The 72089-nt window shown below is 42.6% G+C and overlaps 1 protein-coding gene across 4 annotated transcripts; it reads left to right on the top strand.

Annotated features, from left to right (window-relative positions):
• The first annotated feature begins 18394 nt into the window (after positions 1 to 18394).
• Positions 18395 to 67433, top strand: rims4 (regulating synaptic membrane exocytosis 4). Of its 4 annotated transcripts, none has more exons than XM_041959732.1 (7): positions 18395 to 18491; positions 36190 to 36197; positions 46290 to 46423; positions 52897 to 53009; positions 55936 to 56037; positions 59020 to 59159; positions 67215 to 67433. In XM_041959732.1, the coding sequence occupies exons 1-7, from the start codon at positions 18395 to 18397 to the stop codon at positions 67431 to 67433; spliced, it is 813 nt and encodes a 270-aa protein (XP_041815666.1). The 4 variants fall into 4 exon arrangements, with proteins under 4 accessions (XP_041815666.1, XP_041815674.1, XP_041815680.1 ...); XM_041959740.1 differs by lacking the exon at positions 36190 to 36197 and adding an exon at position 18774 and having other exon boundaries at positions 18395 to 18495; XM_041959746.1 differs by lacking the exon at positions 36190 to 36197 and having other exon boundaries at positions 46288 to 46423.
• The last annotated feature ends 4656 nt before the right edge of the window (positions 67434 to 72089 follow it).

Genomic DNA, 72089 nt, shown 5'->3' with positions numbered 1-72089 from the left:
GGGTTCGTGCAGTGTGCAGGTGAATTTGGTACACGCCATCTCTTCTCATTGCTTGAGATTAAAGGAAACTGAAGCAGCCACCATCAGTATTTTTGCAGAAACATCTATATGTCTAAGTGACTGTGAGTGTCATGGATCCAGGTGGTGTTTGCTGGGTTCAGAAGGGAAAATCTGCTCGGATCCTTACGCCAGCTGCAGAATCAGACTGAGAGACAATGCGTTTAAGTCTGCCAAAGCACCAGTGTGGCCGCCTGACACACTATTAGACTCTGCATGTTTACATCCGCAGTATTTCTACCTAAAACCGGTAGACGATGATGCAAAAATACACTGTGTGAATGCGACAGATGCAGTTAATTAAAACTCTTATGTTAGCCATTAACTATGAGGAGGCAGTTGTGAGGTTGACTGTTGTGATTTTGGGTGAAATGAGAACTATTGGATGTGTTGCCATGAAATAAACTGGTCATCGTCAGGCTTTTCATTTAGTGCCACAATCAGGTCAAAAGTTAAAATATCTGTAAACATAATGACATCCCCACTAGTCTCAGGTGTGCTTTGTGTTTGGTGCTAATTAGCAAATATACTAACATGCTAAACGAACCATTACACCTGCTTAGCATCAGCATGTTACCATTAATCAGAAGAAACCAGTCCCAGTGAGTCCACTTCCTTAACACTACCTGGACTCAGGTCGCACCAGGTGATCAGTCACTTCATCACTGCCAGGCTTGCTGTTGTGCACTTGGCTCACTGCGTTGAATTTGTAGCACAGATAAAGTCTGTTGGTGTTTAATGTCTGCCAAAAAAAGACTTCTGGCACCAACAAAGCAAACGAACGCTCTGGCGTCTCTCCCTGCTCCATCTGTGCCTGCGCCTCCTCCTCCGTCTCCCTCCTGACTGAAAAGAGACAACACGCACTCTGTTTGTCCCTTTAAATATCCCTCTCGCGCGTAAACAGCCGTGACCGTTCATCATAGCCGTTGATGGTGTCTCAGTGATGTCATGTGTTCGATGTGTGGGCTGTGACAAGCTGCTATATCAGAGGTGTCATGTTTGCGTGCTGCTTGGTTCATTTTGTTCCCTTTGGAGGAAAAATCTCCAAAGAGACATTTTTCCAGATCTCCAATAACCTCTGCAAAGGCTCAAGGTTTCTCCGAAGAATAAATTAACATATCTAATAGTACAGAAGTGTTATTGAGCAATCCCTTCATCGGGAGGTTAAAGTGCAACCCACACATGTGGCTCAGGTAGTGCAGCTCATCCAGGATGGCACATCAATGCAAGCTGTGGCAAGAAGGTTTGCTGTGTCTGTCAGTGTAGTGTCCAGAGCATGGAGGCGCAACTAGAAGACAGGCCAGTACATCAGGAGACATGGAGGAGGCTGTAGGAGGGCAACAACCCAGCAGCAGGACCGCTACCTCCACCTTTGTGCAAGGAGGAGCAGGAGGAGCACTGCCAGAGCCCTGCAAAATGACCTCCGGCAGGCCATAAATGTGCATGTGTCTGCAGATGCTGCAAGACAAAGGCATTGATGCTATGGACTGGCCCGCCCGTTCCCCAGACCTGAATCCAATTGAGCACATCTAGGACATCATGTCTTGCTCCATCCACCAACGCCACATTGCACCACAGACTGTCCAGGAGATCCTTATACCAGGTCTCGGAGGAGATCCCTCAGGAGACCATCCGCCACCTCATCAGGAGCATGCCCAGGCGTTGTAGGGAGGTAATACAGGCACGTGGAGGCCACACACTCTACTGAGCCTCATTTTGACTTGTTTTAAGGGCATAACATCAAAGTTTTTCTGTGTTTTTCTACTTTAATTTTGAGTGTGGCTCCAAATCCAGACCTCCATGGATTAATAAATTTAATTTCCATTGATAATTTTTGTGTGATTTTGTTGTCAGCACATTCAACTATGTAAAGAACAAAGTATTTAATAAGACTATTTCATTCATTCAGATCTAAGATATGTTATTTTAGTGTTCCCTTTATTTTTTTTGAGCGGTGTATATCAGTGTGTAACCGAAAACTGAAACCGAACCCATCTTAAAAGTAAAAGAACTGAGTTATGTCTTTTCAATCAGGATAACAGTGCACAAATATGCTGCTTTAACTCTTTCACTGTCACAGCGGTAAATACAACATCAAGTTCACAAGCAAAATAACATTACAAGCTTCCGCCAAAAGCAGCTTACTGAAGGTTTACTTATCATTCAGGGCAAAGTTGTTTTAATTGAACTTGTTTCTAACTTTCCCCTGCCCAATCAGAAGTGTCTATTGCCTGATATGGCCAATAGGAACCATGTGTGGGCAAAATTACGCTGACACATTATTTAGCAAATCTAAAATAATAGTGGAAATAAAATAATCCTACAGGGCCCAATTCTGTGCTCAGTTACACTACTAAAGTACTTTTTATGTACTAATATACAGTTAGTGTGTTTGTGTGTGTGTGTGTGCAAGCATCAGTGTGTATGAGTGTGTTTATATGGGAGCCCAGCTGAGCAGGACCTGTTGGCGTGACTGCTGATGGCATTAGTCATTCGGGGGGGAAGCAGCTGTTCCCTGGCAATGTAGTTCTTTGACATTTTGAGAAAACAGACACACACACACACACACACACACACACACACACACTCACAGGCATGTTCTGCAGGTACAGTATGTACCTGCAAACGTAGACGCCCACCGCTCAAAAACCCACCAGTAAACACAAACAGTTGTCTTTTTATGAGGTGATGTACCGAACATCAAGCAACATTTTTCTGAAACGTGCACATTTTGCTTCCTGAAACAAACATGTGCAGCATGCTTACACACTCAGCAATAACTGTAAAGTGCATTGAGCAAATGAACAACAAAGCAGCGATCCTCAACTACAACTGTCAGAATTTGTCTATTTTTAAATTTCACATATTTTCATTTGTTATTTTTATGAGCCTGACAGACTCCTAACAAACATGGATAATCCATAATGATAACTATATACAGTCGGTGCTCAATAAACCAAACCACCAAACAAAAACTCCTCTTCAGGATCCCAGGAAGCAGGAAGCACAGTTCACACCTGAGCCTGTGTGTCACCTGAACGACCCGTAACCTGGAGCCTCCCATAACCTGAAGTCTTCAGATACCAGAAGAAACGGCACCAGACCAGCTCCTGTCCTGAAGTGTCACCTGTTCCTCAGAAGAGCAGGAGGTGCAAATAAAACATCCGGTGGAGAAAAGGCAGAGAACAGTGGAAACCGAATCAGAGCCTGTGACACTGGATACTGCTTCTGGTAAAGATTTTGTGTGTGTGTTGAACAGTGACTCAAATGAAAGAACTTTAAATGTTGCTGTGTTTGCACCTTTTGTTTAAACCTAAAAAAGCAATTCATTTGCTGTGTTTGTTCTGTTCACATATAACACTGAATTGTGAAATCCTAAATGCTAATCTGAGCGAAGCTATTGATAAATTCAAATAAATGCATTGACAGAGTGAATCACCTGCCTTAATCATTCAGTTTGTACACAGAACGTTAGAGGCGAGCAGATCCCAGAGATGTTTCACATTTAAATTCACTATTCACTCGTTTCCCTTTTCCCACTGCTCTCCTCCGTTTACTCTTCATCCCTCTCGTTCTCTCTTTCCCCTTCCCCCTAAACACATACACTCACAGTCACATGGTCACAAAATCATTATTTACCTTCTCTGTAACACACACACACACACAGTGATAAAGCAGATGACAGGCTGGAATGAGGAATTGAACCTCTGCTCTCAAGGGACTTTCCCAACACGTGACTGGGATTCAGTCTGCAGCACAGAGCAACCAGGCCCATTAACTAACATGTTCCAATACACACACCAACTCACACACACATGCTATGACATATAGAGTGTGTGTGTGTGTGTGTGTGTGTGTGTGTGTGTGTGTGTATGGAACAGTGTTTGTAGAACACAGCCGAGATGCTGTGAGGCCGATTTTCCCCCCTCAGTTTCTGGGTCAGAGAGATGGAGAGCGAAACAGAGACACAGAAATGAAAGCGCTCAACATCTTCAACTGTTGTAAGATTAAAGCGAAACCAAACCCAAACATCGAATGCAATACATTCTTCAGGATTAATCTCTGTGTTCTGGACTAAATAACTGAGTTCAGCACCTCAGTAACCACATTACTGCTGTCTTTCTCCAGGAAGCTCATTTATTAAACATGACTGGACAGTGATTGGAGAAGGAGTTGACCTGCAGGCTCTGGAGGCGGCGACAGAGAAGAGGATGTTGTCCAAGTCGGTTAGCATCCTGAGCAACGTCTCACACCTCCTCCGTGACATGCTGGCTGAGAAGAGGAGCGTCTTCAGCCAAAGACTCGAGCCCACAAGGTGTTGGGATGAGGTCTTACTGCTAACAGTTATTTCTCTGCAACTTACCTCACTTATAACTTGTAATTCTAGTCACACTGTAGTTTAATTTGCACACTCATGCATGCACGTGTTTAAAAGTGCATGCATTTCCACTTCTGGTTAGTGCTTGCGTTTGACTATTCTGTGTTCCGTGTGTTTCGTTGTGCTGTTGCTGTGACATGCGAATTTCCCCCAGGGATGAATGAAATGTCTAATTTCACGCTTGCATTACTTCACAATACAATACTTCAGTGCAAAATCTGATTAAAACTGAGAGTAGCACAAAGTTTCCTCTAAATAAATCCATTGCTGAATGTTTTCAGTCACATTCAGAGCATTAGCATTAGCATATGCTAGCTGCAGCTGATACATTTCAGCCAGCGAAATTGACAGTCGCCACCAGATGACTTTGTATCGACCTGAAATCTGTCTGAAATCAAAGATTGTCAACAAACTGCAGCGACGCTGTGAGACTGTTGTCAGGCACAGTGGTGCTTTGAGCTACATGCTAATGTAAGCATGCTAACATGCTCACGATCACAACGCTAGCACTCTGATCTGATCTTACCATGTTCATCATCATAGTTTAGCACGCTAGCATGTTAATATTTGCCAATTTGCAACAACAACAACATGATCAGCTGACTTTGACAAGAGTGTCAATCCGAGAAATCAAAGCTTTTGTGATTTATCCTGATGGACATGAAGGTGTGAATGAATTTTCATGGTGGTCTATCTGATAGATGTTCAGATATTTCAGGCAGGACCAAAGTGACGGACTGACGGGGGCTTTGCAAACGATCAAGGTATCAATACTTAAAACATCCTTTCCCTCACCATCTGAAACTCTCATTCCCTTTTCTTCCCTGAAACCAAATCAGTACAATCATGACACATTTCTAGACCCTCCCAGCCCTTTGCCCCATTAAATAAAACTGCTTCTTCCCCCCACCCAACTGATAAACAACTGATTTACACTCCCTCCACCCTCCTGCCTCTGTCTCCTGTTTCAACAGGAAACACATCACACTGAGGAAGAGCTGAACAAATTACCCTCGTCACTGTGATCAGAGATGAGAGGAAATAAGGATGGACAGAGTGAGTGGAGAGGAGAGAGGTGAAAAACGGAGAGGAGGGGAGGAAGACAGAAGGCGAGGAGGTAGGGAAGGAGGGAAAACAGGAGGGGAGGAGGTTAGAGGTTTGAGATAGAGAGGTGTGAAATAAAGATACAGAGCCACATGGGAAGGAACGCCTCGTCCTCAAAGACAAATCAATGTCACCTCTATATCTGCACGCCCACCGGGACACACACACACACACACACACACACACACACACACATACAGCTGCATACATCACGTGCCGGTACAAAGCCGCTCACCTCCCATGGTTCAACACTCCATCAGAAACAAACACACACGCAGGGAAAAAACACAATTTACAGTTTCTCAATAGCTCAGTCACAACATCTCTTTTCTTTCATTTCTGTGTGAGTGTGTGTGTGTGTGTGAATGTTTGTGATCATAACTGCACACATGCTTCCTGTGTGCATTCGTGTATATATGAACGAATATCAAAGTGGGTATTCGAGTATGTTTGTGACAGATATGAAGGCTGTTTTTTTTACGCTCTGCTTCATGTTTACAGTCCAATTCTAGTCTAATTAACTGCATTTAAGAGGAACTAAACGATTTTATGCAACGTCTGTGTACAGGTCTTTCTGCATATGTAACTTGTGTAACACCTTTTGTGGCTCTGATGAACTGCCTCAGATGATGTCACTTGAGTCAGCACGCGGCGGAAGAAGGACTGAGGTCAGCAGACACCTGTAGCCTCCTCACCTCTGCTTGAGTTCAGCGACTTGAGGCAACATAGCTGCTACTAGCAAAATACATCTGAAAGGCTGAATGAACTGAGGATATCGCTGCTTCTCCTCCGTCAACTTTGACACTTGTTTAAAAAATAATCTGTCCATCATGAGATCCAGTGTTATATGAATGCAACGCTAAATAGATGGAGTTCTCTTAATCAATGCGTTTAATGCTATCAATTAATCAAGAGAACCGGTTTGTGAGGACCAGTTTTAGCTGCAGACCATGAAATGGATCACAGCTCTTTCTGGTTCTAAGTCATTTTTGTCATGCCCTCCACTTTGGGCTCCATCTAGTGGAGCATTTTGTTATTCTGTTCCTGCTCATTCTCACTGGCTGGGGGCGCACCTGTTCCAATCCAGAATCAACTGCTGATTACAGCTGCGGCGAGGAGTGGCCCTCCATTATTTACACTGCAACCTACGTTATAAGAAGCCAGCTGACCAGGCTCCTGTTCCACCTTCATCTACCCTCACCCTCCGCCATCCAGAAGTTTTTCCTGCCCTCCATTCCAGTCCGTCAGCTCCGGCTCTTTTTAGTATCTCTGTTCTGGTTAGGTTAGTATTGTGTTAGGTAGTTCACCCTTATAGTTGTCCACCAGCCTGTTAGAGGACTGTGTTGGTTTTCAGTTGATTGTATTTTTTTTTTCCTATGCCTGACCTGCATAGCATTTTGTGTTGTAAATAAATCTTATATTGCCCTTCTTGTGTCTGCCGAGTTTTGTGTCCGCACCTGAGCCTCTGAGTCCCGAATTGTGACAATTTTTGGGGGTTTTTGGATCAAAATTAGATGCATAGACTGTTTATAGTAAAATAAACGTGTGTACATGTTCATGAAAATCACTCAGTTTCAAGGTTTCATGGTCTAAATTAATCTTTGCATTATTTATTGTATTATTTGTACGTACAGAGAGACCACAAAACCAAACAGTGTGAACATTAACTGTCAAAAGGTTTATCAGCTAAAACCCAGATAAAAAAAAAATGCTTTGGATTAAGTAGATTTTTTGTGATTTTATATTTAAGTGGATGAAACCGTTGACAGTAAACTGGACAAGTGAGAGAAAGCAAAGAAAGGCTGATGATGACAACGCAGTTTAACCAGAATCCCTTCAAATCATCAAAAATGACAAAACTACAAACAGATTGTTTACTTTTGATCTGAAAAAAAAACAAGTCATTTTAATGTCAAAAACAATTTTTTGATCTTTTTAAAGAAAAACTAAAATAATGAGTCCTGAGCTTTCTGATGAAATGGGGGAGAGGTTTGTGCTTCCACTGTGTGTGTGTGTGTGGATACATTTGCCCTGACTGAGCTTACCATGACAGGTACACACACACAGCACAGGATACCTGGTGATCCATCATGACATGGTTATATAACACTTTTATCTGTCCCCTCCCTGTGTCTGCACACGAACACACACACACACACACACACACACAAAATCATGGTGTCACACAAAGATGAGCATAAATAAAGTAAAGCTCTCCGTGCTTCTTTGTCTCACGCACATACGTTCTTATTATCACACACACACACTCACACACACACACACACACACACACACACACACACACACACACTGTGGTAGCTCAGTGGAGGTCTTTACCTCTGGCTGCTCAGCCTTCTGTCTCTTCCTGGATGGACCCCAGAGACACAGCAAGACTGACAGACTGACGTCAGTGTGTGTGTGTGTGTGTGTGTGTGTGTGTGTGCGTGTGTGTGTGTGTGTGTGTGTGTGTGTTCGACAGCATAACTGACAAACACAACATTCCCAGCCGATACACGATCCGGAAAGCATACTTTGCTGTCTGCTAGTCTTGAAAAATATGAAAGATTTTTCTATTGTTCTTGAAAAGTATCTAAAGACACTGAAGGAAATTGAACATTGTAAAAGAATATTACGTCTCTCCACAGAAACGTAGCCTCACTTCTTTTACCCCCTCACCTGCTTTCAGGTGAACTTGCGTCCATTTCATGCAGTCATTCCTTTTCAGGGTCACTGGGGTGGATTAGAGTCTATTGAATCACTCGTGCACCACAGTGCCGAAACACCTGACATAAAATTATTCTTGAAATTCCCTGAAACTGGTTGAAACTCTTGCAAAAAAAGGCTCTTATTGCACAAACAGTTTTTGTAATGTCTGATCTGCAAACGTAACAACAAAACAAAAAAACAAGCTGACAGTATTAACGACACCGTCCCCTCAAACCCACACAACGTAAAGACTCGTTCACTGCTGAAGGAACAATCCTGATGCACCTGTACCTTGTCAGTTCTCGGCTTCATCAGTGCTCACCGACTAAATCTGCAAAGGTCCATTAGTCGTGGACAAGCAGGTGATTCAGAGGACAATTAGATGTGGCTGAGAGACAATGGACTAGAAATCCGTTGGGCTTCTGCCAACTACAGCGGCCTCTTTCATGTGCTGTTTTTTCCTCATTTTATTGTCTTAATTTTTCACATTTTTGTTGAAGTGATGTGTTAAACACAAACATTTATCAGTGCATGGTGTTCTAACACTGGTAAAATAGTGGAGAATCATAGTATTTCACTGAATATACTGCAGAACTTGACTGTTAAATTATTAAAAAACGACCTCCACAATAACACAAAACAATGCAAAACTTTTTTATTTATAAATTTCTGCCAAAGTGAAATAGATTTCTAAAATTAATCCAAATGAAACGATGAGGTAAAATAGAATCCAAAATAAAAATGTCTAATTAGCAAGAAACCGAATCAGAAAATGTGAAAATGAAGTGAATTTCTGAAACATATCAGACAATGAAACTAAAAAGAGGTTCAGAGCTAATGTGTGAATGAAAACTGCGACGAAAACACGTCACATCAGCAGGGTTGGCTCCACCTGTCCACACCTGCTCCTCATAACCTGAGCACACCTGTGACTCATCGGCCAATCACCCACCTGCTCTTCAGTATTTAGACCCCAGCTCTGCAGCCAGCTTTTGTCGAATCGTCGCTTGTGAACGTCAGTCTCATTGTTGCTTGTCTGTGCAGCTGGGTACCTGCTTACCTGACTCTTGTCTTCAGATTCACGTTCAGAAAACTTTATTGATCCCTGCAGGGTAATTGCTTTGTTGCCGTACGAATTGCTCAGCACACAGATAGCTGAAGGGATGAAATACTTGTAAAAATGTAAAAGTGTGCAAATGCAAATGGCCTGCCTCATTGGTTGTGAGTACAAAGTTTGGGCTCATCTGGATCGTCTGATTCCTCTGCTGCACATTTAAATACTGAAATTATTTGATTAAAAGACCTTGTTCATCTCAGATCTTCCTGTTTGTCTGTGTGCAGCCTTTTGGGTCCCAGCTTGGAAAAAGTCTGACGAAATGACATTTTTCACCAAGATATAAAAAATAAACGATCACAGGAAAGAGTGCTGAATGGACAAATTAATGTTTTAATGCAAAGCTCTATTCAGTGTGTATATGTGGAATCACACACTGCAGATCCTGATTAACATCCTGGATCCAATAACGTTCCGTACTGCCGGATTGTTATCTGATTTAACTGGTTCTTGGAAAAAAAAACAGATTTATGAAATAAATTCAAACACAGGCTCCTGAGGAAAGACAGGAAGTGGCTCCAAAACAGGAGGGACAATAAAAACATGCAAGCAGCACATCTACAGGTGTAGCATCAAGGATGTGGGTGTGATGTTAACGTTGCTGATGTAGCTATGACTCGTGTTGCTCTCCGAAGGAAGGAGTTCGTTCCAGGATCATTGCAACAGTCATGTGAATCTTCCTCTCGAGGTTCACTGAAGAAATATCACCATGTTATCTGATGGTTTAGCTTCTGCTCTCAAGCTAAATTCATATAGTGTGGTATCAGATGGAGAGAGCAGGTAGCTGTGCTAATGCTAATGCTAGAACGTAGAGAGAGCTGTGATAGATGTGTGTGTTTGCGCGTGTGTGTGTGAGAAAGAGGAAGATGTCCAAACAGAATGGAGATGAAGAAAATGAGAAAGAGAACACTTTAGACCTGCTCTTCTTCTAAAAGTTTCAATGTTAATACCCAGCCAGGAAGGATTATGATGGAATAACACACATTCAATTGCATAATCTCAGTGGACTACATGGCTCTGTGTGTGTGTGTGTGTGTGTGTGTGTGTGTGTGTGTGTGTGAGCTTAGAGTTGGAGAGATTTCAAAAATAACTGATTTGAACACTGACGATACCCCTCCATGTTATTTTTCATCTCTCCTCTTCTGCCTGAATCTCTATCTGCATCTCTTTCCTCCAGTTTTTGTCTTTCAGAACGTCACTTTAAATATACGCAGTTATGTATTATGTAATGTATTTTCTTAATTATTTCTTTTCCTTTTCCATTCACTGTCTCGTCCTCTCTGGGTGGTCTTGTCATCTCACATCAGCGTCAGCTGATCCTGACGTTGCTGCTGCAACTTGCAGTTGCCTTGGCAACACCCCGGTCTGGGCGGGCAGGCAGCCGAGCAGGCAGGCAGAACAGACGTGACCTTTATGCCCCATCCCGATCACTCTGTCCAGGTCAAGGTTCAGCCGGGCTGAATTTTATTCCTCCGTTTAAGTGGCGCATGTTCCACAGTACGAATGAACTTTCCCTGTGCACTTTTAATTAAAACTGTCTGTAGGAGGAGCATCATGTTAAAAACCTGCTCAGTCGCAGACAGAACTAGAGACCATCTTGTGACGGCAAATCAGTTTGTCATGAGAGAAGTGAGTTTGGCACAACAGATTTATTCAATAAACGTCTTTTAACCTACAGTGTCTTAGCACTGACATATATGTCTGTTTTGCTGAGCTGTGTGTGTCACGACTGGCAAGGAACAACCACTTATTTAGCAAGAACATGAATCTTGAACATCCAACAACAACTGAAAACAGTTTGTGTATCCTGAGGAACCATCCTGGGTGTTCCACGGCTGACTACACCCATCAACCCATGCATCTTGCACAAGGGTGACAACAGTACCAGGCATGTGTTATTGTAAATAAGAGTATGAATGAGTGCAATCATGCAAGCTCAGGATCTGATGTTTTAAAGGTTGCATACAGGGGCACATCAAAGTCTGCTCACAGGTCTTGGGGAGTTCTTCTGCATTATGTGAAGTCAAAAAGCCTGTTTTAGCGCCACGGGGAGCTGCACGAACTTTGATTTATATCCTCAAGTGATGTCGATTGGGTCTAGTAAGACTGTCCTGCAAAGTAAAAAACTTAACCAGATCCCCCCAAAATTATATATTTACATTGAAGTGACAGTAAGAATGATGACACAAAGGAGGAAGTTGGGTGATGCTGCAACAGTGTAGAGCCACAAAGACCAGAAAGAGAAGGGTTTCCCTTTTTTTTTTTTTTTTTGCTGTTTGGCTTCAGGGTGGAAGTCGATTTACTGAATGAAGTCGGTGAAATCTGCCTGGAGGAGCTCTTAACCTACCTGAAGTAATGCTGTGACATTTTCACATAAATAAATGTGAGTTATGCTGCTCTCTACCTCCAGTTAATAAAGCAGAACAATTTTTTGACCTGCTGTTCTTATACTCTGGGCTCATGTGTTTCTTATTCTGTGCCTAAGCTTGTTTACTGTAAAAGAAATGTTCTTCCTATTTTTGTTGTTGCCTTGAGATCATTTCTGTAAATGTTTTCCTGCCAGTACAAATCCAGGAACATGTTTTGCTTTTGCATATTCAGGTGCAACAGTAAGAGTAACTGCTGAGCCAGCATGGTTGAACAACACACCAACTTCATCAAACGTCATAAGCATCAAAGAAGTCAATAAAACTTCAGTTCAAATTAACTGACTAATACAGGAAGGTGCTGCTACCACCACATGCTGGAGTTCTTTAAGCTATGTTTTTGTGGCCTTTTATGTGACAAACATGAAACATTACATGAAACACTGAAACTAATGCCACCTAAAAGCCCAACTGTCGACTTTTTTAGTCAAAAATAGACAGAAGGTGGATGGGCGTGTCTGTGTTGCAGCTGGCATTCTGAGCACCAGCAGGGGAACAAGAGACAAAAAGTGTGCTGTGGCCTACAAGCCATGTGTAGATAATATGCTGTTGTATTAATGGACCAACGTGACATTTGATGGTATGTTTACACGCTGTTTAATGTGCTGCTGCTGAGCAGGTAATCAGCTATTTGACCTGCAAACTGCCCTTAGCAGTGCACTTTTCCTCGGTGAATGATTGCTTGGTAGCTTGCTCAACAAGCTAAGGTGCAGGACGAGACGTGTTCAGGTTTCCAAACTGTAGTGGTTGTCGTGGTTGTGGCTGTTGTGGGGTGTGGCAGGCTGCTGTGTGGCTCAGTGTCAGTATCTGCCTATAATAGAACACTGATGCTTTATGCAACTATGGTTTAAAATGAAGCAATTTAATTGGCTGCATGGAAACAAGTTAATCCAATCCATCTATGAAGACAGTAATTTAACAGTATTCCACAAATCATTAAATCAAAAAGTACAAAATACACATTTTCCCTTTTGGTTCCTGATTTTTCCTCAAATGATAGAAACATGGATGGGTGTGATGGTAGGATCAGACATGAAATCAGATTCAAAGACAAATAAGGGAAACAGTAGCACGATTTTCAGGTAGACAAATAAATGCAAGTAAACAAAAGCAGCCGAGTTAAGACAGCTGATGATAGCAGCAGGAAGACAAATGGAAATACATAACAGGAGACACTCTGGCAGAGGAGCAGATGGAGGAGAAAGGCAGGGAGGCATGGAGACAGGCAGTGACACGAGAAAGGCGGAGACGGAGACTGAGGCAGGTACTTGTAGTAAAAGGTCAACGCTCCTGTGATAAGGCGTGCTTGGACAGCATGCTCGCAGCGAGCAGCCGAACGCTTGTCAACACGATAGCAGTGCACTTCACTGGCCACAGTGCACTCAGCGGAGCACACAAGGACGGAAGCACCTCAGTGTAAAGAGCCGTTTATAAAGCATCGGCAGGCTGCTCACTGAAAGCAACACAAACACGAACGGGGACCCCAAAATAAGACAAGCGCTGCTTAAAAAGGCCAGTGAGTAAAACATTTTTACATCCCGCAGCAAAAAAGATTGCGTCTGCACAGGGCTGATAAGGTTGTTTACGGGCAATTACAGGGTTCATTCGCTGCTGATATTTCTGAATTTTGCAAAACTCTATTTTCATGGCCTGTGTTTGCTGACTGGACAAAAAGTGAACAACAGCTGAAGCTGACAGCGGAGGGGAGACAGTTGGTCATGTCAGTAAATGACGCAAGATGCTTCTGCGATGAAATAATCTGCGTCATAGCTTATACTGAAGCAAAAAATAAATAAGTAGATAAGTGAAAATCAGGGTGACAGAGCAGGATTGTTATTGTGATGCTACAGTAAAATGAGACGTTTCTTTACATAAAATGTCTTCTCAGCCAGAACAAACGCATTACTAGCTAAAACAAATACAGGACTTCCATCTATATTTAAAATGAAGGTAAAGGAATGCAATAAGAACAGTGACAGAGCGAGCAAACCACTTATGTTACCATGGAAACATGGACAGTTTCATGTGGACAGTTTCTTCTTTAAGTTAAAATAAGTAAGTGTCACAGAAGCAACTTGAACTCAGTTTGGTGTCATCATGAAAACGCTGGACTGCACTGGTCTGTTTTCAATGTGAAAGAAACACTGTGACTGAAATGTCCTGACAACTGCTTGATGCATTGCTGTGAACTCTTATTTAGCCAGTCGTGGTCTTCAGAAGATGAACCCTATTGAATTTGGTGAACCTCTGAATGTTCCTCTAAGATAAGATAAGATAAGATAAGATAAGATAAGATAAAACTTAATTTATCCCCAGCTGGGGAAATTTGGGCATTACAGCAGCATTGAAAGCAGTGGGAAAAAAAATAGCAGCAGAGGTAGAGAACATTTGAAAAAAACAAAATAAAAAATAAAAAATAGACTATATATATATATATATGTACGTATTATACAAGCAAAATGAAATTTGACTATATAAAAGAAAAATAAAACATGTAGAAAAAGCTGTGGAAAAAGAACAATGTAAGCTGCCTTCAGATTAAAATGCTAATAATAAATAGTGTAATTACTATTGCACAGAAGAATAAAATATACAAAACAGTAAATAATATGTAATATTGCACAAAATGTAAAAGAAATATGTAATATTGCACAAAATGTATGTATATGAGCGTAATTTGTCAAACAACGTCAACACAGTCTTGTGTTAAGTATTGCTGGAGTTGAATAATCTGACAGCTGATGGAATGAAGGACCTGCGGCAGCGTTCCTTCTGACACACTGGATGCAACAGTCTGTCACTAAAGGAGCTGCTAAGGACCCCCACTGTGTCATGCAGGGGTGGGGAGGGGTTGTCCATGATCGACGTCAGCTTGGCTAACATCCTCCTCTCACCTACCATCCTCAGTGGTGTCCAGAGGGCAGTCCAGGACAGAACCAGCCCTCCTGACCAGTTTGTTCAGTCTCTTTCTGTCCCTCTCAGAGCTTCCACAGCCCCAGCAGACCACCAAAAGACTGCAGATGCAACCACAGAGTCACAGAACGTCCTGGAGACGACTTTGGCCCTTTCTATACAGTGGACGAGTCCAGTTTATCGTTTAGGTGTACACCCAGCGCCACCATGAGGTACACATTTGTGGATTTTGTTTGTAGAATGTCTCAACAAGAATTGTCATGATAAGTTGTCCTGTAATGTTTCATCAATCACCATCATTAGGTCAGAAATGTTTTATCTGCGTGTTATCTTGTTGTGGCGAGCGTGTTAGCATTTAGCTCAAAGGGCTTCTGAGTCTAAGTGCAGCTGCACAGAGCTGCACAGTGATACAGCAGCTTTTCACTTTACGTTTGTGCATCTTTATGTCTCCGTCTGTGCAGTATCTGTGTTTGCTCTGATCAAATTTGTGTGTGAGTGTGTGTGTGTTTGTGTGTGTGTCCCCCTATGGCCAATATCTATAGAAGCAGAGAGATGAATGGAGCCCTGTGAAGCACTGTTGATTGCACAGCCCACCTCCTCCCTCCTTCCTGCTCCGCTTCACAGAAAACAAGAACAACAAGAGGGAGAGAGTCCACAATATGGAGACGAAGACGGGATGGGAAGAGGAGGTGAGAAAGAGGGAGGAATACAGGCACAGATGATTATTCTACAGGAGGGGTCGATCTTTCCAAGTCGAGTGCAAAGTTATTCACCAGCCAGAACTGATTGCTCTCCTGTTGTGGTAGGGGGGCTGTATTTGCTCTTTGGACTGCTAATTCAAAGTGATATAACTTCTGCAATGAAAGGTTTCCATTGGTAAATCACATGGAGGCTTTTATTGTGAAGCAGCAATCTGAGATGCTTTGCATTTGTCTCGGAGGTTAGTGCCAGTTCACTGTCAGCTTCAAGTTTGTGAGCATAACAAGATGTTGACATTTTCATTTTTTAATTAACTAATCAATTGAAAAAGGAGGAGGGTATTCAACATCTGTCACAGAAATGCTCCTGTTTCCATCGCTCTTCCCGTGAAAGCCATGTGAAGTGTGTATGCGTGAACTTGTCTTTATATTTTATTTCTCTGGCTCTCCTGTTCAGTGGAGCATCCGCACGCAGCCATTCAGATCACATGAATCTCCTGCTCTTTATGTTGTGAAGTTATAAACCTAATCTGTCATGATTCATCAAGAGATTTCTGTTTTCACTGTGGCCACATGGAGTAATATTCAACACACATTTTTTTTTTTAAGCAAATGCCTATTCAGCGGTGTATAGATAATGGATGGATGGAAGCAAACGCCTCATGGAATGCAAATGAATGCAAGTGCTGTGCTTGGATTGTCCCTCAATTATGAAGTACTTGTACTTCACTTTTATGCTACTTTCTACTTGTACTTCACAACTTCACCAAAGGAAATATTGTGTTTTTTACTCCACTTTACTAATTTGACAGCTATAGCCACTTGTTACTTTGCAGATTGTAATTTTACATACAAAACCTGTGATCAGATTATAAAGTTTGATGCATTGTTATTATTGTAGCTGCCCAAATGTATGGAAATAATTTAAAATGAGATCCCAACATTCAAATGATGTTTGCATATTAATGCATCATCATCAAATAACAAAACATGTATTACCATTACACTGACAGGGGCTGCATTTAGGTAACATTATTTACATTTTGCTGATAATTCTTCTCTACCTAAGTACAATTATTACTTGGCGGTATCGCTGATTTTACTTGTAATGGATCTGAACACTTCTTGTACCACCTTCAACACATCATCAGGATAAATAATGGCTTTTTACCATGGATGGCTGGATGGAAAACCGCTCATGCTCTGTCACAAAATGTAACTATGGTTGCAAACGGCACGCCATGGGACTGGTCTGCCAAGCCGAAATACAATCGCTGACCTGCAGCTGAGCTCTTTCACAGTTAGTCACATTTGTGGTTGTATCTTTCACTTTGGATTTGTCAAGGTGAAACTAAAGAGAGACAAATATTCTGCATCCAAAAAAGTAGAGAGGAATGCATCATTCTGCATTTGAACATCTTTCTCTCTCTCTGGACTCTGGATTCACAGAATTCTGATGATCTTTGCTTGGAAGAGGTTGTTGATTATCGAGAGACACAAGGAGAGACAGACAGAGAGAGAGAGAGAGAGAGAGAGAGAGAGACAGAGAGAGAGAGAGAGAGAGAGAGACATTGTAAACTTATCCTGCCCTGCATTGCCTTCACTGTCCCCAAGTCACGCCCATATTCCCTCATCCACATTTTGATTGGTCGGGCTGCCAGCAACAGTCTGCTCTCCATCCCCTCTGTTCCCCCTCCTCTCCCTCTCTCTCTCTCTCTCTCTCTCTCGCTCTCCATGCAGCTCGTCAGTGAATGAGTCCAGTCAGACACAAGCTGTTAAACAGCACAGCCTCTCTCTCTCTCTCTCTCTCTCACACACACACACACATCATCTCTCGCTCTCCCTCCGTCCCTTCCCGTCTCAGGAGCAGACAGTCAGAGGAGCATCGGCACGGCAACCGAGAGACACGGGACTGATGGTGGAGAGGAGGCGGCAAACCTCGCTCACAGCAACATAACATTTAGAACATTTACAGCAGAACAGTAACTACAATACAGCTCAGATCGCAGCAGAAGCAACAGATTGCCCCCAGTTGCAATTGTTGCTGCAACTGATGCTCTCCGGGCTGATCTGGGCTTGGAAACGAACCAGATTTGCAACAGCTCCTGACGATCAGCCGGGTTTCTGAAAGTCAGTTTATCTGTGTGAAAGAGAGAAAAGCTTTCGCTCTGTCAAAGCACGAGGAAATGACAACGCTGAGCCACAGAAACCAAAAGCTTTGATTCAGTCGGCGAGCAACACGTTTCCAGCTGGGCGTCAACATCACCTCCGCCGCCAGCGTCTCCTCCCATCCTCCTTCTTTCACCGGGATCTGAGGACGACCAGGCATCCGAGCCGTGAATGCACAAGCAGGAGGATGTTAGATTGGCATGCGGAGTGCAGAGTTCAGGGAGTTTTACTGTGACACAAACTGAGTAAGGTCAGGTTTTATCAGCGTGGAGAAGCTCACAACCAGGCAATGGTGAGTCTCCTGGACTTCTGAGGGATGGACAGGTGGATGTGCACCAGCTTCTGCCTGAGAACGGACGCAAAACCCAAAAACTAGAGCAGAAATGACAGGAAGAGAGAGTTTCAGCTCTTATACGCACCACCACAGACGGATGTCCAGTTAAAAAACAACAAAAAACACAAAGATATCATTGATTAGAACACTTGACCTAATCAAAAGTGAGCAACCAGCAGACAGGCGTCTTACTTCACGAGGATGATTTTGCACCAGCGGAGCTTTCGTTTTGTCTGACACACCGAGAAGAAGAGCAACAACATCAAAATCCTCTCTGACTTCTGCTGCCGCTTGCTGCGAGTAAGTTTTTGCACCGACCGCATTCGGTGCGAGCGCGTTGGGGTTCTTGCTGGACTCTTCTTTTCGGGGTGAGGTGGATCTGCCGTGGGGGGCAGCTGACAGCCATCCAAGACGCCGCGAGCCGTACTCCGCGTGAAGAATGCCCAGCCGCGCTTGGCCAAGCCGGCCGACCCGGGCCCGACGGCGGGCCTCTACATGGAAAGATCGCAGAGCCGCATCAGCCTGTCGGCGTCCTTCGAGGCCCTCGCCATCTACTTCCCCTGCATGAACTCCTTTGATGAAGACGATGGAGGTGAGTGGGGACGACACACGCGCAGACACATGCAACCACAATAAGACGGATTGAGTCATGCATAAAACATTGGCGGCACATGTTATCTGTCACCTGTCTGCACACGTCGGGCGGCGTGTGGTGTAAATCTGTCGCGGCTCAGAGAACAGTCGTTTTCAGCACATCACCTTTACAACATGTGCAAGCAATGTTTATGTTTACTGATGTTTTCACCTCAGCTGCATTTCCATACTCTGTATTTTTTTGTATAACGTATGTAAAAAAAATGATACCACCATTCAGTGTTGAAACAGTCGACAACAAACAATGTAAAGAAATTGTGATTGTTTTGTTTTTCTAGAGTAAATGATAAATCTATCATTTGAAAAGATCACAGACATATGAAGTGAAAATATTTGCTCATTGCAGCCCTGCTAACACCGACAACACAGACATAACACGTCAACAGGCCTGTGGTTGAATGGCAGATGTCCACTTAGACAATAATGTTGCCGTTTACATCAGTGTATGTGAGTCCAGTATAACCTGCAGTATGCGTAAGTGCTTTTATCTTGTGAATAGTCAGCCCAGAAATTTAGAGTCTTCATTTGACTGAAGTAAAAGTAACAATACTGCAGTACAAAAATTCAGCATTCAAAATTCTGCTTGAGCAAAACTGCACAAGTGTTACAAAAACTGGACTTAAAGTATCAAAAACAAAGTACTCAATATGCAAAATGGCCCCTGACAGAGTGTGAAATTACAGAGGCTTCAAGGTCCAGGTTATTTATTTTTTTTATCTTATACAGACGATTTATTATTGTTTGCAACAAGATAAGAAACTTTCTTTTTTTTTGGGACCTCAGGGGCTCTCATTTTAGTTTTGTTGCAAAGCAATTTACAACTTTATCGTTCTTGTAGGAACACGGTGACCTCCTGTAAATCCCAGAAGAGCTCCAACCTGAGCGGGTCTAATCAGCAACATAACTGAAAACACCTGTGAGGGTCTGTAGGGCCTTTAATCTGTACCAGCGCGTCATCTTGTAGGAGCTGATCAGATGCTTTTGTGCTGTTAAATAAATGTAGTGAAGTAAAAGGCACAATATTTCCCTCTGAAATGTGCTGCAGTACAACTAACTTAAAGTACAAGTAACTAAAAACTGTACTGAAGTCTAGTACTTGAGTAAATGTACTTAGTTACATTCCACCACTGGCTGACTCTAATGTTTTGTCCACAATAGGGACTCCTCAAATAATTTCCTTCAAAAGCATCTGTCATGTATGTCATTTATTTTTAGCTTTGCCTTATTAAAACATCGATGTTACTCAGGATCGACTCATCTCATCGCAAACTGCAGTAAGATTACACAAACACTGTGTTTGCTGTGTTGTGTATGTGTGCGCACACACCTGTACACACCTGTGCGCTTATGTCGGGTTTTCCATGATGAGATTGTCGGTAGGATCAAGTATTTCCTCAAATCAGATGCATTGGATGATGTAATTCATTTTGCTCTGACTGGTATTACTGCTACATTACATTACTTCTGATTTCCTGTTGTACTAATCCTGCCTGAAAACTGTAGTACTGGATTGTCTCTTCCATAAAAACTGAAGGATAAAAGTAGACTGAAAGTACATAAAAGTCAAATAATAAGACAGGTTTAATATGATTTTGCAGGTTTTTACTGTGAATGTGAGTGTAAGCTAGTGTTCTATTATCATAACATTGTTATGTTATGTTAGTGTTTTGCTGTGTTATTCATTAATGCATTGCCGTGCATTATCCTGAAGGCCTGTGTGCTGTATGTCTGTCTTCAACCACATTGTAGTGTGTTATAAACCATTTATTACATGTTTATATGGCGCATATAAACACAAAATAGGGAGTTTTTTTTAAAAAGTTTTGCCTAGACTCTGTAACTGTAATGGTTGTGCACACTCACTTATAAAATACATTGTGTAAAAGAAACTCAAAACGGTCTGAATGTCAGATTACAGCTGGATTACAAACTGGAGAAGGCAGGAAGCTTCCTGGGGACCCCAGAAGTCAAGGGGCCCAGAAAGCATGTTCACTACATATCAGCTGATTGTGGTCCTTTTATTAGTTGTAGTTTTTGTGTGTTTTTGCTCCATTAGTGTACAATATCGCCAAATACACGTCTGACTAAGTTTGTGGACGTGATTTCAATTTAAATTGTGTTTCATGAAAGTGCCTCAAACTATAACAAATGAAGTATTGAAGGTCGGCCCGACAGCACATTTTTGCGCCGTGACCCCCGCAGGTGAAGTTGGGCATGGCCGCCTGAGGAATAAGAAAAATCTTCATCCTTTAGGATATTTTTACTGTAATTTTAAGAGCTTTGTTCCTGCTGTTGCATCACCAACAGCCGGCTCAAAACAACAGGAGAGAACAAATGGCGGCAGCGTGGTCAGTAGCGTTTCTTTCACACCGTTGGAACTGGATGTGGCAGCTGGGACCAAGTAGGCGGATCCACCTGTTGTAATTATTTGTATGTATCTAATACTTGCAGCAGCTCAGTCTAATCGAACCGTTCGGCCAAAACATGAGAACATCTTATTTTTAGAGATATCTCGCGCACCGTTCACACCTGCTGCTTCACAGCCACACGCACAGTTGTGGAAAGCTAACTAACTCTTAATTAGATACAAGCTGGAAAAAGGACGACTTTGAGCAGAATAGAATGAAAATGACTGTGACTTGTTCTCTCATGCATCAGCAGTGACAAATAGCCGCTGTTAACCGATTATTCGTCCCGCCCTCTGACGGGGGTGAGTGGCCTGTAACGATCACAGATAACACTGCTGTGCACGAGGCTAAAATCACCTTTAATCACTCGGCTGAACGTCAATAACTTACCTGTGCCAGCAGACCTAATCCCCCCCAAACATTGTGGACTTTGTGTCCTCGGGGTTAAGGTGCTCCCAAACCACAGGTCAGCAGCTCCATAATCTTGTTGTCCAACCAGGAATGAAGCAACCACCTGGACCACATCAGACCGGGGCCCTTAGCTGCATGTCATCCACATCTGTGTCTGTCTTCTGTGCTGCACTTTTACGATGAAGTAAAAATTTAAGTGTAGATAATATAATACATGTGTTATTATTATTATTATTATTAGTAGTAGTAGTATTTAAATGATCATTTAGAGCAGCACAGTCCTGGTCCTATAAAGCCTGGTACTCATTAGACGCCACCGAATGCTCACATGTTTTCAGGGTCATATTCGAGGTCAGCATGCTCTCGCTTAATTACCACCCTAAGCTTGTGACATGATCTGGGATGTTGTTATTGTGATCAAACTTGCAGCTATTAGATATAAGTATTGATGATGGGAGTCGTCAAGGATGCTTGTAGTCCAGAAACACATAATTAATCCCTGCAGTCTATAATATGTTCCATGAATGTGTAACACCTGGTTGAACACCTTGGTGGTTGGTCCTCTGACTTTTTATGTAGCTCAAGCATGAGGTCGAATTTTTCTTTTGCCCAAAAACTAAACCTATGATAGTGAACATGCTGAACATTTTACCTGCGAATCATCATCATCATCTCTCGCTCGTGTCAGCTGACAGCGCCCATAAGTGGCCAATCGAAGAACATTCACATGCACCAGTAATCATCTGGGGTAGCCGACACGAGAACTGGTGCAATTCTAACAACGCAAACTAACATGTGATGGAAATGTAAATACACACATATCATGCAACTAATTATGCTCACATTCAAATGTGAATTGTCTGCAATAAACTCCTCCAGAGATTTTAAGGACACATGTTTACACCTCAGGAGAACAAGCAATAAGATAAGACTTTATTGATCCCACGCCGGGGAAATGTACTTGTTACAACAGCAGGGATAAAAAGAAAAGGTAGAAAAAGAGAAAATAGACAATAAAGGTTTAAAATAAAATCGACTATGGAGGTTATTTGCAGTTTATACAAAATAAAATAGAATAAGAATAAGAATATTGCCTCGTGAAGAATGGCTCAGTTTCACCGTGGATTTTGAATTGCACATTAGTGACATATGAATAATAAAACACAGTGTCTTTGTACTATGTTACATTGTACTACATTAGAAATATATATATATAGAAGTAAAAATATGTAAGCATTATAAAAATATGTAATATTGCAGAAGATAGGTTGCACAGATGTGATGGATATGAGCAAATGTTAACATTAATAATGGAGTAATGCAAAAAGTAGGTTTGTGACAACACGGTGCGACATTAAATGATGAGGAGTTAAACCATCTGAATAATACTGACTATGAAGTTTGTGCTTGCAGATATTCATATCACAGAACAACTGACTATTGAGTGCTCTTCTATTCTAGTTAGTTAGTTACTGCATCTTAGGGTGAAACCAGACAGGAAGCATAAAGATCCTCGCTAAAGCTAATTCACGCTGTCAGCTGCTTGCAAGGTGTGTTTACCGACGCCAGCCGCCAGCAGCCTGATGGAGGTCTCCATGCTGGGGGCATCACCTGTATGAAGGTGTGAATAATTTGTTTACACTCGGGAATGGATTTCAACCTGCCGACGCTCTTTGGTTCCTCAGGACGTCTCCACGGAAAAACACACACACACCCATACATCAATGTGAGCGTCACTGTACACACTTGTCTGTATGAGCACTCATGCATGCAGGCATGTCTTCCCATGCTCAGACACATATGAGTCTGGATAAACATTCCCACACACATACATAAAGTCTCCAGACACACAAACACACACACACACACACACACAGATATGAAAGCAGCGTGTGAGGTAATCAGAGCGGAGCGGCAGGCCGTGGTTTGTGGCTCTCAGTCTAATTAAATGCTAATATGGCTGCTGATTGTGGCTGACTGCAGCCAAATAGAGGCCTGATTGCAGGTTAATTCCCTCTCTCTCCCTTTTTGTCCCAATGTCTCTCTGTCAAGCCTTCCCTCGACCACCTTTCCTCTCTGCGGTTTAAAAATCCTGTTTGCAGGTTAATTCTGTCATTCCGCCTTAAATTGTCTTTTAATCGCTTACCGTCTTGTTTTCTCTCGCCCCTGTCTAATCTCTCGCTCCCCTCACTTTTTCCATCCTCTCGCTTCAGTTCAGTTTAAATATGTTTCGCTGGCAGGACAGGAAGGAAGTCTGTTCTCACAGCAGCAGAGGCGAAGTCAAAAAACTTCTGTTTATGTGTGTTTAGTGTCTGAAAAATGGATTTATAACAGCTTCTAGCAGCTGATTTTGTAGCTATGAGTTGTCTTAGTGTCGGAAAGGAGCTGTGAATTTGCTGACGTGTTGTTCCAGGTGCAAGTGAAACGCTGAAAGACGATCCAGGACGTCCAGTTTGAGTAACAGTTGATGAGTCTGAGGGCTGAAGCAGGCCGCTCGAGCTATGATGAGCCAATTGAAGTTTATCAGCCAGGTCCTGCCAAGCAGTGGTATGATGATGATGATGTAGGAAGAACTCTGCTGATACAAGCTTGAGTTGAAGAGACCTTTATTAACATGCAGTATCAGATCAGATGCCGGCCATCCGAGAGAGATTCAGGGTCAGATCAGAAGACTCTGCCCTTAACATACAAACAACACAATATATAGCAGGACGGTTTGTCTAACTCCACCAATACCTTTCCTATCTCAAAGACCAGATCATGCTCTGGGCTTTGTCCCACTGAGGAATGTTCTCCTTTGTGACAATCTACGTCTACATCTATAGAAAATTTAGTCCCAAACTGTACCACCTCTGGTTTATCTTTTCCTGATCTGACCCTACGTGGCCTCACATACCACAACTAAAAGTGGTCAGCACTTTAAACATCAGTTTACCCCTGATCATGCTTGATCTGACATATATCGATATTTGATTGATCTGATCAAGAATGTGCATTTTGAGTGTATCTGATTGGTGAAAACAGTGAATTACGTTCAGCTGTTTTGCACAATGAATTTGGAAGCTCTGATTTCTGAATCTAAAAGAATCTGTCGGGGATTAAGTTGTCCAAATTTTGTGCCACCTTTAAGTATCTGTCTTCAGCTTTTAGAGCTTTACAGCGCCAGATAGATCCATTGGATGATGATGATAACCTTCAAATTTCAGTTCCGTTACTTTGAGAGATTAGCAGTTAATAGTTATAAGAAGTTCTGAAACTAACAGGTGAAGTGAGAAACATCGATCCTGGCATTCGCTGAGGAATGGCAACAGTGCCCCCGATGGCAGCGGCCTCTCCCAGCCAGACCATACAGACCTCTAAATTCACTCGATTTCAGTCTGATAGAACGTGCGTGGGATGTGGCGGAACAGGTCTGATCCGTGGAGGTCAAAGCTAGCAACCTACAGGACCCAAAGGATTCGCTGCTCTGGTGCCAGACCACAAAAACACCTTAAGATCCGCACATTCTACAGGTGACACCACCTGGCAGCCATGACTTAGTTTCCCCGGCAGGATGATTTGTTGTCTTAATAATTCGACTCCCTTGTAGCTACAGGTGAAGCTAATAAACTGACGGCTAGCTCAAACTGAGTAATCATTTTGGTTCGCTGCGTGAATAGACATGAATTTACATTGTAAAGATTTATGTCCACCTTAAAAGGTAAGTAACCTTTAAATCAGGGGTGGGGAGCCATTTTTAATTTTCACTACATCCTTCGGGGGCTATATTAAATTATTGAATACATTTATCACACTATCATCTGCGATGGCTGGAGCTGCCTCTCTCCGGTGAGAGTCAGATGGTGATGATGATGATACTCGCAGCTGGTTTTCCAGGTTTGGGTCGTTGCTTTGCAGCTCAGTGATTTCATGTTGTAGGTTGTCGGACACGTTAAATGTCCTGAAGCCTCTTCAGCGAACGCCTGAAGGAGTTTTCACACTCAGCAGCATGTTCAGATGTCAGAGCAGCTTCTGTTCCTGCGGAGTAGGAACATGCAGCGTTTCCTCGTTCGCCACGGCTTTAATTTCACTTCAGATGATCTCACATGTGAAAGCAGAGAGCTGAGGAGCTGAGAGGATCTTGGTAAAGTCCACCATGAAGGTCAGATCACAGACTGTCACTGAGCGTCCAAGTCAGGTTTTCCTTCATCTCCATGAATTATTCAAACATTCTGGAACAGTTTTATCTGGTGCAGCAGCAACAAGGCTCCTTCACAAATTCTCCTTTGAATAAGGGTTTAGCTTCTTAGCTGTTAGCTCGCTCGCCACAAAACTTCCCTGCAAACACAGTCTCTGTCCGAATGTGGTCTTATGAAAGCTGCTTTTTGTCCAGCTCTGCTGAAGAACTTTATCCATCCACATCCGTCCTGCAGCTCATCCACCTTAACATGTTTCTATAGTGATGCCTGCAAACGGACTTAAGCACATCAGCTTAAGTGTTTTATTCCAACAAAAAATGCTATGTGCATGTTGCATTCAGGGACCACTCAGAGGAATGTGTTTCTCTATCACTTTAATTTCTTTTATAGCTAAAAAAAAAAGGGTAATTGCTGTCTAGAGATTTTTTTTTTATTATTATTATTTTGCATAGAGACCAAAGGTTCCCCACCCTGCTTAAAATCAACAGGTAGGTGAGTTCAGGTTATTTTACTTTTCCTGTCTCCTTGGTAGAAAAACACATCTCTCTATTTGACCTGATTTACAGTTTGCTATTTTTCCTTTCTGCCCTCATGTCACCCCAGATGATCATCAGACAGAACACACACACACACACACACACACACCCTGTAAATGTGTTATCGAGCAGCTCGGGCGTCAGATTTCACTGCTCTTGGTGACAGACTGAACAGACTAATTCACCTCCATTACAGAGTAAATGTAAAACCTGAAACATTAAATATTCACTCAGTGGCTCATCGCCTCTCATCACCTGCGCGACACAAACCAACATCGATTCTTCTTAAAGGAGAAATCCCCCTAAAAGTCTCAGTGTTTACACTCACTGAAGCAGTTCCTTCCAGAAGTCACTGTTTTTAACATGAAAGCAGTGTTTTCCAGCAATATGATCAGCGGGTTTTACTCTGAATCGGTCTCTTCATCATATTCTGAGTCGTTTGTTGCTTCAGTTTGTGCAGAAACTGAACTTCATGTCTCTTCTATAACATACGACCCAGAATTTGAACCACTCATGGGCTGCAGCCGTCTCTGCTAGGCTGAATTCATTATTTTGAAATGAAATATCTAAAATGAAATAAATGATAACACATTAAAATCAGCTATTATGAAAATGGATGATGGAATTACATAATAATGAGTTTGAATATTTTTTTCAATTATATCACAATTTGATGGCTTATGTATGATTAACTGTTTTTCCCTGCCGTCGGCTGTACAGATTATAAAACCTCCCTGAGGTGAATTGTGATATGTGATTTTGGGCTTTTCACTTTAGAGTTGGACAAAATGATGCATTTAATCACATTTTTTTTCAGGGTACCACAGATCCCATTAGTCATACCTGCCACGTTCTCACCTTTACCTTTACTGCCAGCCTGTTTGCACGCCTCACACAGTGTGTACTCAATGTGCTGCCGGCTTCTTCAGACTTTATGTACAATAGTAATGTCTTACATCAGATCCTGCAGATAAAAAGTGTCTTACAAAATTAAACAGTGTATTTTTTATATACTTACGCCCACTTGTTTGATATAGTGACTGTACTTAGCAAACTTTAACACCTTTGCTTTTCCACAGTCAAACATGGTTCATGTCATTGGCAACAAAACATTAATAGAACACAGAAAGCGCAGGTACATTTCCTGAAGCTGTTTTTAAAGAAATAATGGTGACGTGTTTCAGAGGGAGGATTTTTTCCCTCTCAGGCGTGTTCTTGTTCATTCTGATCTTCCCATTAATCAGCCGGAGAAAAAAAATGTCTAATATAGAAACAGAGCAGGCGCTGCTGCTGCTGCTGCTGCTCAGGGAGTCTAATTGAGTCTATATTTCTTTGTGTGAGAGGGTGTGCTGCTGTACCAAATGTTCTCACAAAAGAAAAATGAGGAAAATCTTCCAAAGCGAGAATTTTTATTTCGTTTTTTTTTCAGCTCCTCATGCCTTTCAGCAGCTTCTTTAGGTCAAAATCTTTGGTTTCTGGTGAAGATTAGAACCAAGATTACATTCAGGTTAGAGGTAATGTTAAACTTTATAGGTTTACACTCTTGTTATGTTTGTTTCTGAGTGTATTTCAGAAATATATGAATCAAGTGTCAGCGAAATGTTAAGTATGAGCCCGCACCAGATATTATGGCGTCATAACAGCAGCTAAGGTAATGAGATGTCACTTATTGTGGGAGGATCTGGAACATTAGCCTTCAACGAATCACAGGACTGATGGAAAAAGTGTGCAGGGAAGGAAGGAAGGAAGGAAGGATGAGAGGGAGGCTGATGATGGATGTTGGGGCAGAGGTGGAGGAAGTGAAGAAAGAGAGGAGGATAGAAAAAGAGAGGCAGGTAGGAGTAGATGTGGAGAGAAGAAAGAAGCATCAATCATACGTCAACCAGGGGTCACATGCATGGAGGGGGTGATGGAGGGACAGAGAGGGAGGAGAGAAGAGTGATAGAGGTAAGGGAACAGCAGGGGAGAGAGGGAGGAGGTGAGAAGTGAAAAATTAAAATGGCTCAGTGGGTCTCTTTTTCCCTCCTCGCTCGTTACCCTCATCCTTCACCCCTTCTTCCTCCTTCCCTCAATGCCTTCCTCCCTCCTCTCCTCCCCTTCGCTGTACCATCACTCCATCTCCTCACTCCTGCTGCCGAGTCACATGGAGTCCAAACACAGGAAGGACAAAAGGAGAGACACATAAAAACAGAGGTTTCCAAGTCCAAGTAAATCTTATAACGCTGTTAAGTTTTTAATGAAAGTATAAATTTAAAAAACACAGTAATGTGTAATACCAAAAACGAGGCGGAGAGATGCATGGAGCCGGTGTCAAAGATATGAGTTATAGAGGAGAAAGAGGGGAGACCGGGAGGAGGAGCGAGGTCTCTGGTGTGCTTCTGAGCTGGAGAGATGACCCAGAAAAGTCAGGAGTACAAAATGGACTGCCTGGAAAGGAGGTCTATCCCACAGGGAGGAGGAGGAGGCGGAGGAGGGGCGGAGGAGGTGAAGGCTGCAGGTGTTCATTTGTTACACTGAGCTGTATGGGAGCAGGGGAGGTGTTGTTCGACGCGTTGTAGTCTAATGCAGGAACAGTGGCTGTGTTTGTTGTTTTGATGCAGTGGATGTAGACAGGATGTAGGAAAGCTGCACCAGGCAGTGAAGCACGTCAGCAACATGTTCAAGGGGTTCGATTCATGAGAAATTCATGTTCATCTTTACCAAACAAAGAACTCAAGAGCCGCAAGAGGACAGAGATGTAAAGTTATTCTGGACCAAGAAGCCCGTAAGAGACGTTCAGACTGATGTCAAACCACATTTTTCATTAGTCGTAGTGTAAAACTGAAACTGCTGGAGTGTGTTTTTCAGATGTCGAAGACCCGATCTGAAACGAACCCAGCGGAAAAACCCACCCAAACCAGACGTGCATTGATTAATTTTAAAAGAACACGAGTGAGAAAAGATCAGAACTGATCAGCGGTGGAAGGAGTATTCGGTTCCTTTGCTAAAGAAAAAGTACAACACCACACTGTAAAAATGCTCTTTTACAAGTAGAAGTCTGTAAGTGTGTAAGTATAAAGTTTAAAAAGGTAAAAAGAGTCCATCAGGACACCCGTCTTTTAAACTGAAGTTCGCAGGCGACACAAAGGTCATCGGCCACGTCCGAGACGAGTCTGCACACAGGTGGGAGGCTGAACAGCTGGTCCTCTGGCGCAGCCACAACAACCTTGAGCTGAATATACTCAAAACTGTGGAGGAAAGTGGACTTCAGGAGAAGCCCCTCAACGCTGCCCCTGTCTCCATCCTCAACACTGTTTCCTTCCGGTTTCTGGGATCCACTGTCTCTCAGGACCTAAGGTGGACTCCGAACACAGCCTGAATCATCAAGAAGGCGCAACACAGGATGGACTTCCTGCATCTCCTCAGGAAGTTCAGGCTGCCTCAACAGCTGCTGATCCAGTTCTACACACATCCACCATTGTCTGGTTTGGATCTGCCACCAAACAGGACAAGAACAAACAAGGAGCGGTGACCACCCTGCCCCCCATTCAGGACTCACTCACCTCTAGACTGAGGAAATGAGCAGGAAGCATCACTGCTCACATCCTGTTCTTCAGCCACACGGTGTCACCAACCCTCTGACACCAGAACATCCACTGACCGGCCATTTCTCATCCCATAATACACAGTTTTCAATGTGTTCGTTCATCACTCACAGTCAACATGCACACTGGGAATTTTCTTCATTGCCTCATCATTCTTTGTATATATTGTTTATTTTTGCACTTTTACATTATTGTTGAGTCTTCTGAGCTGTAAGGTATTTATTTCTATGCAAGTTCACTGAGAGCAGCGTTTAAACCGGAGTCAGACTCCATGTATGTGCACACATGCTTGAGCCGATTCTGATTCTGATGTCGTCAGATTATGACTCACGAGCTCATGGAAAAGCAGGATTTTACAGTCGTAGTTGGTTAAGGTGGAGCTCATTTTGAACTTTTTTGAGTAGGACTGCAACTAATAATTATTTGCTGGAACCGTGAAATGTTTTTGCATGAATCAACTAATTGATTAATTGTTTCAGCTGGACTTGTGTAAACTTGAGTAAAAAGTAGTAGTAGTAGTAGAAAGTGGCATGAAAAGAAAAGTAGCTCACATTCGTACTTAAGTAAATGTACTTCATTGCATTCCACCACTGAAGCAGACCTGAGGACATTTAGACCCCACCCAAAATATGCTGGACCCGAACAGACCCTAATAACAAACATCATAATATATGCGCCGCCAATTAAAGAGCACAGCAACACATGTCGCCATTTCCCTGCACTTTACTGCCACACTCTGTCTGCCACGAAGAAGTCATTCCTCTCCTGTGATGACGATGATGATTACGACCACGTGGAGATCCACACAGAGGTGCACAGCAGACACGAGGAAGAGGTGGAGGCTGTGGAGGAAGGACAGATGCTTCAAGTGCAGACAGAGCCATGCGAGACGACGCCTCTTCGAGCATGCCATTACATAATAAATGAAAGCGTGATTTCATTCTTAATGCCGCGGCCACGCTTTGTGCGGTAATGACAGGAAATCACCGAGAGGCAATTTGACAGCGTCGATCCGTCCACCTCCCATTGTTTGTGATGGCAGGTTAAATCCTCCCTTCCTGCTTCGACAGCTTGTAAACTGTGCTGATACAAGTGTCTGTTAGTTATGAAATAGAAATATTAGACAGGAGGAGGGGAAAAAAAGGATCCGAAAAGGCCGTTTTAGCCTTTTTCCCCGTATCTTTGTTTCACTTTGACCTCTTACTCTCCTCTTCTCCCTCTGCCTCTTCATGGATCTCCTCCACATTTCCTCCTCTTTCATTCTCCCTCCGTCTTTCCTTCCTACCTTCTTCACTCTGTTGACTTCCTCTTCCATTTTCCTCTCCACTCCTCCTCTTTGTGTCCTCTCCCCTCAGCCTCTCCTGCTGTGCGCCTCCTCTTCAGTCTTCACCCATCGTCACTTCTAATTGTCTGCCGTTTCCTTCCTGCTCACTCTCGCTTTCATGGCTCCTACTTACCTCTCCTTACTCTCCTTTCCTTTCTTCTGTGCAAACTGCCTCTTCTATGTGGTCAGGGTTGCTCTCAAAGGGAAATCTACACAGTTTATAGCATCTTGCTTTTTAATTTCATTGCTCTGGCTGTTATTTTTATTGGTTACTTTCCAAAATTAGTGCTGACTTCTGAAAATGCAGCGACACGGGCCCTTTTCTGATGGAATGCCAGCTCTGTTTGATTCAAGCATACCAGGAAGCCATGAACTGTTTGCATTTCCAGCATCCTCGTCTTCAAAAACTTGTGGCTGGTTAATGTAAAGGTGGAGGTCTGGGTTTCAGTGAAATGTGAGACAGGACACGTTTTCAAAATAAAAAATAACACAATTTCTGTCTAATCTTAAAGGAATCATGTGACACATTGTGAAGCACTTTCTGGTGGAGTTAGGAGACGTTTGACACCACTCTCATATCTTTCCTTTAAATGTCAAGCTATAGCTAATGGGTGGCTAGCTTAGCTTAGCACAAAGGCTGGAAATGGGTGGAAACAGCTAGCCTGGCTTTGCTCAAAGGTAACAAAATCTGCTACCAGCACCTCTGAAGCTAAAACTTTACACATTATATTCAGTTATATTTTGAATGTTTTCAGTGGAAAGGCCACACAGGACACAGGACCACCTCCAATGCCAACCATCAGCCTCAGCCTGCTCCCTGTGGCAGCCTTGCAATGCAAGGATGTCACGCTTCCTTCCAGCATGTAAATGTGATCTCTAAGAAACACACTATGAACACACTTATTGATATAACATTTGAGGTCATATGCTTTCGCTTTTTTATGCAATAATTTGCGCTCAAAGCCGTGACAGCATCAAAGACCACGCATACTCCCTCACCACCACACCTTTCCTCCACCTCTTGTCTCACCGGTGCAGTGCTGCTAAATGTGAATACACATCGTTGAGCTTTAATGTTCGTCCCGTGTTTCACGACAGAGCAGTGAAGATGATCACGTACTGCTTACAGTGAACTTTTCAGCAGTTCAGCAGTAAAACCACTCTGGTTCCACCCTTTGATACCCTTAATTAGATTAAGAAAAGCTTTAATGAAATTAAGTTTGTGTATCTGATGTGATTATCGTTAAATCTTTTATAAAACCCAGATTCCAAAAAAACTTTGTTCAAAACATAAATAAAATAGAATGTGATCACTTGTTAATCCTGACAAATAATCAATTAAAAACAGTGCAAAGACAATATTTCATGTCTGACCTCATCAGCTTCATTGATTTTTGTAAATATCTGCTTTTTCTAAATTCGATGCAGCAACACGTTTCAAACAAGTTGAGAAAGGAGCAACTAAAGACTGGGAAAGATGTGGAACGCTCCAAAAACACCTGTTTGGATCATTCCACAGGTAAACAGGTTGATTGGTAACAGCTGATAGCATCATGATTGAAAGGCTCAGTGGTTCACAGCGAGGATGGAGCGAGGTTCAACACTTTGTGAACACATGATTGCATAAAGGAGATTAATACCTGGACTCAGGAAGACTTCAGAAAGCTGCTGTCAGTAAAGACAGTTTGTTTTGAAAACACAGAGTCGTGACTTTTTTTGAATCAGGTTGTAGTTTTCCATCACACTTTCAAACCTTTCATGGACTCTAAGTTCGAGAATCAGCAGCGTTGTGAAATAATCGAAGGTGAAGGTGCTCTAATTAAACTTTCTGTGTAATTTCTTGATGTGATGATCGTGTAGAAAAGTGCATTAACACTTAATAGAATTACAAAATCTCTAATGCATGCTGTGATAACATTTCCGGTAACTTAAGCATGTTAATTAAATGAATATGAGGACAGACAGGATCGCTGTGACGGTGTCTTTATGGCCCGGCATAAAGCTGTGCCGACTGAACCGAGGGCCGAGCAGTGAAACAGACACTTTTCTCCACACGCGGCACTTTATTGCCGACTGCTGCCTCGTGCAGTCATTAGGCAAGATGCTGTTTGTTGCTCGCTGTGCTTATGAGCGTTTGGGGGGGCGTTCGAGAGCACGAGATTCGCCATCGTTACTTTGTTTAAAGATAAACTCACTAATTTTGTTGTCGTTCTCAGGAGCGTTGCCGCATTTTCTCTCGGATCAGTGTTCAAACTTTTAAACAGCTGACGCTTTAGACATTTTCTTTTTTTTAGCTCTAAAAATGGACTCATGACTTCAATGAATGCGTTCCACAGAAATATGAAACGAGAATGAAGACTCCTGTCCGCCGGGAGCAAAGGAGGAGGTCAGGTGGTTGAGCGCTGTTCATTTCCTGTTTCCTACGGCTTCTTTTAACTGTGGCAGCAGTCGTTCACTAACATTAACCAAGTGGCTATTACTGCAACCATGACAACCTCTAACCCTAACATTAATCCTAACACTAAGCTTACTGAAGTGGTCACCGTAGAGCTGTCAGATCATAAGACAGATGCAGTTTCGGAAAGCACAGAGAAGTCGTGTTTTCCTTTTGATCAGGATGTTGGATCAGAACTTAACTTCTATGTATCCTCTGAACATTTCATGCATTGTGTTGCTTAATTTGGAGAGCATAAGATAGATAGATAGATAGATAGATATAATTTATTTATCCCAAGCTGGGAAATTGCAGAATAGAAATATGCAACCTGCTTTTCTCTAAAATGTTCTTTTTATTATGTGAAATGTTTCAGATTGCTCACAAACTGAACACTCTTGCTTCTGTGCCGTTTGGGTCTGTTGTATCAATCAGATTTTTTTAGTGTTCAACATGTGAACCTCAAACCAACAAAGCCCTCCTGATTCTGGTGTTGGCTCTAACTTAAGTACGAGCCATTCCTCATAAGTGTGTCCTGTTTTTCCAGATGTGGGGAATCGTTTTAGAGCACACAGTGAATTATCAAGAATCACAGCCAAAGCAACACGACGTGTTGTCGTCTGATACAATAAAAGTTTTAAACCGCAGCAGCTGTTGGGCCGTCAAAGTGCATAAAGCACTCAGAGGGAGGGTGGCTCAACGAGGTAAACTTTGACAAGAACTGCAGTGATGGTTATTGCTTGTAAAACAGAAAATATGCTTTTTAAAGTCAAGTCTGAGGCAGGGTTTGTCCTTAAAAAAGGCCTCCAGTGTCAGTATTTACTTGGCTTCAGGTGCTCTTTCGGAGCCCTTTGCTAATTTCATCAAGACCTTGTTATAACTGAGTCGTCTGTTCATCTCCAGAAGTCCTTGCTCAGACATTTTTCTCATTTTAAAAAGTCCTTGTTGGAGCCTCTTCTTCCATTTTGGACCAGTTAGTCCTCCCTGCTTCCCTGCCATCTCAATACAGACCTTGGCAGGAAGAAATCCCCACAGTGCCAGCTGTAATAGAGGATAGAGGACTGTGTGTGTGTGTGTGTGTGTGCGGGCTAACACAAGTGCTTTTCGTGTGTGCGTGGTCAAAGATCCAGCCAAAATCATCTTAAATTTATTTCATCGGGAGCACCAACAGAATCGGTCGCCCTTAAAGTGATTTGTTCTCCCCTGCAGCGACACGGTAAAACCGTCCAGTCATTGCAAGAGAATGAGGACACGAAGGCCAAAAGATCTGTTCAGTGTGTCAAACTTTTGGGAGTTAGCACGATATCAAGGTGTGTTTGTTGAGTAGGTTTGCAGAAGGTATCGTGCATTAGTCTGATAGGACAACTCTTCAATGCATCCGGACTTGTGCGTTCACTGCAGCTCTGCTACGTTTAGCATCTTAGCAAGAAGGCTGGAGGAAGCTGTTGTTGTAGCTCTAACAAAGGCGCCTTCCTGAATGGCTGCAAATACAGTTCTTCTGTATTGTTGATGCCGTGTTGTCGGTCAGTCCACCACTGTGGTCCAACCTGAAACACCTCAGCAACCACTGGATGAAATTTTGCACTGATGCTCATGATTGAATAAGGATGAAACCTGCTGATTTTGGTCCCCTGACTGTTCTTTTAGCGCCACCCTGAGGCTGAAATTCTTTTTTTTTTTTCTTGTGTAAACGTAAACATTTCGAGCATGTTAGCATGCTGATGATATCACTCATCTTAAATCTGCGGTGTCTCAGTACAGCCTCATGGATCCACTTCCACGTTCATAGATAGACATAGAAAATGAGATGTTGCTGTTTATGCACTGGGACTATTTCTTGTCCAACAACGTGTCCTAACAGTGCAGCTGCTGACTTTTTAAAACTGCGAACAAAAGCCAGATTGGTGCTGGATGGAGCTGCTTGAAGGTGCATTTTCTGCCAATCATAATCCACTGGTTCAAGTCCTGATGCTAAGCTAGGAAAAACAACAGCAAAAGTCAGTCAGATCTCATATTATTTATGTATATCTGTGCATAAAGGACAACTATAACTGATGGGAATGAGGAATAACTGCATAAACATGAAACCCAGGTTGTAAAAAAGTTGTATTTTGATTCAAGAACTTGACATATGAAGATAATAACTCACAGTTGAAAATATTCTGATGCTGACACAAGCATCTTTTTGCATTTCATTGTCAGATTATTCATTGAGAGCATTTCTGTTCAGTTCAGTTAAATGCTGATGTGTCCTCTTTACTGCATCACTTTGTTATAAGCTGCCTTTCTAAGTCGAGAGGAGGAGGAACACAGTTTGTTTTACAGGCTCTCGTCAGTCTCACAATGAAGACAAATATGAGCATTTTAACTCTCGTTTATCGGTGCGTTGTCTTGCTTTAGCGACACAGCTCTTAACGTTTTGCAGGAGCAGAAATGTGGGATCTTTGGTTCGTCCTCTCTTTTATTATCGCTCCTCAGCGATGCTGTCAGCCTCTCATTTCGTCTCTTTCCATCTTTATCTCCTCTCGCTCTCGTCCCTGTCGCTCACACTCTGGCTCGTTATTTTTAATTCTGTCTCCTCTTTTGTGTCTTGACAGATTTTGTGCCTCCCTCTTTTTCCTTCTCGCTGTCTGTCTCACATCGTCTCTCTGTCAGCGTACAGCCGCCGTTTCGACAAATGTACCAGCGTTTGCTCTACAAACTCGGTAAAATACATCACACAGGCCACAACTTCCTGGTGTGTTTGAATCAGAGCAATAAGAAGCAGCAGTGTGGATGGAAAATGACATGCACTGGAGATATTTAAGCCTGCGTGAGTAAATAATGTATAAACATCCTGACGTCAGCGTCCTCAGATCCTCCCTGCTGCCACCACACTGAACGGATCCCAGAGGAGGTTTCGGGGGGGGTCGGAGGGCGGGGGTAGATGTCTGACTGAGGCTCAGCCAATATCCCCACACACTGCAAATTCATGGCCGGCTCACAACCTGTGGTTACATTTATGTTTCGCCCTTTAAATGTTTAGCTGACCTAATAGAGACTGACTTAATGATGTTAAAGGCACATTAAGTAATTCAGCCTGTATCGACCTGCATTGGTCAGCAGGAACTGCAACAATATAAGTAAAAACTAGGTGGTGAGTCTCTGGAACTCCATACTGTTGTTCTGTTTTTAGTGATAAAGTTTGCATCATCAATAAACCACTTTGGCTACTGGAGTGATTGAAATTTCGTGCAGATATTCATGGTGACGAGAGGATGACTGGTCCGACTTTTCAGAAAATACCTCCAGCAGGTCAAAGTTTTCACAATTTTTGACCAGCTACTTGAGGGAATGGCACAGAATTTCCTAAAAATATCCAGGATTCTCAGACGATGCATCCTAAGAACTTTTCCTGTGAGTTTTCTCCAGTCCAAAGCATCGAAAATAGGCTGCAACTATTGGATGTAACTGTCATGAAATTTGGCTCAAACATTCACGTCACCTTCATGTGTTCTTCATCATCACCCAGCGCCTCCATCAGGTCAGAATTATGTTCAGCATTTTCATTCATGACCAGACAAACAATGTTCCCATCAGCCTCAGCTGTATGTTGTGGTTAGTTCTACTTAGCTAATGTTAGCATGCTAACATAATATATGTAAATGGTGTAAACACTAAGGCTGCTCAGCATTTTCATTGTGCAACGCTACCTAGCTGCTGGCAGGGCTGTAAAGTCTTTATTATCAGATGTAATCTAGCTCTCCCAGCTTAATATTTCCATTTCATTTGTAATATAGGAGCCATAACGTTCACATGACAGATGGAAACACATCTTTTGTGTCCATATATGACCAGTTGAAGTGAGCGCCATGCATGTGTGTTTTCAAGCTACGGCGCAGCAGGTCAAACTCAGTGCAGCGGGTGAAAAGTTCATTAATGAACCAATGATAAATGAAGATTTTTTATGACAGAAATGTTTAATCAATACAAAGGTTTAGCCAGAGTATTGGCAGCTGCAGGCCCCGATCAATAACTCTCCCCTGCAGGTCACCGTGAAACTCCATTTACCCTGAGTGGAGAAGATGGAAGCCACCCATTACAATTTACCAGGGACATTTTCAGCAGCGGCAGGAGGAAAAAGTGATCAAGTGATAGCAATCTGTGCACGCACGTATTTGTGCGTGCACAGATGCACGCATGCACGCACGCACGCACGCACACACACACACACACGTTGGACTGTCTTGTTCTACATGCATGTAGATTGTGAGCGGTATGTCACTGTTGGCATCATATCCATGTTCCACTGTCATATAACACTCCTCACCTGCATGCACTGACCCTTATTGCATGATCTTATCCCACCGCTCGACTGTCCACCTGCACGCTGCTGGTGTCCCACTTTGATTAGCGGTGTGTTGTCGTGGTATTAGTGGTATGTTTGTGCTGCTCAGCACAACTCCACACTCTCCAACTCCACACTGGCTCGCGACTGCAGCAGCTGCCGGTTTGTATGTCGCTGCTCTGTGCCGCATGAAAACGATGAGTCAGTGTCGGTCCACCAGCTGAGACCACTGTCCACTGGAAGGTGCTTTGTAGAACTGTGCAAAAGCTAATGCAGTACTGGAAGATGCAGCTACTTACACCAATACTGCATCATTCAGTCACTTCTTTGCGTTGGGCGTGCACATATTCTGCACACCCGGTTTGATTCAAACAGAGGAGAGATTGAATCATGACACTTGGTTCATGCTCTCACTGTTGCTTCACAGGCTGCCACCTTCATCCATTTCAGCATCGAGCACAAACCAGCTTGAAAAACCTAACTTGATGTGTCCTTGAGCAAGGCATTTAAACCCCGGCTTCTCTCCGCCGACTGTACGAGCCTGTAATTGGTACGGTAGCCCCCAGGTGTTCAAAAATAGCACAGTGTGCTCAGCAAAACCTTTCATTTGGGGAAAGGCTAAAAATTGCTTATCTACCAATAAAGTAATTAGCTCTGACTCCTCCGGCCCGCGACGTTCTGCTTTGCCTGTCGTTTGTGGTGCCAAGAGGTTTCAAAAAGCAGCTTCTCATTCATCTCCAGTCTTAGTCATCGCTCGTCATCGACTGTAGCACCTCTCAGGGAAAGTCATTTTTCAAATAAATGCAACTCTTTCAGAGCCTCCCAGGATCCTCCTTCTCCTCTGCTTTGCTCCGACAAGCACCTTATGCCAGATTTTCTCTCCTTCTGTAATGAATGGGCTGATGGTGACAGAGCAATTTCACTCACAGTATATCCATTTTATTTTATTCAACCATTTATTCACAGTGCACACTGTGCACAGCGTTGCTTCATGCTGAGTTTTAGCCAATGATGATACAAGGAATGGAGGAAAATAATGGATGAGAAATGTCCAAAACGTGTCTGCAGAACTAATAAATAGAAGTGTGGGAAATGTGAGGAAGAGCTCTTTCATGGTGGCTACAACCTGTACAGTAAAATTCAGGCAGAGCAGCGTCGACAAAGAATCCCGTATCTCACACCGAGCATCATTTTTCGACGTCTACTCCATCTCCCAAAGACCGGGTGTGTGAAATTAGGCCATGCTAAAATGTATCGTGATGTCTTATCTTCTTCTTCTCAGACGTACCCTGACTGTCTTCATTAGCTTTTGTGACAAACCTCAGGGTGGAGGTGCAGGAGGGTGGGTGGGCTCAGGGATACGGCACCAGCTCTCAGCGTGGCACGGGAGGCAAACAGAGCCTCAGATGTGTGCGAAGTTGAGCGTTTTGAAACTTTATAAAGGGTTTGGAGAGAAAAGGCGTCGTGAGGAGAGACAGAGGGGGGCTTGTGTGATGCCACAGTGCATCGTATAGAGTGGTTATACACAGAGAGCGTTCAGATTTCCCCCACTGTGCTAGAGGTGGATGTGTTTGCAGTGCTGTTAGGAGGTTTATATATAATCCTGCACCAAATGTTGGCTGGGATGGGGGTAATTGTTTATGTAGAGAGGTGGACTAAAGATAGGAATGACCGTGTTTTCACTCTCCATCTCCTCAGAGAAGGAGCTGACGGTTTTTTTCATTCAGCATCTCAATCTGTGCATCTTTCTCAACATGTGAGATTCAAATTCATTTCACACCTCTTTTGTCTCCCCCCTCTGTCTTCCTCTCAGCGAGTGTGTCTCAGGGACGATGTTATTAGACTCTCTGTGCCTATAGGTATTGTGACTAAGGTGTGAGTCATGAGTTGATTGATGCAAATGTCATTGATTGCTTAAGCAGACCAGACAACACATAAATCAGGATCTGTTTATGGTCAGGGGTGTTAAAGGTTTATTGGATTTTTTTCCCCCTACTGTCTGTTGTTCAGGTGGTTTCATTACTAAAATCTGACCAGAGAAGACGAGCTCCGCTAACAAGCTCACAAGAAACGGAAATGAGACAAAAACCAATAAAATCAATGTCCGCCACAGACCAGGAGCCGTGTAATTGAAGCACGTTTTACGACATCGTGTCAGGATTGCAAAAGAGGAGAAAGAGTGAACGAACAAGAGAAGGAAACACCAAGAATCCACAGATTATTTAATGATGCACAACAGCCCAAACACACAATCGCCACCAGCACTGCGACTATAATGTTGCCGCAAAAATGCACGTGTGAACATTTAAGATACCAAAAATTGTAATAATATCACCATGGAGACAGAGATGTCCACCAAGCAAAGTCTGTATATTTTGACTTTCTCTGAGACAAAAAAAATAGAACGACTTTCCCATCTCATTGCTTTGCTGTTAGCTAGCTTGCAGCTCAATTAGTTATTAAAACCATATTAGATTCACACACCAGCTAATGTACCTGTACGAGCTAGCATTAGCAGGTAAAAGACAGGTCAGCATTAGCATTTTGTGTGATCATCTCGCTAAATGGTTCTGTTGTCTGCAGCGGGCTGAGTTCATTCAGGTTAACTGCCTCAGCTGACACGAACACAGACTGTGTCACAGTGACCTATTATAAAACTGTTCATTTGTAGTGCACGGATCTGCACAACACAAGCTTTGACACTGCTTTATAGAGCGCAACTTAGACATTTAGCTTCAGATAAAATAAAATATGTCGTCACAGACCGCAATAACAGGAAGAATAAAGAAGGAGCGGAAAAAAAACAAAATAAAAGTTGCTGCATGCTGCAAATCTTCAAGGGGACATTTGCGTCAAAGCTGCAGAAAAAATAGTCTCCTCAGAGCATGTTGCATGTTTCCATAGAAGTCCTACATCTCTGTGTTTTGACTCATCTAGGCCACAAGGTGTGACCTACCTTTTCCATCAGCCTGTCTGTCTGTCTGTCTGTCTGTGTGTTGGCCAGATAAGTTGGCTGAATGGGGAGCAGCTATTTTTGCGTCTGTTCTGCTTTCATTAATATCCCTCTGCTGGGAGACAAACTAATGAGTCCTGGCTCTCTGATTGCTACATCACAACTTTTGTGAGTCACATCAGACACTTTTTGTGCTACATCACAGTGGGTGCTCTCCATCACATGCTGTGAACTACTTCGTTGCAAACACAGTAGCCTATTTTCGAGCGGAGTGGGGTTTTTGCTTCTGCTCAGTCTTTTAGAGAGCTGGTGCAGAGAGAGCAGACTGGGAAAGATGCTCCTGCTTATGTTTAAACACTTATCAGATTCAGAATACTTTAAAAAATAGTGTTGACCTTTTAACAACAGTAGTGCGATATTATCACAATAAAATTTATTGCAGATGTTTGACCTTTATGGGACACTCGGAGGACTTACTGTCATGTGTTGCGGTGACAGAAAGGGGACAAATCAGGTTGACAGAGTGGACAGAAACACTTTGCAATTCCTCTGACACACTGAGCAACCAGATCTGACGTGACCGGACCAGACTTAAGAGCCCAAACATGTGGAAACAAATAAACAACAACAGCTGGCCACAGAGGGAAAAAGTGGTGCGGTTTGGCTTTCCAAGCAGCTGCTGGCTGTTCGAACATCTGTCTCCTTCCACCCGTGAAAAAACTGTGTTTCGGGGTCATTACCTGTAGCTGCCGTGGACTGCTCAGTGTGAGTGCAGCACATACACAGAGATTATCTCATTACAGGAAAGAAACTTATGTAATTAGAATTATTTTAAAGATGCAATTAAATTCTACAGGACACAATTTTAAGGTTTTTTCTTACATTTTGCTGAATGTTGAGTACGTAGTTGAAAGTCTGATCTTAATTTACAATACAGGCCAATTTTACTCCTGTATTTAGACACGATGCAGTAAACCATACTGGCTTTAGAAAACTTTGATAACGCGCAATAATGTGTATTTTCTTTACACTTTGAGAGTCATAAACTCACATTTTGCAGTTCACATCTCATGGGAGACTGCACCTTTAAATAACAAGTAATCCCAAACTGGACAGAAACAGATTCTGATGCGAGAAAAAGGCAGTCAGAAAGAGATTCAAGACAAAAAGGTGTATGAGGCGAGAAAGTACAGCAGGACCGCAGTGTGAAAGCAGTGAGAACAGGTGTGAGACCAGTTTGATGCTTAGAGATGCTACAGGTCAGCACTCGGCCAGGGAGAGGAATGTTTTTCTAGTCTCTTAACCTGAATTAGTCATTAAAGGTTGCTTGCACCACCGAGTTTTCTTAGCTGTGTTCAAAAATGGTGCATATGTCGACCGACAGAGCAAACAATAACGCTGACTACAACTTAAAGCGCAGACACAGAAAGATGCAGACGGACGACGAAAAAGAGAAATGTACTGTTAGGTGGAAAGTCGCATTGGAGACAATCAGTGTCGAAATGTTGTAAATAAGAAAAACTGTCAGTCTTCTAAATTTTAATCTTTCATCTTGATTGCCTGGGAAGATTGCCTTTCACTCCGCTGCGGAGGAAGCGTGTTGAACTGGATTGAATTGAACTGAGATAATATCCCATCAGCACCATGAAAGGGTCTCTGAGAAGCACAGTGGTTGATGTGTCTCCAGCCATTATCCACCTGCTGTATTAGTTATGTAACTCTACTCTGCCTCAATACACCACCGGTGACAAGAGCTGACAGCGGGTTACACACACACACACACACACACACACACACACACACACACGCAGACAAGCTAATGTAATGACAGGCCTGTGTGTTAAAGGGGTTGCACCACAGGTTCGGATTCCAGCGTGGTCTCCGTAGTAACCACATCCATGTCCATGGCAACCGCATCTGTGTCACTGCTGACGACAGCTACGGTGTCCGAGAGAGACAAGACACAGAGAGTTTCTGTAGAATAAACACACACATATGCTGTATGTGCATGCATATGCAAGAACACACTCCTACATGAACATGCACATTTTCCTTCACACACAAACACAAAAGTTCTGATTCGAATGTTAAGAATCAGAAAACTTCTCAAACAAGCAAAATATTTTGGTATAAATCTGTCAGTTTTACAGAGTTTTAAGGGGTTTTGGAAACCTTTTACCTAGTTTAGCTTCTTTTTAAAAAATCAGTAACAAAGTTGAGTTGTATTTGTCTGCATTAAGGGTTCAACACAGATAAAGTTTATTATCATTATTAAAATAAATGTGTGTTTATTATTCTGGTTAACTCTATTGAGCGTGAATGTGCTCACTGTCACGCCGTCTGGATTTAAGTTGCCTTGCAGCAGTTAACAGTAAAAAATATCGGCATCTCTTTTTAGCGGTCAAAGGAAGTTGACGTGTCTGAGCTGCGGTGTAGTAATTGCACAGACTTTAACCGCCTGCAGACTGTGATGCATGTCATTCTGTTAGATGCAGTGATTTATCTCGCTGGGGGCACAGTGTGAGGAGCACCGGCTTCATTTGAGTCCAAATAGCAAACAACAAATGAATAGTCAAATAGTCTGTCAGTGGCTTTTGACGGTTTTCTGATCATTGATAGGATTTAACAGGAAGATGTATTTTCTGAAACGCCTGTGACTTCATGCAGACCTTAAAATGTCTGCATGGATGCTGCCAGAGACGAGAATGACTTGTGACTGTTCTTACCACAATAGTGCACATCGGGCTGCTGGACTGCGAGTAAAGCAGATTTGGATGCTTGTAAATCCAGACGCAGGGCAAGATTAGGATTAGGAAGTGTGTTTTACAACTACAACCGTTTTTATGCGGTCGGTCAGGTTGTTCACCGGGGGCTCCCGAGCATTAAAAGTGCATTGTGACCCATTTTTTTGCGGCTCTGCCTCTAGAACTCATTGTGAATCACACTGAATGACGGCGTCAAGGAAAAGAAATAAATTTCAAACGAAAGCTGTGAATGCAGGAGTGTGTGGCACATGTCCGGCTGCCTGATTCGGCTTTGTTTTCTGCCACTTGAGCGCATTGAGCTGGTGTTGGTCCTTGGAAATGTTTTGCATCACGTATTTCAAGCCTATCTTGAGTCATTTAGGCCTCTGTTGAGCCGAGCAATTTGAGTGAGACATGAGAGTAACACTGAAATCAAGATGGGATGTTTCATTTCGCTGCAAACCCAAGACTCCAGCAAACTTACTTGAGATGATAATTCATGTCTTAACATAAACTAGTTTATTTCCCACAACTGCAGGTCGGTCTCATTCCAGGGCATCAAATACAGAATCTAATACAGATGCACAAGATACCCTTTAGCATGTTTCCGCTACCTCCACTGTTAACCCATCCACTGCACGGGGTTTGCATCCCAAGTGAATCCTAAAGACATAAATCTTGAAAGTGAAACCAAAACTCAACCCATCTTTTCCACAACCTTACCATTAAGTTTTGCTGGCTAACCCTGAAACTAACCGAACTGCGAGTGTTTCACGGTAGCAGCCAGCAGTGTCCGTTGGTCGAAATGGAGAAAATGTTTCCGAGATAGACTTTTAGTGGCAACCCCTCAGAATCAAAAGGCTTCTTTCTTGAGACACTATTCTGCTCCAGTGTTCAACAATGACGCCAGGAAGAAATCAGACACCAGTTTCCAAAAGCCCTCAGTAGCTATAGACCGGACTGGAGTTCTGCCAGACACATCAGGATTAAGGACAAAAAGGGATGTGGCTGCAATCAGCGATTTATCCCAGAGGGCGGGGGTCCCTGTGGCCTAGTGGTCTAAGGTAGATGCATGTTGTATTCCACCGAGGGACCTTTGTTGCACGTCCTTGCTGCACTTTCTGTCTGCTGCCATGATTTATGTTATGTCTGCATTTCCACTTTGGATGGAAAGCAACAAACCCACGACTGCTCTCTGCAACCAAAGATATAGAAAATACAGGAAACTATAAGCAGAGGTAGAAGAGACTGAGGAGAAGTGGGCTCACCCAATCAAACACATCACAAACCACAAGAAAACACTGAGCATCAGAGCGTCTCTGCAGCAGCGGTGCATCTGTGGTTCTCCACCAGGAAGAGATTTCCTTCACTGATGAAATGATGCTTATTTTGACCTTCATACTGGCCTGTAGTGACGGCGGCGCTGAAGTATGACAGTGCTGTTCTGCGATTCGTGGTCCAACGCGGGAGTTAACTGATCGTATGGAACCAGTCAGGGAGCAGAAGCGCTAACCCAAATCTGCCAGCGTGCCATCCCACATGAACGATAGAAATAGCACCGTTCTAGGTCGCTTTTTAATAACTGCAGAACTAACTTCATGCCGCTGTGCTCGTGTGTGAGTGTGTGTGTGTGTGTGTGCCAGGCACCCTAAAGCATGCTCTTTCCATTAAGGTGATTGAGTCTGAGGAGAAAAAATAGCACAGCATCGTCTGGATTTGATCTGTGGCTGTAACACAGGAACACAAATGCCAGAGAAGGAAAAAATAGGACTGATTTTACCTTTAATCCATTCATTTGATGGATGTTCGCATTCGTTCGGTCAGTAAACTTGCAGCAAAACTCAATGAGCTCCCTGTTAAAAATTACTGCATTGCCACTGTAGTCACATGATCTAAATTCAGGTCCAGATGTGTGTGTGTGTGTGTGTGTGTGTGTGTGTGTGTGTGTCCCTGTGTGTGTGTCCTCACTATTAAAGGAAAACAACTTTCCTGTCCTATCCTAAAAACAAGGTCAAAGACCTCCTGCTAGAGCACTTCATTATAAACTCAACCTCCATCAACACACACACACACACGCGCACACGCGCGCACACACACACACACACACACAGAGGACACCTTGCAGCCACACAAAGGTCCCATAAAGTGCGGCGTGCATCGATTTTGTGGTCTATTTTGCAACAAGATGTATGTCTGTACTCTGAGGAGGAATCGAGGGCTTTTGTCCTTGGCATTGTTAAAGTGATTTCTCATCACTGCGCTCGTCCTTTTTCTGACACCGACGAGGTCACTGCAGGACAAACACATAAACAGCTGAACAGACAAACGGTTCACACACAGAAAAGTGGCGATTCCTTTCAGTTTTTTAGAAAAAACAATCACTTTTTTTGTTTCTTGTTGTGTCGAATTGTCACGATGAGGTTAAAGCTGGATGAAAACATTAATTAATTTTATAGTTTATTCGTTTTTTAATTGGTGCGATAGATGTGCAGAATAATTAGCTTTAAGCACAACATGAGCCGTCCTCACCAGAGAGCAGTTTTCTTTCCTCAGACAGCAGGAAACAAAGATATCTGAGGTGTTGAAACACAGAATAGCAGTGGAAGGTGCTAATTTAATTTTCATTTTAAGGGAAGACTGATAAAAACAATGATCCTAACCTGGTAGGGCGTCATTCAGATGGACTCAGAGTCGACCACACACCCAAACATTGAGCTCAATCAGCCGACTCTACACCAGCAACACGTTCCTTTAAACATATTTGATCTTCCCTGGAGGATAAAAATCATCTGAATTGTTTTGTGTGTGTCTGTTGCTTCCCTGCAGTGGATACAGAGGGCAGGAAGTTGAAGGGAGGCATCCAGAGGAGCACAGAGACGGGTCTGGCGGTCGAGATGCCCAGCCGGACGGTCCGCCAGGCCAGCCACGAGTCCATAGAGGACAGCATGAACAGCTACGGCTCCGAGGGCAAGTGAGTAGCTCATCAGCACAAAAACAGCTGGATCCAGCACATTCTGAGACAGTTTCATGGGGCCGCCTCGAAATCTGGAACAGTAATTATAGGTGGACACATGTTTAAATATGTTGTTTTCAACCCAGATTTCGTTTGTTTTAGTTTGTTCTTGGCTTTTATCGGACAGCTGAGGTAACAGCTGCAACAAAGCTCCGCAGCCAGAATCCAGATGTGGACTCAGTGCGTCCGTTTGGCTGCAGGGGCGCTCAGTCCAGCTCTTAGTCTGTTAGTTAGCAGGATATTTCAAAAACTGTGATTTCAGTGAAAGTTGGTTGTAGTTTCAGCCAATGCTCCGGGGACAAAAGAGATTTTTGGCTTGAATCTGAAACCAGGATTTAAAGGTTTTTTTTTTTTTTTATTGTGATGCTGTGTGGGACATTTTTGAACATTTTTGTTTTACTCTCATTAGTTTGAGTGACAGCTAATTTTGGCAGAGGTATGCACACTCTGACTGCTTTCTCACTGGAACGGAATATATAACTGCAGGAACTCTTTTCCACTTCCCGCGTGTTTGTTGTGCCAGCATGGGAGTTTCGATTTTGGACTGAAAGTGGGGCCAGTCCTATAAACACCTGTCCCCGACTTTCTGAGTGATGAAGCTGCGCCATTGGTCGGTCGAGCGTTGGAGCTTTTCACCATTGGCCGTTTCAAAATGAATAGACTCCCACGGTCCTCACTTAGGTCCTCAGGAGGCTTTTACAGCAGGGTGCAGACAGTGCTCAATTACTTTCCAGAGGGGGCTTTTACAGCTGTTCCTCTCATTGATTTTCCAAATCGATCGTACGCCAAGAACCACATATTCTGCTGGTCCCGGAGAATTAAGACTTCTGCTTCGTTATAAGTTCTCTCTCAGGTCAAGAGCTTAAGATATGAGTGGAAAGGATTGTTCTTGCAAATGCATTCACAGCATTTTTGGACTCAAAGCGCAGCTACAAATTCCCATAAATTTTGGAGGATTCTTCAGCATTTGCGGAGGTTTTGCACTTCAAGTTCTCCATTTTATTTCCCTCCTTAACTGCCTTCTCCTGCTCACATCACATCACACATCGGAACAGTCAGCAGGGGTGATGGCACGCACGCACACACACACACACACACACACACACACACACACACACACACACACAGAGAGTATACAGCAAAGCCCAGTGGAAAAGCAGCTATGACATCAGCAATACTAGTGTAGTACTACTGAACACACACACACGGACACATGCTGATTAGTGCCAACCTGGCTACCAGCTTGAATTCCTGCAGTTACATAACGAGACGAAGCGGACGGACGGACAGACAGACCGACGGGGGCTGGGAGGGTTTAAAGACAAACAGACGAGTGAGGGAAACAAGGAGAGGTAGAGACTCAGAGAGAGGACGGTTGCATCATTGAGAGCGTTTGCATGCATATTAATATTCTATTTATATTTGGAACATGTAGATATTCTGTTTAAGAGCTGCTGCATGAAAACGGCGCTCGGCTTGTGTTTTAGCAGAGCACGTTAGCTAAAATGTGACGGCAACATCTGGTTTATTCTGTGCATACAGAAGGTGTCAGAGTCACTCCGGACCACATGTGCAGGTGAATTAAAAGAAGCAATAAAATAAAGATGGTGTTAATTGTTTCATGTAAATACCGGACATCCACAGCAAGACCTTAAATTTCATGTGAACAAACTCAGGGAAATAATGAGGAAGCATCAGAAAGAGCACCAGGAAGAGAAAGAGAAGGGCATAATCTGTGTTTCCACACTCATTCAAACCCTCCAGTATTGACTCCTCTTCCTCGTCCTCCTCCTCACCCAAGTGGGCGAAGCTAAAAACACAAACCAATCACACACTCTGTCCCGTCACAGTCTTAATTGCAACCCCGTCTCTTAGAAATTCCGTCTATATGCTCATTTGAAACTGCAAATACGCTTTGAGGGAAACACAGCGACGCCTGGATTATGTTTTCTATTAACATAATGAGGAAATGTTAATTCACATATCTGGCGAGTCATAAATTGTTGACGCCGAATGTATCAGCAGAATGTTTTCCAGCCACATCTGCTCACAGCAGCTAAAACACGAGAAAACTTTTTTTGTGCTCATGTTAAAGCACTCGTCTCAGGTTGTGGAAAGATCGTTGTCTGTGTTAAATATTGTAAAGGTCTATTTTTATTTGCTTAAATCCAAGCACACAGACAGTAAATTAATTGAAATCATGTTTCAATGCTCAATAAAACCTTTATCAGTAGCCACTTTCAGTTAATTCCCTGTGACTCTGCACAGGAAAAGATGCTATAGATTATGGATTGATTGAAAACTACAGGAAAACAGTTTTTGTTAAGCCATCACAACCACGACCTCAATCAAAGATTTTAATTCAAAAGTTATAGAAAACGTCTGAATAATAACTGTTGCATAAGCGTTTTATCATTTCTTGATTGTGTCAGACAGAGTAAATGTAAATCTGCTGATGCTCTGAGCGTCACCACAGAGAGGGAAACCACGGCTGAATCATTAAACGGAGCTGCACCACCACATTATTTAAACGAGCAGCAGAGAAGCGCCGCCCGTCCTGCCGCCTGTCCGTGTGTCCGTCGGCCGTTTGGCTCGGCCCGCTGATTGAAAAGCTCAGTGCCTGCGTGTGCGCGCGCCATGAATAAGCACTTTGTTAGCTAACACCATCCAATCACACTTATGAGCTTATTGATTTATGCTTCGGCCAATTCAGGACCCGCCAATGTGTGTGTGTGTGTGTGAGAGAGAGAGTGCTGATGGTGATGATGATAGGGCTCAATAAGAATGGTTTGCCATGTTTGAGTCAAACATATTAAACATTGTTTTCTGTATTCAGCTCATGTGACCAAATGATACAGCATGGCCAGTGTTTGACATTTGATTGGGTTTAAGCGGTTCATGTTAGATTTAGTGCCTTTTGAAAACTCCACCCTGTCCTCGTCGCTTTACAGTGATAATGGTAGATATGCAACGTTAAATTACATGAAAATACCAAAAATTTGTGATGGCAAACACGTTTTGATTAGGAAAAAATCAACACTGACTTAAAACCCGACCCAGGGCGCGTTAACTTTATTGTTAATATTTATTTATTTAGCCAAAAGCACAATGCTTACCTCAACCAAAGTGTCTTTCTAGCCTAAACTCACACAGGACGTGAACACAAAGCTGAGACTTCCGTGCGGTACCTGAATGCAACACTGGACAGCAAACACACATAGGCACTAATCCGGGCTGCAGTTAGTCTGCGTCCTCAAAAATGTTCGCATTTTAAATTATTAAATGTAATGTTAAATTTTTAGGAGACAGGGTTGACATCTGCCACAGAAAATTCCTGGAAAGTTTTTAGCCAGCAGCTGCCGCTTCTTCCGCCTGAACTGATTCACTGCAGCCTTATTCTGTAACATCAAGTTTATGAGTCGGTCAAACTCTGGCTCTGCTTCCTGTTTTGGTGTCTTTGACTGTCTGGTTTAAAAATGACAATCCTCCAACAGTAACTTGTGAATGGATTTAATGGCTCTGCACAGCATGATATCCTGCTAACGCCTGGTTATGATGCAAAAAAGAGAGGATAAAATTTCCAAGCCACAGGCAAAATCGTCAGAGGTTAATGATCCATGAAGTGGACACGGACCAATAAATGAGCTGCACTGTTCTTGTGTTCTTGTGTGCAGGGGAAAACTAGTCCTGGTGCAACAGCACCGACAAGATCAGACTTTTCGATGCTTACTGTAGCAGCCCACTCAAAGCTGCCATGTGTCGTTCATCAGTCCAGTCTGCAGCATCGTGTTGACGAACACCACCTGCATGAAGCATTCATTCCTCACCGTCATTCACTTTAACAAATTAAAACCTGACATTCTTTTGCAAACATACGTGCAGATGAACAGCCTTATATAACACACTGGGACAAAGGACATATTATACACTAGAGGACACCTCTGCCCACAGCACGCGGTTTACATTTCTGTTAAACAGCAGCGTAATCCCCTGATGTGCCTCACACACACCGATGTTGTAATCTAAAGCTCAGGATTTTATCACCCAGTAATACCCACTTGGCTAATGTTGCTTGACTTATTGCATGTCAGCACCCTTTGCACACACACGCACACACACACACACACACACACACACAAAAAGGATTTTACCTCATTAGAATATCTTTCAATCTAATATGATGATGTATTAATTCCATGTATCTTAATTTACTTATTTCAGGCCTCACATGCACAGAAATCACAGCACAAACACAGAAATGTAAATGAAAAATCCGTCTAAATTAGTATTAAATAAAAATGACCTGGCATAATTTAAGTGACTAATCCAGGCTAAGTGATTTTGTGTGTTCATCGTATTGGAGGGAGATGCCTTGTAAATTGTAAGTACAGCTGTGTTTGGCTTCTCACCCCGAAGTTAATATTAAACGTCAGGCTGTGTGTCTTTGTGTGACTTTGTTGGAACTATCCAGTAAATATTTTAGCACTTTTTCCCCTTCATTTAACAATGAAAACAAAGCTGGTGGGTAATTTAGGTCACAGTTCTTGTGGAAGGACTGTTGGTTAAGCTAAATAACGCACCTGTTTCCGTAAATGTGCAACTCTCATCAAGCAAAGATGAAGATGAAGAAGAGGGCTGCCATTATGAGTAATAAACAAACTCACCAGAGACACATCGTGGGGCTTCAATCGTCCTGGTCCAGGGGGTTAGCATGGATGTGCCAGGATGTGGTGCAAATGAGGTGGCCCAGGATGTTTGGTGCAGGGCTTGTTAAGCTGGAAACTAACTATTGCAACAGTCTGCCAAACCAAGCTTTGCTGCTAAGTTTCTAATAAGTTACCACAGTTTATAGAAGAGATGCATGTGTATGTGTATGCATGTATTAGCTTCTCCCACGACTGAATGTCCTGGAAAGCATTCATGCTTGCAGGGGACACATTAATAGAACAAATCATCAGTGATGAATTACACCTCTGCTTTTACCTGCTGTCTGTTGTTTTGAATGGTATGAGCAAAGCTGATCTCAGATGGCAGCTCCTGTAAACCAGTGAATGCGTCTGGGCTCATTGTGAGACTGTGTAAAAACCATAGCTGTGGAGGATTTCTTGCCATTAAATAAGTGGTTTCAATATGTTGTACAGTGAGTGATAAAAGACAGCAGCAATGGCTCCGTTTTCATGCCTCTAAAGTTAAAAGTGATCAACAGTTCACGGCTCATTGTTTCTTTATTTTTCTCCTTCTTCAGAACTTGTATCTCACTCATTGGTAAATGAGTAAATATTATCTTACAGCCTACTTCTCACCTGTCTCCATTAAGACAGAGTTTTTAACAAATCCAAATATTAAAATGCTTCTTACAGTAATTTAACTCGTGCATTTTTAACACGTTGTTACACATTTGTAGGTTTACGCAGGTAAAATTTCCTGTGCAGACGTTACATTTCCAGTGTTGGAGGCCCTGCTTGCCTGCACAGGTGTTTCAGCTCACAGCTGATTGGACTCCTGCTCAGGTTGAAACCGGGCAGGGTTGTGGAAAGATGTGAATCTATCAGCTTCACATGTCCTGAGAGCAGGTTTCATGAGCTAAAGTCAGTGGAAACAGTGCAGGTGGGCCGTGGTGGCAGGAGCTTTGGGCAGGAAGACACACAAGGCGACAGAGCAACACAGTCTCATTCTGTCGGAGAATACCAGCAACAAGCCAGGGTATGTTGTTAACGTGCTGAAATGGTTGCAGTTTTCTAAGGATCCGCTTCCAAAACTGCTCACTGAGGTTTAGGAAAAGATCCAGGTGAAAATAATATGTTGCTGTTACCTACGCGGCATAACTTCAGTACATTATGCAACTGAAAATGGGTCAACGTTGACTTTTAAATTCAGGACCTGATGCGGGCTTTCTTGCTCTTTTACACTACATCGCCTGACTTCCTCTTAATATGGGTCGCAGTCCTTTTTTGTGACCTATACGCCCCTTTTTTCTTGTGAGGGGGGGGCTCCATCACACACGCTGTCACCTAATAACACAGGAACCAGTGCTCCAGTCCACGGCCTTGCTCAGCCATCCCAGTTCAGATACATACTGAGCATCACGGATTGATGATATAAATCAGCGTCAGGTAGATTTGTCCTTCCATGGAACACACACACACACACACACACACACACACACACACACACGGTTGTAGTATACCTGGCAGGCTGCCACCAAAGCACTCTGAGCTGATTCCTTTGCACAAACACACAAAATAAGGACACAGGGGGTCAAACTCTGAAACCAGTTTAGTTTCAGGGAGCCAGTTTGAATTTTGGGAGTTTAACTAGATCGAAACAGGAGTGATCAGTCATTTTCTGAACTTTCTCTGTCTAATTGAAGTACATTGAGAAGCGCCCAGCTGTGTTTAAGCATGTCTGTCTGCCTCTTTCGCTCTCTGCAGTCTGAACTACAGCGGCATGTGTCTGGCATCTGATGCACAGTTCAGCGACTTCCTCGACGGGATGGGGCCCGCCCAGTTTGTTGGGCGACAGACGCTGGCCACGACATCCATGGGTGAGTGAGGACAAACCATTATTTTCACAGCCAGGAGCAGATCAGCCATTCATCTGCCGTCAGTTATCTTCTTTAACACAAAAACGCAAGAATAAAAACTTCACCTATCCCTCTTTGGTTAATTATCTCCAAGCTGTGAAGGAAAATTATTAAGATCTGAGGGTCACAAATATCACCTTCTTTGTAAAATGCCCCTGAAACAGACAACAAGAGCCCCTCCTCATGAAAAATGGCTCTGAAAATTGAAAAGAAAAAAACAGCTTCCCCATAAAACTGAACCGAACGACTGCTGAAATCATTTCACACCGGCAAAAAAAAAAAAAAGTGCCGCATAAATCAGACCTGTGTCCTGCTGCAGAGATTCTGTTATCGTCCTCTGCACTTCTTCATTTCCAGGCCGTACATACTGGATATATTGTATGCGGCCTGCCTGTCCTCCACAGCAGTGATCTACTGTAAGTGGGTCAGTTTCCTCGCTGGCAGCCAGACAGTGTCCTTGGCCCGACAACAGTGACACAGACTGGACCAGCTCCGCTCCAAACCTGCTGTCCAGTCCAACATTATATAATATCAGAGAACTCAGAATAACTTGGCCGTCATGTGCTCTCTGTCACTTCCAAAGGAACGCGGGTGTCTTTCGGGGGGGCATTTAGCTGAAACTGCCTTCCAGTGTGACTTCCAGTGAGCAGAATGAAGAAAAAGTTTAATTTCTCAAATCACAAACGGCTCTGAAGACAGATTTTGATCTCCAAGGGCCAGAATGAAAGACAGCAGGAACACACAGTCTGCCTGAAGTTCATATGGCAAACATTTAACCTACTTACATCAGTTGACCGAGCAACATTAGCATTTATCTGGAGTTGAGTGAGTGTGATAGTCACCATCTTGGCTCTAGGTCGGTTTCCATCAACTCTTTAGAAAATGTTTGGCCCGTAGATGTTCCATTTTCTCCACCTTTTCCATTTGGTGCTGCTACAGTCGCTTAATGAAGCTGAAAACAGCTTCATGCTGTTCATGCTGAAACACAGTTGTGAGAGTGAGAGAGACTGAATCATACAGTGAAGATGCCATAAAAGCAAAACGATGAGCTAAAACAGGCTAAAGAGTTCACCGGATCCGGTGTTAAACTCCTTATATCTAGATTAAGGAGGTTGAAAGACGTTAGGCTCATAATGTTTCTGTGTCCATGCAATTAACAGCGAGAAACGTGAAGTGACAAACATCTTTCATTGTTTCATTTATTGCTAAACCAGACTGACAATGATCTTCATGTATGCAACAGCTGAAAATCACAAAGAGCTCTGTGCTCTCTCGACATCTACAACCTGTCCATCCCGGTCCTCCTTAAAAATCCTTAAAAATTTTTATTTTTGTATTGTTGTCCTAAACATCTCAGACTTTTTTCTGTGGTTTATTCAAATGAGCGTTCCCGAGTCGGATTCACCAACTGGACAAACTTGTTGTAAACTGCTTATTTCAGCCTGATGAATACCATCTGTTCATGAAGAGGTGTTTGTCACATTTAATATTGAGCTTAATCAACACCTCTAAGATTGCCATATTGGGCTAAAGATTGGCTATATCAGGCTGTTACTAAAGAGTGAAAACAAGACTTTCACACCACAGAGCTTCTAGTCTTGTCGCAAATCAGCAGCCAAAAAGATAAAAGGGATATTGGACGACTGAATATTGTAGCCTCGCAGCAGGTGATGTTACCCTGTCCAGCAGAGGACGATAGTGGGCCGAGTCCTGCATGAAGACCCTGAGAGCTGCTGTTCCAAAATATACCAATACAAATAGAGGCATCTAAGAGAGTCCATTTAAGTGTTTTTGGTTATTAATGGCAAAATGAGCAATGCCATGCAATGACTTGTTCTTGAATTGCCCTCATTTAGTTCTGGTCTGAGGCTTTACTTGGTCTTGGATCTGGTCTTGACTTGGAGTTTTCTTGGGGGGAAGCTTATTTACTCTTCATTTAATCGGGCAGTCTCATTGTGATTAACATCTTTTTTCCGAGAGAGACCTGAGAACGAGAAACATCCACAAGATCAGCAAACAGAAACCGCACATTTACACCACCAACAAGGAATTAATTAAACTGTTACGAGAATTATTAAAAACATCAGACAATAAAGCTTTAAAATCTCCAAGGGGAATGTGAGGATGAAATTTGTCATTTGTGATAAAGTGCAGTGCACTGTGATACACAGGGCAAGATATCTCCAAAGTCAAGGACAGACATGAGAGTTGACTTCACAACTTATGAGGCAGAAAAAATAGCATCATCAGCAAAAAAAAAAAGGACATTGAAATATTGATTAGGAAGAAAAATGTAAAGGGGCCAAGGATAGACCCCTGTGGAAACCCACTTTCTGATGGTACGAAGGCTTGACTTGACTTGAGGCTTGAATACCAGCAGCAACAGTCTGAGCCAGTGGCGTGCACAGACTTTTTGAAGGGCAGGGGCGGAAAGGAAAAATGGGCACATATAGCGTGTCCTTGCCACTAAAGAGGGCACTTTGCCACGCGTTTTGGCTCCCAGGGGGCAGTTTAGCACGCGTTTTGGCATCCAAGAGGGCACTTTAGCACGCGTTTTGGCTCCCAGGGGGCACTTTAGAGCACGTTTTGGCATCCAAGAGGGCACTTTAGAGCGCGTTTTGGCGTCAAAGAGGGCACTTTAGCACGCGTTTTGGAGTCCAAGAGGGCACTTTAGAGCATGTTTTGGCTCCCAGGGGGCACTTTAGCACGTGTTTTGGCTCCCAAGAGGGCACTTTAGTGCGCGTTTTTCAAAAACTGGGCCACTGTGCCCCCCCCATACATTATATACAGACAGTCTGTTTGAAAAAGATCTTTTTCTATCATGTTTTCACAAGCACACACACCTCCTCCATCCTCATTGCTAAAAGTGTCTTTTCATACATCCCAGGTGACGTAGAGATCGGTCTGATGGAGAGGAACGGGGGTCTGGAGGTGGAGGTCGTCCAGGCCAGAGGACTCACCATGAAACCAGGTTCAAAGGGACCTCCAGGTCAGTCCGTACCACTCTGGTCTGTTTTCTGATCAAAAGAATCAAAGCTGTGTTTTCGACAGCGAAATTTGGATTTGGTTTTGCGGCTGTTCACAAAAAAAAACTGCCACGTCTTAGAATGTGGAGTTTCACGTGAATGCACCACAAAATAACCAACAGCATCAGGTACGCATAAACAGAAGAGCCAGAAAGAGACATTTTAAAACTAATGGGATATGTTCTCCAAAAACATAATTACAGTCCTTGAAGATATGAAAGATGCATGAGTGAAGAGGAGGAAATGGTGTTTTCAGTGTCCGGGGAGTTAATACACAGAGCAGAGGAAGGAGATCCACTAAATAAGTCAGGTCTGCATCTGCCTCCACTGTTGCCGTAGTCAAACATGCAGCATGTTGCTCTGACTTCAAATGCTGCTCGGTAGTATCTGCGTAGTGAAAAACTCGGGATGTGGACGGACAGATTTTCTGAAATCAGGAAGTGGGTTCACGTAACAGATCAGCACAGACACATACAAACACACACGGACAGAAAAAGCAAGTGCAGCCCACCAACCTGAGAGGCGTTTAAACAGCCACCAAAAAAATGTGTTCACGTTTTCTTTGTTCATTTAAAAAGGCACCATGTGGTGTTTTTAACCACTAGTCGTTCTGTGGATCAATGTGTGTGTGAGTATGTGTTTAGGTTATTATTGTGCACATGCATAAAGACACATGCACAGGTGACATGATACACATTCTTGCATGGACACACACAGTGTGAAACACTGAATATAAACACAAAGTCTGTTGCACAGCACACGTTTAGTGTTTACATACGGTTAATATGGTCATATTTCATTTCTATACACGATTTTCTGGATTGTTCGCTGCTTCAAAACCTTCCATTTGATTCCACAGCGTGGTCGAATGTGAAATCGTACTGCCGTGACACATTTTCTGCACCTGAAAGCTACAGTTCGCCCCAAGCATTTCCAGCTTCATGCGCCTGAAATGCTGCATATCAAAATCAAAATGCACTCGGAGAGCTGTTAATATGAGTTGGAGGCCTCAACCCGATGCTAAACTTTTCAAGCAGGGAATCAGCTGATTCATCGGATCAGCTGATCTTTTACGTCACTACTGTCTCAGTAATCAGCGCTGGTCAGAGGAAACAGAAATGCTGGCATGAGGTCAACATGACTGTGCTGCTGTTCTGCGTTTTTTTTATTTTATTATTGTGCAGCAAGTTGGATTGTGTAACAACAAACTATGTATTAACTCTCATTGTAGTTCCCCTGTGTGGTTGCATAATATTAAACCAGCCATTGATCCTAATTGCATAAGAGCAAAACAGCGTCAGCAGCGAAGGAAAAACAAAAACATTATCTGGGAAAAACTACGAGCGAGATAAAAGAGAAGAGGATCATAAACAGAGCAAAGCACAAACAAGAGTCGGCGGAGGGAGAAACGAGTGGAGAGCAATTCAGTGTGAATGAAAGAAAACATGCTAAACAGAGAGAGACAGAGATGAAAGGAAATCCATATATAGCAGAAAAACAAAGGAGAGCCTCGCTCCATATTTCAGTGTGCTAATCTTTAATCTTGTCATCTAACCTACAGGACAAAAAGCTTTGGCGTGTGTGTGTGTGTGTGTGTGTGTGTATGTGTGTGTGTGTGTTACCGAGCAACAGAGTTTGATTTCATTTATTTTGTGTGTAATTTTATTTTATTTATTTTTTTTGCATGCAGATGACCAGGGATGCTTTCGAATGCTCTTTTTCATGCACAAATGTTCCACCGTGCAGCACAGTTCCCCCCCCCTCGCTGCCTTTGTCTGTTCTACTCTGCGAGGCGAGGGTCATGTGACCGATGGATTAGCTAGTGATGTTTATTAGCATCAGCATGTTTATTGCCAGCTGGGCAAGCAGTAAACAGCATCATCTTTACTTTATGTGTTATCATCTATTATCTTAAACAGTGGCCATTATCTGCATTCATAACATCAGTGTTTATCAACATATGTTTTGATTACAGATGCCAAAAATGAGATTATAAGTATAAGTAACTTGTGAAACTAAGGTGTGCCACAGAGGAGCTGTCCTGTTATTCCAAGGTGTCACATACATAATCAGCGTTGTACATGTTCTGCTTTTTCACATGTATACTGAGCATTTCTGGCTCAAAAGCTTGTTGAGGGATCAAGTTCCATCTTACCGCAGTGTGAGCTTGTAGCTTGAGTGTCAGAACATCCCTTGTTTCAGCAGGAAATGATGTTTTCTTTTCATTACAATGACACTGAACTGCTTCCTCTCCATTGTCTGATTTTACTCAAGACTTTCTGATCAGAACTGGTGGAAAATCTTTCTCTGGGTAACAGTTGACAATTTAAGGGAATTTAAGGGATCCAGAAATGTGGTTTTGAAAATTTAATTTGGTAGAAGTTCTGTTTGCATTGAGGTATAATGTTATATTCTGCAGGGAGTCTTTATGCATGTAGTTAGTTTGTCTCATAATAATCAGGTTTACATTCGATGTTTTTTGCACTGATGAGACAGTTTCTCAAAGGTCGGTGACAGTTGTGTGATGTACTCTGTTGTTACTTCTTACAGTACAAGCTAAGGTTTTTATTGTAAGGATTATATAGCCTGCATATAAACAAGTGAAGGTGCTAAGTAGTCTACTGATGCCTTTGTCCGGCTGTCACATGACCTTGACCTTGCAGATCGTATCAGCTCCTCGACTCGAGTCCGCTCTACTTTGTCTTCTTCTGTTGTCTTCTTCTCAGCTCTGCCCTGCCCTTGTCTATTCTTCTCTTCTTCTGTGCTGCACTGTACTGTAGTCGGGTCTGTTCCCACCTCAAACACACCAGCTCTAAGTCCTTGAACCTCATCAGACTCTAAACCTTTAAAATCACTGAAAGCTCCTGTAGGAAAGCAGAGCTGCAGAGTACTCTGAAGGGGTTAAAAGACTGCACGTTTAACTTTTCTGCCTGCTGTCGTTTCAGCGGCGTACATCAAAGTTTACCTCCTGGAGAACGGGGTCTGTGTGGCCAAGAAGAAGACCAAGTCAGTGAGGAAGTCTCTGGATCCTCTCTACAACCAGGTCCTGGTTTTCTCTGAAAGCCCTCAGGGGAAAGTGGTGCAGGTGAGATACACCATCAAGATTTTCAGTTTTAGACAGGATTTATTTCCCCCCACTATTATTACTTTGAAAAAGACCAAGAGAAGGATAAAATATCAAATATCTTATGAAGGTTGGAAACAAATTCCATTTGAAACAGTACGATAATGTAGGACATGAGCAGAAACTTTAATCACCCTGAACAAAATACAATGAAACCTGAGCTAAGCTGGTACTGTGAGCTAAATGCTAAAACCAGCATGTTGCAAGTGCACAATGTGCACAGTGACTACAATGCTAACATGCTAGCATTTGCTTTTAGCCCTAAGCTCATACTACAGCTGGGGCTAATGGGAATGCCATTAGTTTTGCAAGTATATTGCCAGAAACCAAAAGTACTGGACCACTGACCCCATGTCACACTAGATGAAATTGAAGCGATAAATATTAGGTTACATTTCAGCCTTCAGGGACCATGAATGTGTGCACTTTCTTTGTAATCCATCCAGTAGTTGTCGAGACATTTCATTCAACATTACAATTGTGAGCCTCATGGTGGTGCAAGAGGTAAAGTCGGGGGATCACCAAAGTTTTCAGGATTCATCGAATCACAGATTAATCTCTGGACAGAATTTTGTGCCAAACCATCCACTAAAATGTAGATGTTGAGATATTTCACTGCACAGCAGATCAAGAGGATTGACCCTCTGGGGACCATGACTGTATGCATCCGATTTAAAATTCCTCCCAATAGTTGTCGAGATATTTCAGTCGGGACCAAAGTGGTGGAAAAAGACCACACTGCTGTCCATGGAGCCGTGCTGCTACACTGCAGGAAGAGCAGGGTACGAGTCCCACCAGAAGAAAAGTGGTTCACTGTGATGATGAGGATTGATGAATGTGAGTTAGTGGCTCTGTAGAAGAAGTTCAGGAGGCGTCGGGAGAGACAGCAGAGGAAGCTGGGAGGAAGAGTCTGACATTTGTAGTGACAGTCTGACCTGAGGGACCAGGAGGCTGTTTGAGCTTCAGCTACTTTCAGGATCAAAAAATGTCTCAAAAGAGCGACTGATTATTACATCCTGAGCTCTCCCACTGCTTTCCTTCTGCTGTCACTCTGTCCTTCATTTTCCACTTTTATTCTCCTTCCTGTTTTTCCTCATTGCTTCTTTTTCTACTCTTATCTTTCTTCTTTTTCTATATCCTTCCTTTTTTCACCCTCTCTTGTTTCTCCCCTCCTTCATTTCTACTTGATTTACATTTTTTCTTTCTTTCCATCCCTTCTCTTGAGCATTTCTAGTCTCCCTCCATAATTTTCTACTTTCTTTGCCTCCTGCTTTCATTCATTCACCCTATATTATTTTTTCCTGTTCTTAAATCGTCTTATCTTTGTTCTTTCTTTCTCTGTTCATACCTGCACGCTTTCCTTTTTGCTCTAATCTTGTATAAATAATACCAGCGTGCACACGTGTGTGTTTTAACCTGATGTGAGGCAGCGTTCCTCAGTAATCAGCAGGTGGAAACAGTGGTGTGTTCAGCGGAGAGGCCTGCAGCTCTGCCTCAGGCTGCCCTGCTGCTCCTGTCACTGTGTAATTAGCCACTAAACGCCTCCCTCTTAAATCAGCAGCGCTTTTCAAGTCGCCGCTTCCTGATTTAGCGAAGCGCGGCGCCACGCTAAGAATTCATTCAAATCCTTCCTCAAACGACGGCAGCTTGTTCATTCAAGGCACATGAGTTTAGGCACGTTTATGTTAATGTCTAAACAGCTTTTTTGTCACCTCGTATTCATCATCATATAGATTATTTACTTTAAATGTGAAAGTTTCAGATTATACTGTGAAGAAAAATGTTAATTTCCCAAACATTTTTAACATTCTTTCACATTTACACATAGAGGAAAAATTTCAATTAATTCAAATACAGGTTTTGTATTGACTTTCCTGTATTGCAACAGACATGAAATCACCTCATCGCTGTGTTTTTACTTATTTCTTCATGTAGTCTGTAGTGTTAGCTGTGATAATCCACATCAAATATATAATTTTGATGTGTGAGTTATCAAATATGTGAAAGGGAGGTCACTGTTGATTGGACAGCACCTGAGAGGCTCATTATGCATATGGTTCAGGGAGGGGGGAACCTTGAAACCTCTTCAGCGAACGCATGAAGGAGTTTTCACACTCAGCAGCATGTTCAGATGTCAGAGCAGCTTCTGTTCCTGCAGAGTAGGAACATGCAGCGTTTCCTTGTTCACCACGGCTTTAATTTCATCTTGGTAAAGTCCACCATGAAGGCCAGATCACAGACTGTCACTGAGCGTCCACATCAGGTTTTCCTTTTCAATTGAGACAAACAGTCTTTGGAGCAATTTTACTTTGCCTGGTGCTTTTAGCTCGACAGCAGCAACAAGGCAGCTTCACAAATTCTCCTTCTGAATAAGGTTTTAGCTTCTTAGCTATTAGCTCGTTCAGCCTTGCCTGTATAACACAGTCTCTGTCAGAATGTGGTCTTATGAAAGCTGCTTGTTGGGCATCCAAACTAAAAAAAACACATTCCTCTGTTCCATCAAAACAATTTAGCTTTCCTAATTCTTCACTGTAGTTAAATGCATATGGAAAGACCAGTGACCAGTAAAAGACCGAAGTGATCTGACTACACAGGGCCAGGGGTGTGTCGCCACCTGGCATATCAAGCCTCACCTGAAAAACAAACATACAGGCTGTCCTTACAAACAGGTTATTACAACCACATTTACACTTATTGTCTAGCGGCTGTAGTAATTGTGATGAGGTGGTGGTAAGGAGGTGGTGTAAAGAGCATTAAATTCTGCGTTAAGAGGAAGGTGGGTTGGGTGGGGGTCGAACAAACACAGGACTTTCACCCTGTTTTGGGAGTAATTGTCATGGTTTTGGATTTCAGTTGAGTTTTATTTTGAAGGTGACTCTCCTCATGTGTTATGTTTTTTTTTACTTCCTGTGTTAGTGTGTGTTCCCGCCTGTTCTCAGCATCACCTGTGTTTTGTCAGTTAATCAGCCTCCTGTGAATTTAGTCCAGGTGTTCTCCCTCTTTCAGCCATCAGGTCGTCTAGTGGAGTTGCTCAGCTGTCAGTATTCCTGCCTGCGTCCTATTCTGGCTTGTTCTTCGTTAAGTTCTTGGATCTGCGTTCATGTTTAGAGTTTCATGCTATCCTGCCTGTTTTCCTAGTGTCACCACAGTCTGTTATTAGTTTAGTAAACAGTTTTCCCTGTGCTTTTTTGATTTAGGGCAACTAAGACTGTAATTTACCCAAATATCTCTGCCTTCACTGTCTAAATATGCTTCCACATAATTCATCTACACTCATACTGACATCATTATCATTTACGTTTAAGTAAGTGTCAGTGTGACTTTTGTCTAATTGCTTGAAATTAGACCTTTTGCTGTTATTTTGTGTATAATGAGCGTTTCCCGCATGCCGCTGGGACAGACGTGTGTGGTGATCAGAGGTCAGGTCGGCGGGTTTTGAAGGTTGCAGGTTTGAACCTCTGCAGAACATCCTGAGGCTGCTCTGCTGCCATCACTGAGTAATTAGCCGCTAAATGCCTCCTTTCTAATTATGGGCTGTGATTGTTTCTCCTCTGCTCTGCACTCTGCTGCCATCCCCTGATCGTCTCATTTTCTCTCCGACAGTTTCTCTCTCTCAATCTTTCGTGTTGTTTTGTTTTTCGCAGGCTAAGTGTGTTTGATTCATGTTTTCTGGAGTCAGTGTTGGCTTATTTCTGCCCTCTGAGTGTGTGTGTACATGCTAAAGATCTCCATCAGGTTGTTTTTCTGTTTTATAAATTCAGTTATTTTCCTCTTAAAGTTCAAATAGGCATTATTTAAACAGGTTATAACCACTGTGGCAAAATTAAGTACATGCTGACCAACAATAATTAAAAAAATACTAACAGCTCATAACATTTGTCCTATTTTCTTTGTTCCAATCCCCTTCACATGTGGCAGCTTTTCTCTGTCCACATAAATATGAGGCGTTTTTTTAACAGGAAAAATAGCAAATCATTTCTTTTCTCCCGCTTTTCCCATCATTCTTTATTACTCTGTCCCTTCTAACCAGAGGGAGTTTGTGGTGTCAGAACTGTGAGAGACATGCTGAGCATCTGAATCCCTCTATTTGATTCTGTACTTCAGGGCTCAGTCACACCAGAATTACTAACAGCAACATTTCTGACTGAAACCAGTCCATTTAAATGGAGTCAATAGATTTTCTCCCAGAGGTAACTCTGTACAGTGCTTTGGGTATCATTCAGCTTTGGTGAACTTTGACACCTGAACCATCTCGAGGTAATCTCCCAGCCTCACCAACCCTAAAACTAAAAGGACCAGAACAAAGCATGTTTAAACATTTCACTCATTCGGATTGTTCAACATCTCATTCCAAAGCCATGCACATTAATCTGATGCTCTAACCGCCTCCACTCTTCTCGGAAGGCTTTCCACTTCAGGGATTTGCTCCCGTTCGGCCACAAAAGCATTAGCGAAGTCGGCGCTGATGTTGGGCGATGAGGTCTGGCTCACAGTTGGTGTTCTAGTTCATCCCAAAGGTGGGTGAGGTCATTGCTTTGTGCAGGCCAGTCAAGTTTTCCATCAGTTTCTCTGTTGGAAGACAACAATAATATACTGTATATCCCTCTAACTGGAACTAGTCCAGACCAAAAGTACACTAAAGTACTTTTGACCGTATCATGCATTTTGCATGAATATCTGACTTTCTGGTGTTAGCGGAGCACTTACGGTTCTCATCCCTTCAATTCAAGTTCATCCATCCATTTTCTGTGTCCACTTATCCTCACTTCAATGCAACATGCAGTTTTTTTTCTTAAATCCCTTTTTGTCCTTCCCTCAGCACCTGCACCTGTGTGTGTGTTTGTGTTTCTGAATGTGTTCCACTTCCAAGAAAGTGGACCAGAGGAAGATCTAGGACACTGTTTCCCAAGCCTCGTCCTGGAGTACCACTGCCTTGCATGTTTCAGATGTATCCCTGCTCCAGCACACCTGATTCAAATGAATGGCTCGTTATCAGGCCTCAGCAGAGCCAGTAACGAGCTGAGCATTTGAATCAGGTGTGTTGGAGCACGGAAACATTTAAAACATCCAGGGCAGTGGTACTCCAGGACCAGGATTGAGAAACACTCATCTAGGACACTGTATTTTTCATCCTCCACCCTGAACAGCCACTTTCTCCTGTTCTGCCGTATGTGTCTCCTTCTCCCAGTGTCTCTATCTCCTAAGTCGTGGCGGTTGAGGTCAGGACCTTGTTTGGAGAGCTGATCGTGGGCCGACAGAAGAAGAGATAGATTCTCCGTCTTTAGAGATGGAGGGAATAGATTGAAGCAGATTTGGCCGCTGTGTCTCTGTGGAAATCACTTGCAGACACACACACACACACACACACACACACATACCAAACAAATTGGTATGCTGGCCTGCTCAGACACACAAGACCACCACACGAGAGCACACACGCACAGACGGATATTGATTATTTTGTCCGCCGCTTGACAAGATGTGGCCGTCTGAGATGAGCCCTGATGTTATCTGGGATGTCAGGAGACAGAGGACACCTAACGCACAAACACACAGGTCTCTAAGCACATACCACCATCATCATCACACACTCCGTCCCTTTTCATTCAATTTAATTGAGACCTCAGCCTGATGTGTGCTGCTGAAGCAGAGAGAGAGAAGCTGCCAAGATTCAGGACTGCTTCAGAACAGATTTCCAAACCATCTGGATTAATGCTAATTAGCACTGCCCTCTTAACCTTATCACTTTGTCAATAATCTGCCTAGTCCACCACTACACTGCAGAATGTTTTATGTGCACCATTCAAGAGCCTCTGAAGACATGTTGAGGCATTAAATCCCTTTAAAAGAACCAAGTTCTCTTTAGTCGGCTGGAAACACTGAGAGGAGCATCTTCCTGTAAACAGAACTTTGCTGTTCAAGATTATCTGAAGTCGGACAGTTTGCATCTATCGTTTGCAAAATTTAGCTAAAAGGATAAACCCGCCATCATTAATATTTCATCAGACAGCTTATTATTGTCCTTTTTGAATTAAACCTGGTGGCTGTAAATAGGAAAAAAAGCACAACACACACAATAATTTGTTCACTTTTTTTAATTTACTGATGACTCCAAATGCTAATTTGCATTAGCGGATATATTTTATGTCCAAAAGTAATATTTTTCCAATTATGCTTTTATATAAACATAAAAAGGAAACATTCAAGTTGAATATATCTGCATACTGTTCCCTACAAAGACCAAATGTATTAAATGTTCCTGAAAAACATTCACTGTCAATGTATTTCGTTGCTGAAATGTCCATTTGTTGTTCCACTGTGGGTCCAGGCTGAGCTACTAGATAGATTGATATTAAATTTTCAAATTCATGGTCACAAGAAGATGAATCCTGCTAGCTGCGGTGAACCCCTGATGTGGTTCAGAGTGATATATCTTGACAACTATTGGATGGACTGCTTTGAAATTTGGTTCAGACATTCATGGTCCCCAGATGATGAATTGTAAAAGCTTTCACCTCCTCACTTTTCATCTAGCGCTGCTATCTGGTCAAATTTCATTTTGTTCAATACTTTGGTTCATGCCTGCACACTTCCCATCAGTGCTTTGTGTTTAATGCTAATTACCAACTGTTTGCACACTAACACGCTAAACCAACATGCTAACTTTATCATTGTAAGCATGTTAGCATACTGATGTGAACATTTAAACTTAAGAGCCTCACAGAGCTGCCAGCAGCGCAGTAGACTCTTATTTCTACATGATTAGTGTTTTCTTGATTATTTTCAGAAAGCTTGCAACACTTGGAGATCGTGGATGTGTTGAATTTTTCAGTGTTTTAAGTGTTTTCCACTCGTGCACACAATGACTAGAAGATGCCAGATGGGGACCTGAGGGGTGGGAAGGTCACAAGCAAGAGGACACATAATATAGATTTTTCTGCCGCCAGGAGACTGAATCAGAAAACTCGGTGTCATCCTGGTGCTGAAAATCACATATCAAATATTAGAAGATAATCATTCTACCCCCTGAGAAATATATATATCAAAAGTAAAAAGATTCACATCACAAACCGACAATGAGAAACTGGCTCATGCATTAAATGTGAACAGATTACAATACCGCAGTGCTCTCCTCACTGGATTATCAAAACATTCAATAGGAAACTCATGCAGAATTCATCTGCCAGAGTTCTTATCGGTACCAGGAAACATCATCACATTACTCCAATACTTAAATCACTGCACTGGCCTCCCATTCAACAGATGATTCACTTTTAAATCCTCAGCTTTAAAGGAACTGCAGTTTATTTCTGATGTGCTCCCATCTATAAAAACTGTGTCCACATTTAAAGCTAAGCTCAAAAGCTCTGTTAGTGTGTGTAGTTGTATTTGAGACATAGTGGGGACCGTTTTTTTTCACCAGCCGAGTGAGGACGTTTTTGGAAAGCGAGCCGAGCTGCTGCCGACGTTAGCTCGGCTTGTTTTTCTGATAAGATCAAGACCGTCAATGACTACAAGATACAAAGACACTTAAAAACAACCAAGATCTAAAAACTGACGGTGATGTGACTTGAAAAAATAAGAAATGAGTTGGCTGGAAATGTTTAATGTGGGGCCATCTGGCCGACAGCCGGTGCTTATGTAAAAACTGCCTATAAACAAGACCATGATCCTTCTCTCATCATAACCAAGAGTATCAGTACCCTTAACATGTGATGCATAACATGAACCCTGGTCTCCTTTGTCAATGTCATGTCCTTTTATACCCAAGCCTCCTCCATGTCCTCCTCCCTTTGACGTCTCTGCAATACAGTAATGCCACACATATCAACAGTTACTTTTATAGCACACTTGTGAAGAAGATGTGAATATTTATATTTCTTATTGTGAAGATGTTTTGGATTAAAGCTGACAGAAAGACCACATATAAATCCTCTTATTATTCTTAGTAATTCTACTTTGACGTGTAAATGCAAAAATTCATCCTAATTTATATCTTGCCACCGTCTTGTGCAGGTGATCGTTTGGGGCAACTATGGACGGATGGACCGCAAATGCTTCATGGGCGTGGCTCGAATCCTATTGGAGGAGTTGGACCTCAGCACAATGGTGATTGGCTGGTACAAGCTCTTCCCTACCTCCTCCATGGTGGACCCAACGATGGCACCACTCATCCGCCACTCCTCCCAGATGTCCCTGGAGAGCACCATCGGGCCCTGTTGTGAGCGATCCTAAGACTCACGCAAAAATATAAAGTTTTCTTGTTGCAACTAAGATTCCATTGCTGTCTCAACCAAATCCTAAGACACATTTTTATGTACCCTGTAGCCCCACGCCTGGATCAATCAGGTGGCAATGCTCCTGGAGCAGATAGATATCTTACTCAAGGGCACTTCAACAGGTCCGACACTCTTGGGACTCAACCTTTCCCCTGATTGGGAAATGACTTTACTGAGTAGTAGGACATTTTGACACTCAATGGAAATGTACTGTAATTCTTTTGATATTGTATAAGATATTGTTTCCCGAGACTCATGGGAAGCACATTTCTTTTGTTGTTGCAACCAGCCGCCCCTCAGACTCACAGGAAAAATTTTGCTCTCTTCAGATCTCTTTGATGAAAAAAGAAAAAAAAAACATTTAATGAGGATACTTCAAAGGAGGGCTCGGTTGCCGACATTGATCACATCCTACTGGGACCACAATACACGGCGGGCTCAGCTTTGCTTCAGCTACACGCCTTCTTCACAGCCTACATTCGATTCTCATTCCCAGGACTTCTTGTTGTCTTGCTGTGTCCTATTTAAGGGGCTGGACAGCTCCAGAGTGTTATCTGTCGATCCATGAGTCCGGGGAGAAAGTGAGACTGCCCTCAGAATGTTTGAGACACCAGCCTCCCATTTTGAGGAAGCAGGGGGACAACGGACTTTGAAAATAATTATGCTTATTTGTTGTAACCAGCCAAGACATCTTGGTTTCGAACACTCTGAGTTGAGCTGTTTTTGGTTTTTGAGTCACACATTTGGCCCTTCAACGTTCAGTTTATTTGGCACTATGTGTGTGCGAGTGGAGAAGGCAGAAATGAAAGCCCCTTTCGTCTTCTGGAAGGATCTACTGTAGATCTTGACCTGATCTTGGAGATCCAGGGTACTGCTGGGTTTATATCCTTCAAGTTAGTTCAGACTGCAGTTAATTAAATTTACCTGCAGTGCCAGGTATAAATCGGTTCCTGAGGGGGTTTATATGGTTTAAAAGAAGAACTAGCAGGTTCTGAGTTCACAAAGACCATGTGGCATTATGACCCAAGAGCCATTTTCATGACAATCAATCAGGACATTAGCTGATTTTACGGATTATTAGGTCACCTCTCGTGGAAGCAGTTTATAAGATAAATCAGCTAGTGTTGTGTTTGGTAAGAATAATGCAGCCTTTTGGGTTCTAAGAAAAAAGTGATTTAAGACCCCATTTTACCTGGTTGTTTCTGTAGCAAATTGATTGTTGAAAAGCAGATTTGCAGCTTACTTTATGTGGGCAGGTATAAATGCACCCAAGATGCATCAAAAGCAATTTTAAATCTGATTCCACTTGATCCCATTTTAGCCAGATGGGATAGAAATGCAAAGGTATTTGTTGTATGGAACCAGAACCACTCCTGGTGAATAACATTATGATACACAGTCACTGAAGATGCATGCTAAAGTGGAAAAAAAAATGGCGTACAGCTAAACTAAATCGGATTGCATGCAATGTATTGTTTTAGATCATGATGAGAATTCAAGGCGGCGAGCCAGGCATGCATGTGACTATCACGTCCAAATGCAGTGTGCTTACACCTTATCAGGATACAATCTAGGCACAACTGGCATGAAACAGGCAGGTGTAAATGGGGTCTGAAATGAAAATGGCCTCATTTGGTTCAATTCTGCTCTGTGTCATTCTAAATTCTCACATCCACCTGGTAGTGCAGGTCACATCAAGAGCAGGGGGAGATGTTGCACCTGTGTTGTAGCACTGACAGATGACGCTAATACAAAAAAAGACAAAAATGCTTCAGAAAACACTGAGGACATTAGCCTGACTGACAGTGTAGACCTGAAAACTATGTCCCAGTTGAATTGTAGTTCAGAACGCTCTTTAGCTAATCCTGAAGTCGATTTTTTCAATTCCTCCTCTCTTTTTTTTAAAGCTTTGGCTAACAGTTGTCTAATAACAGTTTCTACTGTGCCAATTTCTACCAGCAAGTGTCTTCTCCTTCCTCTTCCTCAATTACCTTGCGGCATGTGCTGAAGGAGGAACAGAAACGACCGCTCGCGACATCTGACAGCAGCATTCAGGCTGTGCAGAGGAGCGTCCCTTTTATTCTAAATTACAGCCCTGATCCAGAGGCCGCCAAGGCACCTGGTGATTAGCCATGCTACGACGCAGCATGGAGCGAGGAAGAGAGGCAGCGAAAGGAAAGAGAGAGAGAGAGGAAGAACGCATGAAATGTACTTTGTATGATCCAAACACAGGATCTGTCTGAACTGACGTCAGGTTTCAAAAAGAGGACACAAAAACAGGATGAACTTAAAGGGAACACAATGTGCACACTGTAGAGAAATTTATAGTTTATTAAAGAGCAAAAGCATATGTATTTCATTTGGGCACTTTATGATTCTTAAAGTCTTTTTTATGTGTAAATATTATGGTTGTTAGTGTCTTTTGGAGTGAGCCAAAGTTAATCTATAATGATTTAGATGATCAATGTTAAAATCTGAGGGAGGGAAGGAAAATCCTTGCTAGTTACCGTAAGACTGTAGCTTTAGCTGGTAGCATCCGCATGACTGATTAAAACTTTTAATTAATTAGCAGACAACTTGATAAGGCTAAGCATGAGCTATACGCTACAAAGAAAGACAAGAGATGAATTTAATTGAGGAATACATACATATGTAGCAATTTAATTGAGATTCAAGTTTTTCTGAATGTCAGTTTGGGCTTTTTCTTCTCACACGATACTAGAACTGAGATCTGTAATAAGAGACAAGAATCAGCTTTGTGTTTTTAACTTTGAAGCAAGAAAAAAAAATCAAATTTCTCTTACACAAAGTCATATTTTGAATAAAACACAAAATTTTGGAGTGATCTTACTCTTCGCAAAATAGGCCTCTGTTTTGCCAGTAGCAGTGTTGCAGGGATATTAATACTGTATTTATTTCCAAACAAATTAGCTACATTCTGTAAAGCAATAATCAAAAAGCATCCAGTCATTGCAGTTGTTCAGTCATCGTGGAAAATGACAAGCTTAGCCAGTGATTTTCTCTGCAGTCAGACTGATCACTTTATATAATAATATCCAATAACTCATCCTGTGGCATTTGTTTTGTATACATCAGGACCGTTGAAGCATATGTGATTCCAAAAAATATTACTGCTCTGATTTACAGGACACGAGTCTCTGTATTATAGTTATAAAGCAGCAGGATTTTTAAGATTCAAAACACCTTGAAAATAGCTCAAAGAATCTGAATACTGGAACAGAAAATCACTCGTTAAGATCTGTCATTTTAACCCAGTGCTCATGTGTTTTTTTTTTCCATAACTTATTCCAAGGAGAGCGTCATGTAGTCTCTGAGGAACCTCTGTTTACAGAAGGAGCTGGAATATGAGCCCGTGCAAGATTAAAATTTCTGATTTGAAAAATGCGGGACCATTTTTCATTATATTGAATAGCATGGATTTTAATCTAATAATAACAGTGACTGCCTGGTAGTTAGAACAAGAGAGGGCTGTTTTTACGAATGATGATATTAGAAAAGTTGTATGAATCAAATATATACGTATATAATATATATATATATATAGATATATGAATATATTTCAAATCAATTAGCTCCTCTTACTGTGACCCCGGGAATGTGTTTCTGTCAGTGTTCTTTTGTGCCAAATTTTGAACATATTTTGAGGGCTGATTTCCCAGTTGAGGACCAATGAAAGAGGAAAGTTTACACAGTTGGCATTAAATTTTCTTTCAGCAACCCACAAGCAGAGTGCACTCCGGTCTAAAGAAATGACTTTGCATCCAAGAAGAGAACTCTGTGGCTGAAATCAAAGTTATACTGCATGATAATGATCTAGATTTAATGGACATAGATCACAAGGAGAATTAGAAGTATAAAGTTGCGGTGGTAACCATCATAGAAGTTTCCCATCTGTCTACATCGAACCTGCAGCAGCTGCCTGTGCGACATTAGTGTTGTTAAATATTAATCAGCGTTAACAAAGAGCTAATTGTTCATCGTAGCATTTAAGAGCTAAAAAACGCTCCTGTCAGGGGTGGAGCAGCATGGCAGCCGTGGCACGGCGTGCATGCAGTGAATGATGGGCTTTCTATGATGGCTACAGGTGCACACTCTGGCACTGGTGTGAATTTGATGTAAAACATGTACACAGCTGGCCCTTGCAAGGAAATGTCCTTCTCTGACTGTTGGAAGAGAGACAAAATATATGCCAAGATTGCCAGCAGGATTAAGAGAAATTAATGTTCGTTTAAGTAAAAACTGATTGTGTAATTTTGCTCATCAACAGCTTCTCGTTCACCAGTCTGAATTTGTTTGTGACATTTTGTAACTAAGAAGGCAAACGAATGAGCTAATGAACTCTATAGATGTTATAGTTGATTTACTCAGCACCAAAAATGTACGTTTTTGCATTCACAAATATTTTGATTGTGTCTGCCACATGGATGTTAATTATGTACTACTATCAATTGTAATGTAAGTAGAGGCCTTAAACACACTGATATACATTTTGTCAGGGCTAAGGACTAAGAATTGTCACATAAAGTCATCAAAATGACGCAAAAAAGTTTTACAGTGTCGCCATTTCAACCCATCACTTAAAGTAGAATAA

The sequence above is a fragment of the Chelmon rostratus genome, chromosome 2 (genome assembly GCF_017976325.1).
Source record: "Chelmon rostratus isolate fCheRos1 chromosome 2, fCheRos1.pri, whole genome shotgun sequence".
Classification (NCBI taxonomy): Eukaryota; Metazoa; Chordata; class Actinopteri; order Chaetodontiformes; family Chaetodontidae; genus Chelmon; species Chelmon rostratus.
The sequence above is the reverse complement of the archived record's forward strand: the minus strand, read 5'-3'. Positions and strand labels throughout refer to the sequence as shown.

What these genes read in the sequence shown, in the direction of transcription:
- rims4 (XM_041959723.1), top strand. Translation starts at nt 18,395, where the DNA reads ATGGAAAGATCGCAGAGCCGCATCAGCCTGTCGGCGTCCTTCGAGGCC. An exon ending in AGGTTCAAAGGGACCTCCAG is followed by an intron (nt 56,038 to 59,019) that starts GTCAGTCCGTAC and finishes CTGTCGTTTCAG; the next exon opens with CGGCGTACATCAAAGTTTAC. An exon ending in CTCAGGGGAAAGTGGTGCAG is followed by an intron (nt 59,160 to 67,214) that starts GTGAGATACACC and finishes CGTCTTGTGCAG; the next exon opens with GTGATCGTTTGGGGCAACTA.